Raw genomic sequence first — 72089 nt, 5'->3', positions numbered from 1 at the left:
CTACAAAAAAATTGTGGGAGATGCTTGAAAAGAAATACAAAGCAAAGGATGCTGGCCTTAAAAAATTCATTGTGGGACGTTTCCTATATTTCAAGATGGTAGACTCCAAATCTGTAGTGAGCCAAGTGCAGGAACTACAAGTATTAATGCACGAGATTCATGCGGAGGGGGTGAGTTTAAGTGAGTCATTTCAAGTTGCTGCATTGATCGAGAAACTCCCTCCTTTGTGGAAGGACTTCAAAAATTACTTGAAGCACAAGAGGAAGGAAATGAAACTCAAAGATCTGATCACAAGACTTAGGATTGAGGAAGATAGCCGTGCTACTGAGAACAAGACAAGTAAGATGGCTGCTAAAGTTAATATTGTGGAATCGAGCAACAAAGGTAGTAAGAGGAAATTTGTGAATGAACAACAACCATCGAAGTATCAAAAGAAGTTTAAAGGAAATTGTTACAACTGCGAAAAACCAAACCATATGGCAAAGGATTGTAGACGCCCAAAGAAAGGGAAGGAACAAGCAAACATGGTTCAAGAAAGGTCGGTACCTTTTAATTTTTCTGAACTTGATTTAACTGCAGTTGTATTTGAGACGAATATGGTGGACAACCCAAATAATTGGTGGGTTGATACGGGTGCTACCCGCCACATATGCTTCGATAAGGAGATGTTTTCCACATACACTCCAAGTTCTGGGGGAAAGTTGTTTATGGGAAACTCTACCACATCAGACATTGTGGGGGTTGGAAAAGTCGTCTTGAAGATGACGTCTGGAATGGAAGTGACCCTTGCTGAATTGCTACATGTTCCTGAAATAAGGAAGAATATGTTGGAGAACGGCGATCAGATCAATCAGAATTGATATCCGGTGCAGCGGAAGTTTAAAAATTTTATATGGAACGATTCCATAATGGGTATCAAAACTTTTACGATTAAATTGTGTGTGTAAAAATTAAATAACAATTATAAATTTTTACCTCCGATCTCGAATCGAGATTATGGACACCAACAGATTGCTCTGCTCTTGTTGTATATCCCTGGAACTGATGGACGAACTGTTCTTCAATCAGGTCCACGAACAGAGATTTAATCCCTCTGATAGATTGCATTAGAAAATCTATCAGAAGTTTCTACGAAGAGAATTAACGAATTTGATCCGTTAAACCAGACTGTAATTCAAAATTCACAGGCTGGATTTTTCCCGAGCAGAGGGGAGGGGGCGGCGGCCACAGTAGGAAAAATAGCTAGGGTTTTCAAAAATATTGACCTCTGTTGTGTAATTTCTGTACTGCAATAACTTATTTATAATGTGGGCTGCTAACAGCTTAGGGCCCATTAGTCATAAGTTCAAGCCTGACAAGCAAAGCCCGCATGTTCAGAAATTAATATAAAATTCATCGTGACTCAGATTGATAAACCAATTTCACCAATGTGCACAGAAACCATTTCTGCATCTTTTAAAGTCAAGATAAATTTTTCTGAATCCGAATTCAGTGATTTCCAAAAATGTCCATCCCTATGTCATTTTAGGAAATCTTACTCCTCTACTCTTAAATAAGAAGTCCCACTTCTTTGTTCATTAAATTTAACTCTTTAAATTTAACTATCTCAACGGGGATTAAAAATCCATTACTCTGTGTGACCCTCAATGGTTCAGGGATACAGCTAGCCGTGGGCTCACAACTCCTTGTGACTCGGAACAACAATTTCCGACTTGCCCATCGAATCATGGTAAGAGCGCCTAGCAACATCGCCCCATGATTCCCTAGGTATCACTGATAGTGCCTGCAAGAACCAATAGATTTTGGTTAGCGTACAGTACGGTCCCTTCATCCATATATCCCGATCGAATCAACAACCATTGGTAAATCTGTTGGAAAACGCGGCGATCAGATCAATCAGGATTGATACCCGGTGCAGCGGAAGTTTAAAAATTTTATATGGAACAATTCCATAATGGGTATCAACCTTACGATTAAATTGTGTGTGTGTAAAAATTAAATAACAATTATAAATTTTTACCTCCAATCTCGAAGCGAGATTATGGACACCAACAGATTGCTCTGCTCTTGTTGTATATCCCTGGAACTGATGGACGAACTGTTCTTCAATCAGGTCCACGAACGGATATTTGATCCCTCTGATAGATTGCACTAGAAAATCTATCAGAAGTTTCTACGAAGAGATTAACGAATTTGATCCGTTAAACCAGAATGTAAATCAAAATTCACAGACTGGATTTTCCGAGCAGAGGGGAGAAAGGGGGCGGCCACTATTGAGAGAAAAATACTAGGGTTTTCGAAAATTGTGACCTGTTGTGTGTAATTTCTGTACTGCAATAACTTATTTATAATGTAGGCCACTAACAGCTTAGGACCCATTAGTCATAAGTTCAAGCCCGACAAGCAAAGCCCGCATGTTCAGAAATTAATATAAAATTCATCGTGACTCCGATTGATAAACCGATTTCACCAATGTGCACAGAAACCATTTCTGCACCTTTTAAAGTCAAGATAAATTTTTCTGAATCCGAATTCAGTGATTTCCAAAAATGCCCATCCCTATGTCATTTTAGGAAATCTTACTCCTCTACTCATAATTAAGAAGTCCAACTTCTTTGTTCATTAAATTTAACACTTTAAATTTAACTATCTCAACGGGGATTAAAAATCCATTACTCTGTGTGACCCTCAATGGTTCAGGGATACAGCTAGCCGTGGGCTCACAACTCCTTGTGACTCGGAACAACAATTTCCGACTTGCCCATCGAATCATGGTATGAGCGCCTAGAAACATCGCCCCATGATTCCCTAGGTATCACTGATAGTGCCTGCAAGAACCAATAGATTTTGGTTAGCGTACAGTACGGTCCCTTCATCCAAATATCCCGATCGAATAACCAACCATTGGTATATCGAGAGTCGTTCGAGATTCGATAACTATGCAATACATCTTGAAGATCAAATAGTGACATCGCATGTGTTACTAAGAAACCATTTCTTAAAACACATCATGTACTCTGGCCAGAGATTCGTCACACTAATATCTCCTCAGGTCGCATAGGATATCCGCACTCGCAAGTATGTGGTGAATCCTTGACAACAAAGCATCGACTCCTATATGTGTTGTAACTGTACCCAATCCCAACACCTGATGACCCCAATAGAGTCGGTAAACAAGTCAAAGCACAGTACTAGCATATAGAGTCTCAATGATGTTTCAAGTAGTAAGGACTAATGGTGTACAACCAAAACCGCGGACTTTATCCACTCGATAAGTGATAACCACTTGGAAAGTCCGGATAGGGTAGTTCGATCATTCATCGTATGAATATCCATTTTCATGCTTCGAACATCTCTATGTTCCTTACCAATGAAACGTGGTACTCTGCATCGCAAATGCTAGTCTCAAACTCGAGCGATCCTTATCCTTATTATCGGACGGCTCAATCGACTAGGAACAGTTTAGAATATACAGTGACTATAAGATGTGTTTCATGATAGACATCTCCATGTTCTACCACATCTTACATACACTATAGTATATTCAAGGTCTTTATCAAAACAACAATAGTATATCACAATATAACAATATGAAGAAAGATAAAGTCATTGCCATTAATAAAAGTGTAAATTATATTAAACAAAAGATTGTTTATACAAAGAGTCATCAAAGCCCTTAGCCACAAGTTGGCTCACCGGGCACCCACTCTTTCAATCTCCCACTTGCCCTAAAGCCAACTAGTCATACTACGTAGACCCATTGCTTCGCGATGTTTGTCAAATAATGGTCCTGGCAAGGGCTTAGTAAGTGGATCAGCGATATTGTCTGCAGAGGCCACTCTTTCGACAGTGATGTCTCCTCTTTCCACAATCTCCCGAATGATGTGGTATTTCCTCAGTACGTGTTTGGATCTTTGATGAGACCTTGGTTCCTTTGCCTGAGCAACGGCACTCGTGTTGTCACAGTACACCGGGACTGGACCAACAACTTCAGGAATTACGCCCAACTCTTGGACGAAATTCCTCATCCAAACGGCCTCTTTAGCAGCAGCTGATGCTGCAATGTATTCTGCCTCAGTGGTGGAATCAGCTGTGGTGTCCTGCTTGGAACTTTTCCAAGAGACAGCACCGCCATTGAGCATGAACACAAATCCAGAGGTTGACTTCGAGTCATCCACGTCACTTTGGAAGCTAGAGTCGGTATAGCCTTCCAATTTTAGTTCTCTTCCTCCATATACCATGAACATATTCTTAGTCCTTCGTAAGTACTTAAGAATGTCCTTCACGGCTTTCCAATGCATTTGACCGGGATTAGCTTGATATCTGCTCGTGACACTCAGAGCAAATGCTACATCCGGTCTGGTAGATATCATCCCATACATGATACTACCTATGGCTGACGCATATGGTACATGTGTAATTTTCTCTATCTCTTCATCCGTCTTGGGACACATAGACTTGGATAGAGAAACTCCATGACACATGGGTAGATGTCCTCTCTTGGACCCATCCATTGAAAACTGTTTCAATATGGTGTCGATGTAGGTTGATTGAGTGATTCCTATCATTCTCTTAGATCTATCTCTATAGATCTGTATCCCTAGAATATAGGATGCCTCACCCAAATCCTTCATCGAGAATCTACCTGATAACCATATCTTTGTTGACTGCAACATCCCTACGTCATTCCCAATGAGTAGGATGTCATCAACATAAAGTACTAAGAATGTCACAGCATCCTTAACTACTTTCTTGTACACGCATGGTTCCTCCGGGTTCTTGATGAAACCAAAATCCTTTATTGTTTCATCAAATTTCTGGTTCCAACTTCTTGATGCTTGTTTTAGACTATAAATTGACCTCTGAAGCTTGCATACCTTATGCTCGCTTCCCATGGATGTGTAACCCTCAGGCTGCTTCATATAGATTTCTTCCTTAATGTCTCCATTAAGAAAATCAGTCTTCACATCCATTTTCCATATCTCATAGTCATACCAAGCAGCTATGGCAATAAGGATTCTTATGGACTTGAACATTGCAACTGGCGAAAAGGTTTCATCATAGTCAACTCCTTGTCTTTGAGTATAACCTTTCGCCACCAATCGCGCCTTGTAGGTCAATACCTTACCATCAGGCCCAAGCTTTCTCTTGTAGATCCATTTACACCCTATTGGAACAATTCCATCGGGAGGATCTACTAAAGACCAAACTTGGTTTGTATGCATCGAATCTATTTTCGACTGCTGTGAGACCTCGATTCTAAACCACTAATCTCGGATTAAACAACGAGTAAGCGAACAAGAATCCAAGAGTAAAACAATTCAAGGTATTTTTTTTTTTTTTTTTAAAAGGCCTGCGCCCGCGCGAGGTACCAAGCTCGCGCGCGCGCGGGCAAACGATTCAAAGGCCCAACGGAGGCCTCGCGCGCGCGCGAGGAACGCCTCGCCCGCACGCGGAAGGCCTGGGCAGAAAATGCTCAGGCTGCCGAAAAAAAAAAAAAAAGATTCCGCGCTTGGTCCGACATGCCTTCAAATACAAATGCAATAACAGGGTGTAGGGAAACATGCCATAACAAGTCATGCTTTCAGAAGGCCTAAAAACAACCAGAAGTCTAAATCGATAAAGCAACAACATACTTCGATTTCAGATTACAATCCGAATACAAACTAATTCGAATAACAAAACATATCAAGTTCGAGTTCTAACATGCTTCAATCTTAAACTAGATAAACATGCTAATTCGACTTCTAAACCGAGTCTCACTTCTACTACTTGCCCTCGAAGCTAACCATGCCTCTTCTGACTTGTTCCTGCCCCACCTGTTGCCAAGTACACATACAAAACAAAGCAACAGCCGGATAACCGGTGAGAATGATAATCCCAGTAAAAGCAACATATCAAGTAATGAATACACAACATGCTATCAAACCACATATTCAAGTCGAAGTTAATGATATGCATGTCTTTAAAACCAGGATATCGATTCTGATAAACACGGGAGTATTTCTTTGCTTTTGGGATCCCGAGGATGAGATCACGTAACGACTCACCGACTCTCCCAATCGAGGTGGTGCCACGTATCCCACTCCTCTAGACTTTGAGCAACCATAATGAGTATGCTAGCACTAGGCGAAATACTACAACCTAGGCCACTCAATCATAGTTCCCAAACGTCTAACAAAAAGGGCGGTTCTGCCCGCTGAAATCAAAGTAGGCTCAAGATGAATGCATAACAGAAACATAAACATAAGCCACATAACAAAAACTCAATCAATCAACAATTACAAGTTCCACGTGCTAGAACCAGTATCAATGCAATATGTGATTTAAAAAGGGAAACTCGAGAACCAACAGTCCCGAGTATGCTATCCCGCTACGATGACTGCTTTTACCTTTCAATGTCGTAGATCCAACTCCGGACAAGCTACAACAAAAGATTGTATCAACAACTAGACAACCTAAACAACAAACAACGGTTCAAGGAAATCTCTTTACCGTTCTTCGTCCAACTCTCGACGAACAATGCTGCTAACACAGGGCTCGACACACTCCAACGAATCTGTACGAATACAAGATTTGATCAACAATCACGATCATTCACAAGCCAAGGCTTCACTCAATACCAAAAACGATTCGAAAACCCAAAACTCAAACCGACGGCATAACGGCTATAAACTGAACAAACCGGCAACGCAGACAGCAGTTCAATACTGATAACAACTCAATTCAATGCCCAAAACAACAATAACAAAGCAAACCCATCAATCTCAAAATCCACATTTTCGAAAATGGCTTCCAAAAATCATAACAAATCCGGACGTCGCTCTAATTCAAAACCGACAGATAATAAACGATCAGAACTCTGTCTAGAACAACATACTAGAATCTAAATCGATTCTAACAACCTCCGAAAAACAAAACATATCCGATCGGAGAAATACTTACAATATAACAGAGCTCTCACTGCAGTGATCGATAATCTGCCTTCAGAATTAATTTCTAACGGACGGATCGAGCTCGGACTGGATTTTGAAAGCTCAAAAGCTCCAAGAGGCGTCTTCAATGGAGTCTAGCCGATGGAAGGGAAGGAGAGGAAGGAAAAGAGACCAAGTCAAATGAATTCTAAGTGTAGATAATATATTAAACTCCAAATTTACGTTTTAGTCCCTGAAATTCCAAAATTTGCAAAAAGGACCCTGATCAAAATCAAGTCGGCTCGTGAACTCTGCAATCTCCGATTAACTCAAATAAACTCATTTAAGATAAAAACGGGGCGTTACAATTCTCCCCCACTAAGAAGAGATTTCGTCCTCGAAATCAACGAGAACCACAACTCAATGATAGAATAAAGAATCAAAAGACAGTAAGAAGAACTCACGTCATCCGAATAGCTCTGGAAAACGCTGTCTCATGTCAGACTCTGTCTCCCAAGTCGCTTCCTCAACGCCGTGATGGCTCCACTGCACTTTCACCAATGGAATCAACTTGGTTCTGAGTTGCTTTTCTTTCCGATCAAGGATCTGAATCGGTCGCTCAAAATAGCTCAGGGTCTCGTCTAACTCGGCTTCGTCAGGCTGAAGGATATGAGAAATATCTGGTTGATACTTTCGCAGCATAGAGACGTGAAAAACGTCGTGAATACCAGATAAAGACGGAGGAAGTGCAAGTCTGTAGGCAAGATCGCCTATCTTCTCGAGAATCTCGTACGGACCGATGAATCTCGGAGATAACTTTCCTCTCTTACCGAATCTGACGGTGCCTCTGAACGGAGAAATCTTAAGGAATACACGGTCTCCCTGCTCAAAACTCAGAGGTCGACGTCTGACATTCGCATACTTCGCCTGTCTATCTTGAGCTGACTTCATTCTGGTCTGAATGATCTTAACCTGCTCTGCCATATCTCTAAGCATCTCCGGTCCCAATTCTGGTGACTCGGACAATTCATCCCAAAACAACGGAGATCGGCACTTTCTACCATACAAAGCCTCAAAAGGCGCCATACCGATACTCGCTTGGAAGCTGTTGTTGTAAGAAAACTCGACAAGAGGCAAAGAATCCTGCCAACTAGTGCCAAAGTCTAGCACTACCGCTCGCAGCATATCCTCCAACGTCTGGATAGTCCGCTCTGACTGTCCATCTGTCTGAGGATGATAAGCTGTACTCAGATGCAATCGAGTACCAAGTGCCCCCTGAAGATTGTGCCAGAAGTGAGAAGTGAATCTAGGATCTCTGTCTGAAACGATCGACTTCGGCACACCATGCAATCTCACAACATTGCTAACATATAACTCAGCCATCTGATCATGACGATACGTCATCCTGTACGGAATAAAACACGCAGACTTCGTCAATCGGTCGATCACTACCCAAATAGCATCGCATCCTCGAACGGATCGTGGTAGCTTCGTGACAAAATCCATAGAAATGTGATCCCATTTCCATTCAGGAACAGATAGGCTGTGCAAAAGACCACCTGGTCGCTTCCGCTCTGCTTTCACTTGCTGACAGTTCAAACACCGAGATACAAATCTCGCAACATCGTCCTTCATTCTCTTCCACCAGAACTGACTCTTCAGATCGTTGTACATCTTACGATCTCCAGGATGAACGCTAAACCGACTGCAATGAGCCTCTCAGAGAATACGCTGTCTCAACTCCGAAATATCAGGCACAACAATACGGTTATTCACAAACAAAACGTCATCTCTAACCTGGAATTCTGACTGATGCCCAGTTCTGACTTTCTCTACCGAAACCTGAATGCTCGGCTTAGACTTCTGTGCTTCTCTGATTGCAACAAACAACTTCGGCTCGGCTTGAATAGCAAACACTCTGATAGTCTCCCTATCTGTTTCAAACTCTAAACCAGAAGTGCAACAATCATCGACCAACTGAGAAACACCGATAGTTGAAAGAGATAGAGAACAAAGCTTTCGGCTCAAGGCATCTGCAACTGCATTCGACTTCCCTGGATAATACTTGATCTCACAGTCGAAATCCTTCAACAGATCTAACCATCTTCTCTGTATCATATTCAGCTCTGCCTGTGAAAACAAGTACTTAAGACTCTTATGATCAGAAAAGATCTCGAAAGACTCACCATAAAGATAGTGATGCCAGATCTTCAAAGCAAATACAATTGCTGCAAGTTCAAGATCATGAACAGGATAACGAGTCTCGTGCGGTTTCAGCTGCCTCGATGCATACGCTATCACATGCTTATGCTGCATAAGAACACAACCCAAACCTCGGTTAGAAGCATCACAATACACTGTGAAACCTCCAGTACCCTTCGGAATAGAAAGAATTGGAGCACTGGTCAGTCTCCTCTTCAAATCAACAAAGCTAGCCTCACAATCTGAAGTCCAGACAAAAGGCGCATTCTTCTGAGTCAGCTGGGTAATAGGCTTGGCAATAGACGAGAAACCCTCGATGAAACGACGGTAATAACCAGCTAAACCCATGAAGCTTCGGATCTCAGGTACTGATGTCGGTCTAGGCCAATTCATAACCGCTTCGATTTTGCTGGGATCGACAGAAATCCCATCTTCAGAAATAATATGACCGAGAAAGACAACTTGATCTAACCAGAATTTTCATTTCGATAGCTTGGCAAACAACTGCTTAACTCGTAAAATCTGCAAGACGATTCTCAAGTACTCTGCATGGTCAGTACGGTTCTTCGAGTAGATAATAATATCATCGATGAAGATAATGACGAACTCATCTAAATAACGCTGAAAGATACGGTTCATCAAACCCATAAAAACAGCTGGAGCGTTAGTCAAACCGAACGGCATGACTATAAACTCAAAGTGACCATACCTCATTCTGAATGCGGTCCTAGGAACATCTTCCTCTCGCACTCTCAGCTGATGGTAGCCTGACCTCAGATCAATCTTAGAGTAGACAGAAGAACCCTGCAGTTGATCGAACAAGTCATCTATTCGGGGTAAAGGATACCTGTTCTTAACTGTAGTCTGATTCAATTGACGGTAGTCGATACAGAGCCGCATAGAACCATCCTTCTTCCGAACGAATAGAACAGGAGCACCCCAAGGCGATACACTAGGTCTGATGTATCCCTTGGCAATAAAATCCTCAAGCTGCTCCTTCAACTCTCTCAATTCAACAAGTGCCATAAGATAAGGAGCTTTTGAAATAGGTTGAGTACCTGGCACTAAGTCAATGCTGAATTCAACCTCTCGAATGGGTGGCAATCCAGGAACATCTTCCGGAAACACATCAGCAAAATCTCTAACCACTGGTAAGTCAACCAAAGGTGGGCTAGATTTCAGTACATCAACCGCATAAACCAAAAATCCTTCTGCACCTCTCTGTAACAAACGAGTCATAGATAACATTGAAATCAAAGGAATTCTAGATCGAGAACCCTTACCAAAGAATTTCCACTCGTCTGCCATTTCAGGTCTGAACCTGAAAACTTTCAGAAAACAATCAACTGTTGCCCTGTACTTGGTCAAAGCATCTATACCGACAATACAATCAAAATCTGACAACCCAAGCACAATACAGTCGAATTCTAACCAATTCCCCTCGAAACAAAATTCACAGTTCCTGACTAGTCGGACAGAAACAATTCCTCCACCCAAAGGTGAAGTAACAGCTACTACTGTAGGCAACAATTCAGTTGGCAAAGCATGCAATAACACATATTTCTCAGAGATAAAGGAATGGGAAGCACCTGTATCTATCAAGACATGAGCAGAATGACCGAAAATCGAACAGTTACCTGCTATGACATCGCCAGGTGCTGCCTGAGCCTGATCCTCTGTCAATGCAAAGACTCGTGCTTGCTGTCTCGGAGGTTGATTTGCACTAGAGCTACCTCCTTGTCTGTTCTGCTGTTGCTGGGGTTGGAAAGAGTGCACTGCAGACGACTGCCTCTCCGGCTGAGCTGCAGGTCTAGACGAACTCCCACTCTGAGCTCTATCTCTATTACGTTGAGGGCACACTTTAGAGAAGTGTCCCGGTTGCTGACATGTGTTACAATTGCCGAAGACTCCCACACACTGATCCGGTGAGTGTCTTCCTCCACACTTGCTGCAGTACAAGGATGATGACCCAGAACTCGGTCCTGAACCGAATTGCTTCGAACCACTGGAACTGGACGAACTGTTCCCCTGTCTCTTGAACTGTTTACCTCTTGCCTTGTACTGGTCCTTTCTGTTTCCCCCACTGTTTCCACCTTCATACCTCTGCTGCTGGTTCTGATGTTGAGGTGGCTGATTCTGGTACTGAGATGGTTGGTTCTGATACTGCCTCTGCTGCTGAGGTGCCCCCTGATTACCTCTTTGCCTCCACAAGCCTGCTTCTGCTCCCTTTGCGTAATTCATGGCATCCGCAAAGTTGCTAGGCCTGTTGGTGTTAACCAACGTGAAGACATCGGGGTTCAACCCGTTGATGAACTGATCTGCCTTAGCTTCTTCACTCCGGCAATTAGCGGTGCAAAACGCAACAGACTATCGAACTTAGCCACGTACTCTTCAATGTTCAGATTCCCTTGTCTCAGATTTGCAAACTCTGCTCCCTTATCCTTACGATACGAGATAGGGAAAAACCGCTTATAAAATTCAGATTTAAAAAGAGTCCAAGTAACCTCTGTACCTCTACTCTCAATTGCTTTCTTTGTCATGATCCACTAGCTCTTAGCACCACCACGCAGCTGATGAATTACTAACCTGATTCGGCGGTCATCTGTGTAGTCAATGGAATCAAACAACTGATCCATATCATCCAACCAACTCTCACAGTCAACTGGACTTTCTGAACCCATCAACAATGGCGGATTGAACGACTGAAACCTCTTCAGCAAGGTTTCCATAGGAGTTGCTGAAGCATCCAACTGATCAACCTCAGTGCTAGCTTGTTCAGTCGCAGGGATAACTGGTGGTGTGTTTCTGTTTATCACTCGACGAGGACCCATCTGATAATCAAAGGTTAGCACACGAGATATCTCAATCGCTACCATCAGTGCCCTTACAACCGCTTGGAATACCGAAAACCAGTCGAGAACAGAAACAGTTATATCTCAAGTAGATCATGCTTTATTAATTTAAATCACACAACCATGTAATTCAAATAATGCTCAAACAATAAAGCATGCTCGCATGGAATTAAGTACACAATTAAATAATTCAAACACATGCGAGGAGTCATTACACACAGACTCGATCTACCCCGCTCACTCTAGTTCGACCAAGAATCTTAACGCTCTGATACCACTTAATATGAGACCTCGATTCTAAACCACTAATCTCGGATTAAACAACGAGTAAGCGAACAAGAATCCAAGAGTAAAACAATTCAAGGTTTTTTTTTTTTTTTTTTTTTAAAGGCCCGCGCCCGCGCGAGGTACCAAGCTCGCGCGCGCGCGGGCAAACGATTCAGAGGCCCAACGGAGGCCTCGCGCGCGCGCGAGGAACGCCTCACCCGCGCGCGGAAGGCCTGGGCAGAAAATGCTCAGGCTGCCGAAAAAAAAAGATTCCGCGCTTGGTCCGACATGCCTTCAAATACAAATGCAATAACAGGGTGTAGGGAAACATGCCATAACAAGTCATGCTTTCAGAAGGCCTAAAAACAACCAGAAGTCTAAATCGATAAAGCAACAACATACTTCGATTTCAGATTACAATCCGAATACAAACTAATTCGAATAACAAAACATATCAAGTTCGAGTTCTAACATGCTTCAATCTTAAACTAGATAAACATGCTAATTCGACTTCTAAACCGAGTCTCACTTCTACTACTTGCCCTCGAAGCTAACCATGCCTCTTCTGACTTGTTCCTGCCCCACCTGTTGCCAAGTACACATACAAAACAAAGCAACAGCCGGATAACCGGTGAGAATGATAATCCCAGTAAAAGCAACATATCAAGTAATGAATACACAACATGCTATCAAACCACATATTCAAGTCGAAGTTAATGATATGCATGTCTTTAAAACCAGGATATCGATTCTGATAAACACGGGAGTATTGCTCTGCTTTTGGGATCCCGAGGATGAGATCACGTAACGACTCACCGACTCTCCCAATCGAGGTGGTGCCACGTATCCCACTCCTCTAGACTTTGAGCAACCATAATGAGTATGCTAGCACTAGGCGAAATACTACAACCTAGGCCACTCAATCATAGTTCCCAAACGTCTAACAAAAAGGGCGGTTCTGCCCGCTGAAATCAAAGTAGGCTCAAGATGAATGCATAACAGAAACATAAACATAAGCCACATAACAAAAACTCAATCAATCAACAATTACAAGTTCCACGTGCTAGAACCAGTATCAATGCAATATGTGATTTAAAAAGGGAAACTCGAGAACCAACAGTCCCGAGTATGCTATCCCGCTACGATGACTGCTTTTACCTTTCAATGTCGTAGATCCAACTCCGGACAAGCTACAACAAAAGATTGTATCAACAACTAGACAACCTAAACAACAAACAACGGTTCAAGGAAATCTCTTTACCGTTCTTCGTCCAACTCTCGACGAACAATGCTGCTAACACAGGGCTCGACACACTCCAACAAATCTGTACGAATACAAGATTTGATCAACAATCACGATCATTCACAAGCCAAGGCTTCACTCAATACCAAAAACGATTCGAAAACCCAAAACTCAAACCGACGGCATAACGGCTATAAACTGAACAAACCGGCAACGCAGACAGCAGTTCAATACTGATAACAACTCAATTCAATGCCCAAAACAACAATAACAAAGCAAACCCATCAATCTCAAAATCCACATTTTCGAAAATGGCTTCCAAAAATCATAACAAATCCGGACGTCGCTCTAATTCAAAACCGACAGATAATAAACGATCAGAACTCTGTCTAGAACAACATACTAGAATCTAAATCGATTCTAACAACCTCCGAAAAACAAAACATATCCGATCGGAGAAATACTTACAATATAACAGAGCTCTCACTGCAGTGATCGATAATCTGCCTTCAGAATTAATTTCTAACGGACGGATCGAGCTCGGACTGGATTTTGAAAGCTCAAAAGCTCCAAGAGGCGTCTTCAATGGAGTCTAGCCGATGGAAGGGAAGGAGAGGAAGGAAAAGAGACCAAGTCAAATGAATTCTAAGTGTAGATAATATATTAAACTCCAAATTTACGTTTTAGTCCCTGAAATTCCAAAATTTGCAAAAAGGACCCTGATCAAAATCAAGTCGGCTCGTGAACTCTGCAATCTCCGATTAACTCAAATAAACTCATTTAAGATAAAAACGGGGCGTTACAATTCTCCCCCACTAAGAAGAGATTTCGTCCTCGAAATCAACGAGAACCACAACTCAATGATAGAATAAAGAATCAAAAGACAGTAAGAAGAACTCACGTCATCCGAATAGCTCTGGAAAACGCTGTCTCATGTCAGACTCTGTCTCCCAAGTCGCTTCCTCAACGCCGTGATGGCTCCACTGCACTTTCACCAATGGAATCAACTTGGTTCTGAGTTGCTTTTCTTTCCGATCAAGGATCTGAATCGGTCGCTCAAAATAGCTCAGGGTCTCGTCTAACTCGGCTTCGTCAGGCTGAAGGATATGAGAAATATCTGGTTGATACTTTCGCAGCATAGAGACGTGAAAAACGTCGTGAATACCAGATAAAGACGGAGGAAGTGCAAGTCTGTAGGCAAGATCGCCTATCTTCTCGAGAATCTCGTACGGACCGATGAATCTCGGAGATAACTTTCCTCTCTTACCGAATCTGACGGTGCCTCTGAACGGAGAAATCTTAAGGAATACACGGTCTCCCTGCTCAAAACTCAGAGGTCGACATCTGACATTCGCATACTTCGCCTGTCTATCTTGAGCTGACTTCATTCTGGTCTGAATGATCTTAACCTGCTCTGCCATATCTCTAAGCATCTCCGGTCCCAATTCTGGTGACTCGGACAATTCATCCCAAAACAACGGAGATCGGCACTTTCTACCATACAAAGCCTCAAAAGGCGCCATACCGATACTCGCTTGGAAGCTGTTGTTGTAAGAAAACTCGACAAGAGGCAAAGAATCCTGCCAACTAGTGCCAAAGTCTAGCACTACCGCTCGCAGCATATCCTCCAACGTCTGGATAGTCCGCTCTGACTGTCCATCTGTCTGAGGATGATAAGCTGTACTCAGATGCAATCGAGTACCAAGTGCCCCCTGAAGATTGTGCCAGAAGTGAGAAGTGAATCTAGGATCTCTGTCTGAAACGATCGACTTCGGCACACCATGCAATCTCACAACATTGCTAACATATAACTCAGCCATCTGATCATGACGATACGTCATCCTGTACGGAATAAAACACGCAGACTTCGTCAATCGGTCGATCACTACCCAAATAGCATCGCATCCTCGAACGGATCGTGGTAGCTTCGTGACAAAATCCATAGAAATGTGATCCCATTTCCATTCAGGAACAGATAGGCTGTGCAAAAGACCACCTGGTCGCTTCCGCTCTGCTTTCACTTGCTGACAGTTCAAACACCGAGATACAAATCTCGCAACATCGTCCTTCATTCTCTTCCACCAGAACTGACTCTTCAGATCGTTGTACATCTTACGACCTCCAGGATGAACGCTAAACCGACTGCAATGAGCCTCTCAGAGAATACGCTGTCTCAACTCCGAAATATCAGGCACAACAATACGGTTATTCACAAACAAAACGTCATCTCTAACCTGGAATTCTGACTGATGCCCAGTTCTGACTTTCTCTACCGAAACCTGAATGCTCGGCTTAGACTTCTGTGCTTCTCTGATTGCAACAAACAACTTCGGCTCGGCTTGAATAGCAAACACTCTGATAGTCTCCCTATCTGTTTCAAACTCTAAACCAGAAGTGCAACAATCATCGACCAACTGAGAAACACCGATAGTTGAAAGAGATAGAGAACAAAGCTTTCGGCTCAAGGCATCTGCAACTGCATTCGACTTCCCTGGATAATACTTGATCTCACAGTCGAAATCCTTCAACAGATCTAACCATCTTCTCTGTCTCATATTCAGCTCTGCCTGTGAAAACAAGTACTTAAGACTCTTATGATCAGAAAAGATCTCGAAAGACTCACCATAAAGATAGTGATGCCAGATCTTCAAAGCAAATACAATTGCTGCAAGTTCAAGATCATGAACAGGATAACGAGTCTCGTGCGGTTTCAGCTGCCTCGATGCATACGCTATCACATGCTTATGCTGCATAAGAACACAACCCAAACCTCGGTTAGAAGCATCACAATACACTGTGAAACCTCCAGTACCCTTCGGAATAGAAAGAATTGGAGCACTGGTCAGTCTCCTCTTCAGATCAACAAAGCTAGCCTCACAATCTGAAGTCCAGACAAAAGGCGCATTCTTCTGAGTCAGCTGGGTAATAGGCTTGGCAATAGACGAGAAACCCTCGATGAAACGACGGTAATAACCAGCTAAACCCATGAAGCTTCGGATCTCAGGTACTGATGTCGGTCTAGGCCAATTCATAACCGCTTCGATTTTGCTGGGATCGACAGAAATCCCATCTTCAGAAATAATATGACCGAGAAAGACAACTTGATCTAACCAGAATTTGCATTTCGATAGCTTGGCAAACAACTGCTCAACTCGTAAAATCTGCAAGACGATTCTCAAGTACTCTGCATGGTCAGTACGGTTCTTCGAGTAGATAAGAATATCATCGATGAAGATAATGACGAACTCATCTAAATAACGCTGAAAGATACGGTTCATCAAACCCATAAAAACAGCTGGAGCGTTAGTCAAACCGAACGGCATGACTATAAACTCAAAGTGACCATACCTCGTTCTGAATGCGGTCTTAGGAACATCTTCCTCTCGCACTCTCAGCTGATGGTAGCCTGACCTCAGATCAATCTTAGAGTAGACAGAAGAACCCTGCAGTTGATCGAACAAGTCATCTATTCGGGGTAAAGGATACCTGTTCTTAACTGTAGTCTCATTCAATTGACGGTAGTCGATACAGAGCCGCATAGAACCATCCTTCTTCCGAACGAATAGAACAGGACCACCCTCCTCGTCTAATCGCAAACCTGCCCCATGGAATAGGGTGTCCAGTAAAATACAGAGTACGAGACGTGAGCATAAAACGCTCTGTGCGAGAGTATGAGTATACATGCATGCAAAGTGAACTCCCTATAGACTCGAGGTCAAGGATCAGATAACAGAGACAGACCGGGCTCTGGTATGTAGCACGCTGTGCCGTCGCTTCAGGAGGTGGCTCCCATACCGAGATAACCGTGGATACGCCGGACCCAAATCGATGGAAGTCCATCCACTGACAGGATAGGGTACAACCCTACTAACAGACATCTCGAAAGAGATACAGCAAGATGCAAATGAATGCAGCATAATATCATGGCATATAAATCATGCAGTCACATAATACATGCATACTCAGTCAGGATATCTCGAACAGTACTTCCGTACCTCAAAACAGTGCAAGCTCTACCAACTCTAGGTCCACGCCTATAGTCTGCTCTACACTGCCAAATGATACTACTATCATTAAAGTGCTCTAAAAGCCTTAACTAAGCTATTGCATACTCCTAAATATTTATAGGAAGCAAAAGCTATACCTTCATCCGTCGTTAGCCCTTTGATGTCGATGCCTCCAGAACTTGGGCACAACTCCGCTACGACTACCGAACGTCTCGCCGACCTCCGGACCAAGCCTAAGAAGACTAAAACAGCTCCAAAAGTACTAGAAAGGAAAGGAGAACTCGGAATTGGTAAATGAAAGTGAAGTCTCGGCCTTCTATTTATAGACAACGATCGGAACGTCCGAATCTGCCATCGGAGCTTTCGAAGATCCTGATCTGCCACGTGTCAAAATATCACTTGTTGATTCCGGATAGGGGTGATCGGAGCTTCCGGTCCTGATCGGAGCTTCCGATCTTGCCACACGTCATGCCTGACGTAATATCGATCGGAGCTTCCGATCCTGATCGGAGCTTCCGAACTCACCTTCGGAGCTTCCGAACTCTGCCCAAGTAATTATGATTAATCCCTCAATTACTGATTTTGGTTACGGGCTACTACATTCTCCCCCACTTAAGATATTTCGTCCTCGAAATCAGATCTTAAGTACCGAATGCAAATACAGAAATCAGAAACATTCTTTATTCAAATCAAACGTTTACAGAGTTTGCAACTGAATACAAATTAAAGAATGAAATCAAAACAACTCAGGATGGTCTTTACGCATCCTGTCCTCAAGCTCCCAAGTAGCTTCCTCAGTGCCTCGGTGCTGCCACTGAACTAAAACCAAAGGAATGACTTTGTTCCGTAAAACCTTGTCTTTATAATCCAGGATACGAAGAGGTTTCTCAACATAAGTCAAATCCTTGTCTACCTGAACCTCAGACCGCTTCAGAATATGAGATTCATCCGCCACATACCGTCGCAACAGAGATACGTGGAACACGTCGTGAATACTGGATAGATGCGGTGGCAAAGCTAGTCGATAAGCCAAATCGCCAACGCTCTCCAAGATCTCAAACGGACCGATAAATCTGGGAGACAACTTGCCCTTAAGGCCAAATCTGAGAATCTTGCGGAAAGGTGACACTCTCAGAAACACTTTCTCCCCGACCTCGAACTGCAAAGGCCTACGCTTGATATTAGCATAGCTGGCCTGACGATCCTGTGCAGTCTTAATCCGTTTCTTGATTTGATCAACAATATCTATCGCCTGCTGGATAAACTCCGGTCCCTCAGCCTGTCTCTCCTCCACTTCTTCCCAGAAGAGTGGAGTACGACAACGTCGCCCATACAACGCCTCAAAAGGTGCCATCCCAATACTAGTGTGATAGCTGTTGTTGTAAGCGAACTCGATCAACGGCAAATGATCCTGCCAGGCTGAACCAAAATCCATGACGCACGCTCTAAGCATATCCTCTAACATACGGATAGTGCGCTCTGACTGACCATCAGTCTCCGTATGATAGGCTGTACTCAAACTGAGAGTAGTACCCATAGCACGCTGAACACTCCCCCAGAATCTAGAAGTAAACCTGGGGTCCCGATCGCTGACAATGCTCACAGGCACTCCATGAAGTCGGACGATCTCCTGAATGTACATCCGTGTCATGCGATCCACAGAGTACTCTCGGCTATAGGCAATGAAATGCGCTGACTTGGTGAGTCGGTCCACCACAACCCAGATAGCATCACAGTTCCTCGGGGATACCGGCAAATGGGTCACAAAGTCCATTGTGATAAACTCCCATTTCCATTCAGGAATAGGCAGACTGTGAAGCAATCCTCCAGGTCTTCGGTGCTCTGCCTTGACCTGTTGACACACCAAACATCTCGAAACAAACTGATAAACACTGCGTTTCATTCCCTTCCACCAGAAACGAGTACGTAGATCCTTGTACATCTTGTTGCTCCCAGGATGAATGCTCAACTTAGTGCGATGTGTCTGAGACAAAATCTCCTCTCGCAACTCTTCATCCTGTGGAATCACAAGCCTACCAGACAAACACAGAAAACCATCTGACTGATAATGAAATCCAGACGAGCTACCCTCGTTAGCTAGACGAGCTAAACACTGGGTCTTCGAATCAGACATCTGAGCATCTCGGATCCGCGCAAGGCTGGCTCAGATAATATCGCAAACATCTGGATACTCTGCATACCTTTCTTATGCTTGAAGGTATAACCTGAAGTACAACAGTCACTGATCGCACTAGACATCGAACAAATCTGAAGTGCATATAGTCGCACCTTGCAACTCAAAGCATCAGCGGTGAGATTAGCAGCTCCCGGATGGTACTTAATCTCGCAATCATAGTCTTTAAGCAAGTCCATCCAACGTCTCTGCCTCATGTTCAACTCCACCTGAGTGAACAAATACTTGAGACTCTTATGGTCGGTGAAGATCTCAAATTTCTCGCCATACAGATAATGACGCCAGATCTTCAAAGCGAACACAATGGCTGCCAATTCCAAATCATGGACTGGGTAGTTGTCCTCGTGAAGCTTCAGCTGTCTAGAAGCGTATGCGATCACATGCCCATTCTGAGTCAGGACACAGCCTAACCCCTGAAGAGAAGCGTCCGTGTAAACTACATACCCTCCAGATCCTGACGGTAATGCCAACACCGGCGCAGAAGTCAACCGCCGTCGAAGCTCACGAAAATTCTCCTCACACTCGGAGGACCACTCAAAATCCACACCCTTGCGGGTAAGTTGCGTCAACGGTCGAGCTAACTGAGAGAAGTTCAGAATGAAGCGACGATAATACCCTGCTAGACCCAGAAAACTACGGATCTCAGCAACTGTCGTCGAACGCGACCAATTAAGTACCGCTTCAATCTTGCTTGGATCAACAGAAATCCCCTCCCTGGATATGATATGGCCATGAAAGACCACTCTATCCATCCAGAACTCACACTTACTCAGCTTAGCGTACAACTGCTCATCTCGAAGAGTCTGCAGTACCAACCGCAAGTGAGAAACATGCTCTTCCGTATTACGTGAATACACCAAGATGTCGTCAATGAAGACCACGACAAACTTGTCCAAGTACTCCCTGAAGACACGGTTCATCAAATCCATGAATATAGCCGGCGCATTAGTCAAACCAAATGGCATTACTAGGAACTCGTAATGCCCATAGCGAGTACGGAATGCAGTCTTGGCTACGTCCTGATCACGGACTCTCAACTGATGATACCCAGATCTCAAGTCAATCTTGGAGTAAACTGACGTACCCTGCAGCTGGTCAAACAAGTCATCAATACGAGGCAACGGATACTTGTTCTTCACAGTGACTCGATTCAGCTGCCGATAGTCAATGCACAGCCGCATCGACCCATCCTTCTTCTTCACAAAGAGAACAGGAGCTCCCCAAGGAGATACACTAGGACGAATGTACCCCTTGTCCAAAAGATCCTGTAGCTGATTCTTCAACTCACGCATCTCTGACGGAGCCAGACGATACGGTGCTCTAGAAATAGGCGAAGTACCCGGCATGAACTCTATGCCAAACTCGACTTTCCTAGCAGGAGGAAAACCCGGAATCTTATCAGGAAATACATCTGGAAATTCATCCACAACAGGAATGCTCTCTATCCCAATACTCTCAGCGGACAAATCAACTGCATAGATAAGGTAGCCTTCCCCGCCAGACTCTAGAGCTCGACAGGCTCTCAAAGCTGATACCAAAGGCATCGGGGGTCGCGCTCCCTCACCATAGAAAAACCAACTCTCACTCCCCTCTGGATGAAAGCGTACTAATCTCTGATAGCAGTCCACTGAAGCTCGATAGGTAGTCAACATATCTATTCCCAGAATGCAATCAAAGTCGTCCATCGCCAGGACCATGAGATTCGCTAACAGAATGTTCCCTTCGAACTCTAAAGGGCAACCCATCACTAGACGCTTATCTAGTGCAATGCATGATAATTTATGCCTCTTAACAAAACGTGTAGAAATGAAGGAATAAGATGCACCAGTGTCAATAAGTACAAGAGCAGGTATACCATAAATCAGAAATGTACCTGCGATGACTTTCTCATTCTCCTCCACAGCCTGATCATGTCTCAGGGCAAACACCTGGCCAGAAGCTCGTGGCCTCAAATGAGAACTCCCAGCAGACTGTCCCTGCGACCTCTGCTGTACGGTGGCCTGAGAACCCGATCCTGAACCTGAACCAGAACCGCCTCCCCCAAACAGTGGACAATCCCTCCGGATATGACTAGTCTCTCCACAACGGAAACAAGCTCCAGAAGCTCTATGGCACTTGTCGGATGGATGGTTCTTCCCACAGTGATCACACTTGTCCTTCTTACCGTAATGGACAACACCTCCAGAACCAGAGGAAGAAGAAGATCCAGACTTCTTGAAAGTTTGGGCACGAGGACCCAAAGAACTAGCAGGCCTCGACTGAGGGAAAGACTTGTTCCGCCGAATGCTGTCCTCCGCCTGGTGACAACGGCTCACCAAACCCTCATAGGACATGTCGTCGCCAACCGCCACATGGTCATGGATCTCAGGGTTAAGGCCCTGAAGGAACAGATTATACTTCATATCTGAGCTATCAGCAATCTCGAGGCAATAGGATAGCAGATCGAAGAACCTCTGCTGATACTCATCGATAGACATGGCTCCCTGTCGCAGACTCAGTAGCTTGCCTGCCTTTGACTGACGGAGTGCAGGAGGAAAATACCGCTTTTGGAAAGCTGTGCGGAACTCGGCCCAGGTGGCCACTCCTCTCGCCGCAACAAAAAGGTGCAGAAGTAAACCTCCACCACCTGCGCGCATGCCCATCTAGAAGATAGCCAAGGGTCTCCACCTTCTGCTCCTCGGTGCATTGGAAAGTCTGAAAAGTCATCTCCATGCGGTCTAACCAGTTCTCCGCATCCTCCGGAGACTCACCTCCAACTAAGGGCTTAGGACCCATAGCTAAGAATCGACGCACAGTGAAACGCTCGTCGTCATGATGACGATGATGCCGTTCTTGACGAGGCTCCCGATCGGCATCTCCCCAACGCCCACCAACACTGCCATGAGAACTCCGGTCGTCATGATTTGCCATCTACAAAAATACCTCAAGATAAGACTAAATCCCAAGAATTCTTTTGCATGCTCTGATACCATAAATGTAGTGACCCTTACCCGGATCACCTACTAAACAGAACTTAGGCATGCAATTAACTTAATTAAACAGATATCAAAATAAAACTGCGGAAACCATAAACATTATACAATCCCAAGTAAAGGAATCTGTAATTTATCCAATAATATACAACCAAATCGAATAGCTGTATAAACCCAAAACAACAGTAATAAAACCTAAACGAAGCTCCAGCTGGCCAACCACTGACTAGCCCCTCCTGGATCCACCCTCCTCGTCCAATCGCAAACCTGCCCCATGGAATAGGGTGTCCAAAAAAATACAGAGTACGAGACGTGAGCATAAAATGCTCAGTGCGAGAGTATGAGTATACATGCATGCAAAGTGAACTCCCTATAGACTCGAGGTCAAGGATTAGATAACAGAGACAGACCGGGCCCTGGTATGTAGCACGTTGTGCCGTCGCTTCAGGAGGTGGCTCCCATACCGAGATAATCGTGGATACGCCGGACCCAAATCGATGGAAGTCCATCCACTGACAGGATAGGGTACAACCCTACTAACAGACATCTCGAAAGAGATACAGCAAGATGCAAATGAATGCAGCATAATATCATGACATATAAATCATGCAGTCACATAATACATGCATACTCAGTCAGGATATCTCGAACAGTACTTTCGTACCTCAAAACAGTGCAAGCTCTACCAACTCTAGGTCCACGCCTATAGTCTGCTCTACACTGCCAAATGATACTACTATCATTAAAGTGCTCTAAAAGCCTTAACTAAGCTATTGCATACTCCTAAATATTTATAGGAAGCAAAAGCTATACCTTCATCCGTCGTTAGCCCTTTGATGTCGATGCCTCCAGAACTTGGGCACAACTCCGCTACGACTACCGAACGTCTCGCTGACCTCCGAACCAAGCCTAAGAAGACTAAAACAGCTCCAAAAGGACTAGAAAGGAAAGGAGAACTCGGAATTGGCAAATGAAAGTGAAGTCTCGGCCTTCTATTTATAGACAACGATCGGAACTTCCGATCCTTGATCGGAACATCCGAACCTCGATCGGAACGTCCGATCCTGCCATCGGAGCTTTCGAAGATCCTGATCTGCCACGTGTCAAAATATCACTTGTTGATTCCGGATAGGGGTGATCGGAGCTTCCGGTCCTGATCGGAGCTTCCGATCTTGCCACACGTCATGCCTGACGTAATATCGATCGGAGCTTCCGATCCTGTTCGGAGCTTCCGATCCTGATCGGAGCTTCCGAACTCACCTTCGGAGCTTCCGAACTCTACCCAAGTAATTATGATTAATCCCTCAATTACTGATTTTGGTTACGGGCTACTACACGTATGGTTTTTTATCCACTGCTTTAGTGTGGACGTTGTTCAACAACAATACCGCCGTTTCAAGCGCATAGCCCCAAAACGAAGGTGGAAGCTCAGTGAAGCTCATCATGGATCGAACCATGTCCAACAAAGTTCGATTACGACGCTCCGATACACCATTCAGCTGAGGTGTCATAGGAGGAGTCCACTGAGAGAGAATCTCATTCTCTTTCAGATAGTCCAAAAACTCGGTACTCAAGTATTCTCCACCTCGATCCGATCGAAGTGCTTTAATACTTTTACCTAGCTTGTTTTCTACTTCAGCCTTGAATTCTTTGAACTTTTCAAATGCTTCAGACTTATATTTCATTAAATATAAATACCCATACCTTGAATAATCATCAGTAAAGGTAATGAAGTAGGTGTGGCCATATTGAGTACCAATTCTAAATGGACCACAAACATCTGTATGGATCAAATCCAATAGATTTTGACTACGCTCAGGTTTCCCCTTAAAAGGAGATTTAGTCATTTTTCCTTTCAGGCAGGACTCACAAGTAGGTAGAGAGTTAATATCAGACATATCAAACATGCCCTCTCCCACTATCTTGTTCATCCTCCTTGAGAAAATATGACCTAGCCTAGCATGCCAAAGGTTTGACGGGTTTTGACTATCGATTTTCCTTTTGTTCGTTGTTACCGGTTTATCAACATAATTTATTGGAACGTCTTTTAATTTTAAGTTATATAGATCGTTTTCAAGTTGTCCATTTCCAATCAAACATTCATTCTTGTAAATATTGCAAATCTCATTCACAAAATTGCAAGAATAACCATCTCTATCAAGCATAGAAACAGAAATAATGTTTTTAATCAAATCTGGAACAAATAAAACATCTCTCAAAAGTAACTTAAAATCGTTCTGCAAAATTAAATAAACATCTCCCACAGCTTTAGCTTCAACTCTAGAACCATTTCCGAGCCTCAGCTGGGTCTCACCCATTCTAAGCCTGCGACTTCTTGTCATCACCTGCAAATCATTGCAAATGTGAGATCCACATCCGGTATCCAATACCCAAGAAGTAGTATTAAGTGAAACATTTATTTCAATATAGAACATACCCTTCGCAGTTCGCAACTGCTCTAGATATTCCTTGCAGTTACGTTTCCAATGACCGGGCTTCTTGCAGTAATGGCAAACATCCTTGGACTTTTCCATGTTTGAAGCCTTTGTCTTGTACTTCTTCTCGGGTTCGGTTTTCTTGGGTGGGGCAGAACGTTTCTTACCCTTTGTACTTGGCCCCTTCTTAGCAGAAGAAGAGGAGCCCACCAAGAAAGCCGGTTTATCCTTCTTTAAAGTGGATTCATATGTTACAAGCATATTGACCATCTCTTCAAGGGAGGCCTCTATCTTGTTGATATTGAAATTCACCACAAATCCGTCAAACGAAGAAGGAAGAGATAGAAGTAATAAGTCCACGTCGAGTTCATGCTCCAACACCAAATCAAGCGTTACCAACTTCTGTATGAGCCAAATCACTCGTACCCCATGATCACGGACCGAAGTCCCTTCACGCATGCAACACGTCATTAGCTCTTTTACAGTAGCAAACCTTTCAGCTCTCGATTGAGCCCCAAAAAGTTCCTTGAGTTGTACGTGAATGTCAGCAGCATTCACGGTATCCTAAAATCGCCTCTGGAGTTCATCAGACATCGAGGCTTGGATATAGCATTTGGCCTTGATATCATGGTCCCACCATGTATCAAGTTTGGCCAACTCTTCCGGACTTATGTCAGCTGGTGCTTCCTTCGGAGGAGATTTTTCTAACACGTAGAGCATCTTCTCCGAAGTCAAGACAATCTTCAACTTACGGAACCATTCCGTATAGTTTGCGCCAGTCAATTTATTTTGTTCGAGGATAGAGAATAGTGGATTACGCGAATTCATCTTTATGAAATACTGAAAAGAAACAGACAATAATCAGTGATTGTTTAATTAATTTACTAAGACATAAAATAGGCAAAATTTATTTTATGAATCTCACTCCCACTATTTTAACGATTTCACTACGCTCTAGTGAAAACGGGAAACTGTTTTCCTTAGTGAGAACATGGAGTCCAATTGACAAACTATGGTCCCGAATAATATCAGTCAACCATAATTTTCAAAAGGTAGAGCCCAATTGCTTCCAAAGCAACCTCCACGTTTTTACCTCATGTCCAATAAGGGCCCAATAATATGACGCCATTTATTGTGACATGTCAAGATGACCCATCAATATTAAGTTGTGATGGACGGTCGTCATGTGGATCCCCCAATAATATGAGCCGATCCCATGGGAGTTCCACCCAACTTACAACATGTATCGATCCAATGTACAGCTTTCCGACGAACGGGCCCCCCCAATAATATGAGCCGGACCGTATCCGCGGGTAGCATCTCATACATTGATCGTTGATGGAAGGTAGGAACATTTAAACAATTTTAAATTTCCTTTATTTATCTTGATATCAATTTTAAATCATATTTAAAATGAGGGATTTTAATTTTGAAAATTTGTCTCATCATTTTAAAAATTTGTATGCTTGCCGGATTCATACAATTTTGTCTAAAACATGCATATAACTATAATATCATATATTATATAGGATGATCGATTCCATTTCTAATCGACCCGTGGTTGCCAATCACGAGTCTAAGTCCAATCCTAGGTAATATGCAGGTATGCAATGCAATCTTATTACATTGAGCTTCCAATTTACATTTCTTCAGTCTTTATTGTCTGTTGGGCCCACCTCCGTCTTCAAATCTTCATCTCCCACTAAGTCTAATGTATTTACAATAAATAACCATGACAAGTAGGGGATACATTTTAAGGGGTGGGAACGGGCCATAAACCAGGCCCACTTTTATTACATATGACAATTCATATTGGGCCATAAACCAGGCCCATTAATAAATCCAACAACAATAAAAACAAATGTAAATTCCTAACATACACCTACAAAATTGGTCATGGCAATCGATCATCCTTATCCAATAACATTTAATTCAAAATTAATTTATTGGATAACATACAATGGCAATTTAAATTAAAAGGATAAAATCATATTCCATATATAAAATCTTATTTTACATACAAAATCATATTTTATCTTTTTATCAAATAAAATCATATTTTACATATAAAATCCAGTTTTATACATAAAATCATATTTTATTCAATATTTCCATAAGATCATATCTTATCATCAATTGTACCAAAAATAATTAATTTCATAAAATCTGATTTAACGGATAAAATCTATAAATTTTACAAAAATTCAAATTTATCCAAAAATCAATTTTAAAATTTTTGGACTCGAACAATTCGATCCGATGCCTCATGGACCAATCAAAAACAATTTTCGATCGGACCAAAAATAGAATTTTAACATATTAAAATTTTAATTTAAAAATAAAAAATTAATTTTTCGCGGGCCGCCCGGGACGCTCTCGGGCTGCCCGCGCCCCAAAGGGGCTCGGGCCGGGCAGCCCGGCTGCCCCTAGGGCAGCGACCCTCGCTGCCCCACCCCCCCCCCCCCCGGGCAGCGATCCAATCGCTGCCCGGGTTTTGCCCGGAAAAAAAAAATTATTTTAAAAATTTATTTTGTTTCAAAAACCGAGGCTTAAAAAAATTTTTGTACAATCGATTAATTTAATCGCTTGATCTGAGCAACCTGGCTCTGATACCACTGTTGGAGAACGGCGATCAGATCAATCAGAATTGATACCCGGTGCAGCGGAAGTTTAAAAATTTTATATGGAACGATTCCATAATGGGTATCAAAACTTTTACGATTAAATTGTGTGTGTAAAAATTAAATAACAATTATAAATTTTTACCTCCAATCTCGAATCGAGATTATGGACACCAACAGATTGCTCTGCTCTTGTTGTATATCCCTGGAACTGATGGACGAACTGTTCTTCAATCAGGTCCACGAACAGAAATTTAATCCCTCTGATAGATTGCACTAGAAAATCTATCAGAAGTTTCTACGAAGAGAATTAACGAATTTGATCCGTTAAACCAGACTGTAATTCAAAATTCACAGGCTGGATTTTTCCCGAGCAGAGGGGAGGGGGCGGCGGCCACAGTAGGAAAAACAGCTAGGGTTTTCAAAAATATTGACCTCTGTTGTGTAATTTTTGTACTGCAATAACTTATTTATAATGTGGGCTGCTAACAGCTTAGGGCCCATTAGTCATAAGTTCAAGCCTGACAAGCAAAGCCCGCATGTTCAGAAATTAATATAAAATTCATCGTGACTCAGATTGATAAACCAATTTCACCAATGTGCACAGAAACCATTTCTGCATCTTTTAAAGTCAAGATAAATTTTTCTGAATCCGAATTCAGTGATTTCCAAAAATGTCCATCCCTATGTCATTTTAGGAAATCTTACTCCTCTACTCTTAAATAAGAAGTCCCACTTCTTTGTTCATTAAATTTAACTCTTTAAATTTAACTATCTCAACGGGGATTAAAAATACATTACTCTGTGTGACCCTCAATGGTTCAGGGATACAGCTAGCCGTGGGCTCACAACTCCTTGTGACTCGGAACAACAATTTCCGACTTGCCCATCGAATCATGGTAAGAGCGCCTAGCAACATCGCCCCATGATTCCCTAGGTATCACTGATAGTGCCTACAAGAACCAATAGATTTTGGTTAGCGTACAGTACGGTCCCTTCATCCATATATCCCGATCGAATCAACAACCATTGGTAAATCGAGAGTCGTTCGAGATTCGATAACTATGCAATACATCTTGAAGATCAAATAGTGACATCGCATGTGCTACTAAGAAACCATTTCTTAAAACACATCATGTACTCTGGCCAGAGATTCATCACACTAATATCTCCTCAGATCGCATAGGATATCCACACTCGCAAGTATGTGGTGAATCCTTGACAACAAAGCATCGACTCCTATATGTGTTGTAACTGTACCCAATTCCGACACCTGATGACCCCAATAGAGTCGGTAAACGAGTCAAAGCACAGTACTAGCATATAGAGTCTCAATGATGTTTCAAGTAGTAAGGACTAATGGTGTACAACCAAAACCGCGGACTTTATCCACTCGATAAGTGATAACCACTTGGAAAGTCCGGATAGGGTAGTTCGATCATTCATCGTATGAATATCCATTTGCATGCTTCGAACATCTCTATGTTCCTTACCAATGAAACGTGGTAATCTGCATCGCAAATGCTAGTCTCAAACTCGAGCGATCCTTATCCTTATTAACGGACGGCTCAATCGACTAGGAACCATTTAGAATATACAGTGACTATAAGATGTGTTTCATGATAGACATCCCCATGTACTACCACATCTTACATACACTATAGTATATTCAAGGTCTTTATCAAAACAACAATATTATATCACAATATAACAATATGTAGAAAGATAAATTCATTGCCATTAATAAAAGTGTAAATTATATTAAACAAAAGATTGTTTATACAAAGAGTCATCAAAGCCCTTAGCCACAAGTTGGCTCACTGGGCACCCACTCTTTCAGAATATGGTGTCGGGGTCATCACTAGTGAAACATAGATTTAGGCTGGTTTTTTAATCGAATAAGTTTGTACTGATCAAGAATGATCATTTTGTTGGAAAGGGGTATCTCGATGAGAGCCTCTTCAAGTTAAATGTAATCGCGGTTCACCGCAAGATTGATGGCAATAAAGTTGGTAATTCTATTTACTTGGTTGAGTGTTCTGATTTATGGCATGTTCGTTTAGGACACGTAAATTTTAATACTCTGCGACGTTTAATGAATTTGAAATTATTGCCAAAGTACAAAATTGATCCAACACATAAATGCGAAATATGTGTTGAAGCAAAACTGACCAAAGCGCCTTTCCATTCTATTCAAAGATTTATGACTCCTCTTGAATTGATTCACTTCGACATTGGGGATTTAAAGTTTGTGCAAACAAGAGGAGGAAAGAAATACTACATAATGTTCATCGACGATTGCACAAGGTACTGTTATGTATATCTTTTGAGAGGTAAAGATGAAGCACTTGATGCGTTCAAAACTTACAGAACCGAAGTTGAAAATCAACTTGGTAAGCAAATAAAAAGTATTCGCAGCGATAGAGAAGGAGAATATAGAGCTCCATTTGATGAGTTTTGCTCATCCTTGGGTATTATACATCAAACTACTGCTCCATATTTGCCTCAATCTAATGGGATTGCCGAATGAAAAAATTGAACTCTAAAAGAAATGATGAACGCGATGTTGATAAGTTCAGGCTTACCTCAAAACTTGTGGGGGGAAGCAATATTGTCGGCCAATCACATACTAAACAAGATTTCCCACAAGAAAAATGATAAATCACCATATGAATTGTCGAAAAGCCACAAACCTTCCTAAAAATACATCAAAGTGTGGGGGTGCTTGGCAAAGGTTGAAATAACAAAGCCAAAGCAAGTGAGAATAGGACCAAAGACGGTCGACTGCATATTCATTGGATATGCACTTAATAGTAGTGTTTATAGATTTATAGTGCACAAATCTGAAATTTCTGGAATGACCAATGGGATGACTATTGAGTCCAGAAATGCAGTATTATTTGAAAGCGTATTTCCCTGCAAAAAGAGAGAATATGACACAAATAGTCAAAAAACAAAAAAAATGTCAAATGAAGGTTATTCTCAAGGAGATGAACCGAATACTAATAAATGTCTAATTGATTTGGCAAGTAAAAACATTACTCAAGAAGAATTGCCTAGTCAACAGACAGACAATTCTGAAAATAATGATCCTAGTTTTAGTAAAAGAGCTAGAACCGTGAAGTCTTTTGGACTAGATTTTCTTACTTACATTCTGGAAAATGAACCAAAAACTTTACAAGATGCGTTGTCTAGCCCTGAGGCTCCATATTGGAAATAAGCCATCAATACGGAAATGCAGTCCATTTTGCATAATCACACTTGGGATTGGTGGATCTTCCATCAGGAACCAAGACGTTGGGATGTAAATGGGTCCTAAAAAGATAGTACAAAGTCGATGGAACAGTCGAAAAATACAAGGCTAGATTGGTGGCTAAAGGATATAGACAAAAATAAGGTCTTGATTTTTTCGATACCTATTCACCAGTAGGGGTGGGTCGGTACGATATACCGTACCGAAAATCGGATACCGTATACCGTACCGAAAAAATCGGTATGGAATTTTTCCATATCGATACCGTACCGTATACCGAATTTTTGGTATACCGAACTTTCGGTATGACTAAAATCTATACCGTGTACCGATACCGAATTAAAAAAAAATTCGGTATACCGAAAAATTGTCGGTATACCGAAAAAAATTCGGTATACCGGCAAAAAAATCGGTATATCGAAAATTTTCATATATATATTTTTAAAAAAAATTATTTTTTGGTATTTCGGTATAAACCGGTATTGTGAGGCCCCTGTCCCACATGGGAAAAATGAAAGGTTTAAAATAGATTTAAAATGAGCTACAATGAACTTCTATAGCAAATTGGGTTAATCATTTTCGTAAAGCGAGAACGAATACGAAGTTGTTGCTATAGGCACCCATTGTGTGTAGTTGCGCAGGCGCGGGCCTAGGCCCGGGGCGTGACATAATTGTATCAGAGACGGTCACCAGCCGGCAGACCCCGGGAAATAAGTGTTATACGGGACAAAGTGCTACGTGCGTGGGAGCCACCTCTTGAACCTGCGGGGCAAAGTGCTACATGACGGGAGCCACCTCTTGAACCCGTAGGAGCCACCTGTAGATTCCCGGTGCTGGTGGATCGAGAGGTCAGGTCGCGATGAGGACATCGCGTTCTGAAGGAGGGGTGATTGTGAGGCCCCTGTCCCACATGGGAAAAATGAAAGGTTTAAAATAGATTTAAAATGGGCTACAATGGACTTCTATAGCAACTTGAGTTAATCATTTTCGTAAAGCGAGGACGAATACGAAGTAGTTGCTATAGGCGCCCATTGTGTGCAGTCGCGCAGGTGCAGGCCTGGGCCCGGGGCGTGACAGGTATCCCGAAACAAAAATTTATCATACCAATACCGATACCAAAAATTTCGGTATATCACCGTACCGAAATTTTTGGTATATCGATTTTTTCGGTAATTTCGATAATTTTTTCGGTACGATTTTCCGGTATTTTGGTATTTTTCCCCACCCCTATTCACAAGTCTCAAGAATAACCTCCATTCGTGTACTCATTGCAATCGCGTCATTGCATAACCTTGAGATACATCAGATGGATATCAAGACATCATTCTTGAATTGTGAGTTGGAAGAAGAGATCTATATAGATCAACCCAAAGGATTTGTTGTTCGAGGTCAAGAAAAGAAAGTGTGTCGACTGGTTAAATCCTTATATGGGCTGAAGCAATCTCCTAAACAATGACATCACAAATTTGATACTACAATGTTGTCAAATGGATTTAAAATAAACGAGTGTGACAAGTGTGTCTACATAAAAGGCACAAGAGACTCTTATGTCATAGTATGTCTTTATGTTGATGACATGCTTATAATGGGAAGTAATCATGACGTGATAAAAACAACAAATAAATTTTAACGAAACATTTTGATATGAAGGATTTGGGCATTGCCAATGTAATACTAGGGATTAAAATCTCTAGGACTTCTGAGGCGATAGTCATGTCTCAATCTCATTATGTTGAGACCGTCTTGAAAAAATTTAATGCTTATGATTGTTCCCCTGTAAAGACGCCTCTTGATATGAGCGTTCACTTGAATAAGAATCATGGAGAACCGATTTCTCAATTGGAATACTCTAGAATTATTGGAAGCCTCATGTATATCACGAATTGTACTCGACCTGATATTGTTTGTGCAGTAAACAAGTTGAGTCGATTCACAAGTAATCCAAATGAGGTTCATTGGATAGCTTTGACAAGGGTGCTTAGATATTTAAGACACAATCTGGAGTATGGATTGCATTACACAAGATATCCTGCGGTGCTTGAAGGATACAGCGATTCAAATTGGATTTCTGACACCAAAGACTCTAAATCCACAAGTGGCTATGTTTTTAGTATTGGTGGTGGCGCAGTCTCTTGGAGGTCTTCCAAACAAACTTGCGATCGCTAGATCAACAATGGAATCTGAATTCATAGCACTTGATAAAGCCGCAGAAGAAGCAGAATGGCTTAGGAATTTTCTGGAGGATATTCCTTGTTGGTCAAAGCCAGTGCCTGCAATTATGATACATTGTGACAGTCAATCGGCAATTGCAAGGGCACATAATGCTATGTATAATGGTAAGTCTCGACATATTCGTCGAAGACACAATACCGTACGACAATTGATCTCAAATAGAGTTATCACAATTGATTACGTCAAATCAAAAGATAATTTAGTGGACCCGCTTACAAAAGCATTGAATAGAGATCAAATGTACATCTTGTCAAGAGAAATGGGCTTAAAGTCTACAACATAAAGCTCTCATAGTGGTAACCCAACCTTGTTGATTGGAGATGCCAAAATCTTGGTTCAATGGGACAACTAAATTATGAGAACTTGAGTAAACACTCTGGAATTTTTTTATTTTTTTTTCAACTCATTCCTAGGACTAAGAGTGTTGTAGCCTACACGTGTAGTGAAGTTAAGTTTGAACTTTTAATGGTTCCTTGCCTGAAAAAAGCGAAGTACTGTAGGATACTCTTCATAGGAGACCACCTATGTAAGTGTGAGGACGGGCAGCCTCAATGAAACACTTATGAAGGCAAGATGTGTTCCATGGCCAAAACGGACACAACCAAAAAACGAATAGAAATGAAGAAAAGTCATTGTGTAGGTACTATTGTCTGGGTTTACACAAACCGCCAAGAAGTTCAAGACATCATGTTCACTTCGTGGCCTAGTAAATCCGATAGTATTCTATTACGGAAGGTTCAAAACCACAAGTTACCTCTCTTGATGCACTGAATTTTCGTGTGAACTCTCTTTGACATCATGTGCATTCATGCATTAATTTCATTCATGTGGGGGATTGTTGGAAATCTTGATTGTGCTTAATGAATTAAAATTAAACAATGAAAAGTTCGGAAAAGAAAAAAAGATTGAGAAGCTCGAAAAAAAAAATTATTGAAGTGCAGGTGCGCTGAGGCGCTGAAAATAGCGCCCCTGCACTAGTCATGCTGCCTGGGCAAGCAAGGGTGGCGCAAGGGCACAATATATTGCATCCCTGCACCGGTGCTTCTGTCCACACGAAAATTTGCGCATCATTTTTTCGAATTTTTTGATATTTTTGACTTTTTTTGGTGACTTTAGTCAGTTATTTTTACCAAAAGGCATACCACATGAGTGAAAAGTTTTGTCTTTACATATAAACAATATAAATATGAGAATCAAACATCATTTTGATATATATAATCAGATTCTCAGATTTTCAAATGCATTCTTCACATATTTTGTTTCTTCTTCTTTTTACAAAAGAGAGTTCATATCATTTCTGGTTGTAAGAACTTATGATATATAGTGCTATATTCACAAGTAGAAGTTGTTGTATCTTGGGAGAAGATTGCCAAACACCGTAAGCACCAAGAGCGGGGCAAAATCTTCTTAAGGAAATCGTATTCAACACGAGCCTCAACTGTTGAATTTTTTTCCTGTTTTCTTCTGTCATATTCAAGTTTTTTCCAACAAATATACCAACAAGGTTTTATCATCACATATTACACATCCTTATCTATCATTTTTTTAATCATTTATTTACTAATCATTCAATAATCTCATCGTTCGAACCAAACGTAGCCTTAAAAGTATACCATTAAAACTAGCCAGACTTCACTTGTGTCTTCCCTTTGACAACAGCAGCTAAATGCTCATATGCAGAAACATGGCTCTTCCCAAAGAAACATTTGAGGAAAGTTGTGATCATGATGACAGACTTTCTCGTTTTAGTTGTCTGTAATATGATTGCTACACTGGGAGTTTTACTTCCCATGTAGTTTTATATAAGACGAATCCCTTCTAATATAAGAGGGGATAGAGATCAAATCCAACTTCCAGCCTTTTGTTTTCTAGCACGCCATTTTTGCATGATCTTCTCCAGGGAAATAACACCACCACAAATCCCATTTTCATGACGTATCTTGGACAGCATTGAATACACAGCAGGATGATCTTGTTCCAGCTCAAAAATTCTGTCTGCTGCAGTCTCACCTAGCTCCGCACAGGAATGTAGGCCACAGGCCCCAAGCAACGCGCCCCAAACTACCACATCGGGCTCAAAGGGCATCCCTTTTATCAACTTCTCAGCCTTTTCTAACTCACCTGCCCTACCAAACAAGTCCACCATGCATGCATAATGTTCCATCTCTGCTTCCATACCATACTCTGCTCCCATGGAGTAGAAAAGTTCTTCACCTTCTTTAACCAGCCCTCCATGAACACATGCTGACAGGACATTGACAAATGAAATTTCATCAGGCATCACTCCACTCTTCAACATCCCCTCAAACTCCACCAGCGCCATCTCTGCTAGCCCATGCCTAGCACACCCACCAATGATTGAATTCCACGACACCAAATTTTTTATGGACATTGACCGGAATACACAGAATGCTGCATGGATATCCCCACATTTCCCGTACATGTCGACAAGGGATGTAGACAAAACCACATCAAGAGGAATACCAAACTTCAAGATACATGCATGAACTTGATTGCCCAAAACAAGAGAAGAACAGCCAGCACAAGCATCAAGCGTACTTGAAAACGTAAAATGATTGGGACGAACACCTGATTTCATCATCAAATAGAACAGATCCAGAGCGTCTGAAAACTTATTGGACTGGACACACCCCCTCACCATTGTAGTCCATGAGACCACATCCTTCTCTCTTTGGCTCTCAAACATTGCCTTCGCTTCATCAATTTGTTTATTCTTCATATAACCATTAATCAAAATACTCCAAGAATAAGCATTTTTAGAGGGCATCGAGTCAAAAGCGCAACGAGCAGCATTTGTCATTCCAAATTCCATATAACCCAAAATTAGTACGTTCCATGGTGCCACATCTTTCAGCAAGATCTCATCAAACACTCTAGCGAAACCGTCAAGGTCTCGTAAACCAATATATCCCCTCATTAAGGCAGACCCAAGGTAAATATTAAGATCAAGTCCGAAACAGATTGCAAGACAATGTAACTGAGGGATTAGAATGTCAAATTCAGTTCCCAAGAATGCGCTGAAAAGTACCGCGAGAGTGAGCTCATTTGGGGTATTGCGATGTCTGATCATCTGGAGAAAATAATGATACGCATTTAATGGATTTCTTGAATCACGAAATCCAGAAAGCATGATGTTCCATGAGACAACATCTCTTTGGGGCATTTCATCGAACAAGTAAGCTGCTTCCTTAAGTCGATGGGCTTTGACATAGCCATTGATTAATGAGTTCCATGAGACGGTGGTTGTCCAGTGAGAGTACTGGTCAAACAACATACGCGCATCATTTACATTTCTGTTGCGCACTTGGTCTTTGATCTTATGGTTAATGATATAAGTTGCCGGGTAAATTGCAGGCCGAGTGCGCATGGGGTTTTAAAATTTAAGTTACAATATAATACTCTCTCCGTCTCATATATAATGTCTTCTTTGAATTTTCACACAGATTAAAAAAAATATATTGGGAAATAAAATTTTATATAAATTTCCTATTTTATCCCTATTTAATGTATTAAAAAATGATTGCACAATTTTCAAAGTGTAGTTAATAGGGGTATATTAATAAAAAAATGTAAAAAAAAATTATTAAATATGGTATATAACTATATATTTGGGACAAATAAAAAAAAAACATGAACAATATAATTGAGACGAAGGAAGTAGCTAATTTATATCAATAAACGCTAGAGGAGTACACACATAGAAGTCACCGCATACTCACTACTACATGGGCAAGCACAAAAACATCGTCCGCCCAAAATTTCAGTTTCCAACTTACAAAACAAAAGACAACATCAAAAGCTTCCATGAATTCACAAAATGACTGTTACATAGCAGCAGCCAAATTTTGAAACTCGAGTTCTATCATCTTTATGTCCTCTTCAACTTTTTGCAGCTTAGAATGCAAAGGCGCAATTTTGCTTTCCTCTTTTTCTTGGGCAGCTGCAGCCACGGAAATCTTTTCTTGCAGCATTAAAATCTGCCTCCTCATCTCACCCATCTCTTCATTGATCTTTTGTTTTTCAAGATTGTGATGGCTAATTTGGGAGTCAATTCCCTTTGCTTCTTCTCTAAGTTCTTCTTGCTTGTGTTTCACCTCGAGCATTTGACCTACACACTGTTCTACAACCTTAACATCAAACCCATACTTTTCTAAGTCTTCTAGTATTTCCAAAATTTCATCTGCAATGCTTTTGGGATCATTAATTTGCAACTTGGAAGCTTTTTCCACGACCGTGGAAAAGGTTACCATACAGCCAATAGCCAATCCTTCTCGTGAACTCTCTTTCAAGTGTATCAAAGGGCGGAAATGTGGCCTCTGTGGTATTCGTTGCAAGACGTCCATGGAATCGATTGTTTTCCAAAGAACAACATTTTTTGCAAAAGGCAAGTCTTCCTGCTCACTTGGCACTGTTGCACATGTATCATCAAATCCACAAGGTTGGACACCACTTCTCTTTTGCTTCTCACTGCCATCTACAAACACCGAATTATCATTTTTTTCCACACATTTCTCCACAGGGCTTCCAGGTAACACTCCTGAATAGAACTAAACATCATCAGCCAAACAATAAGCCGGGTAGAGAGGGGAGGAGGGGCAGCAGAACATCCATTAGCTTACCCGAGTCCTTCATAGTTGCTGGAGTCTGCATCGCTTCAATCCACTTTGAAAGTGGCTCGTCTAACTCATCAAAAGGTGCTTCGAGTCCTTCCGTCAAACAGTTCAATTCTATTGTTTTCCCTAGGGATTGATCAATTGAATCTGCTAATGAATGCATTGCACTGGTGAAAAGAAGACACTATCGACTGATAGCAAATACGGTTCTTTGTGAACAGGCAAACCTGAGTCCTTGATGGTTGGAGTCCGCATCCCTTCAATCCACTTTGAAAGCGGCTCATTTAACTCATTGCAAGGTACTTCATCAATGGTCTTCTCGAGTGTTTCTATCAGAGAGTTCGATTCTATTATTTTTCCTACAGATTAACCAAGTGAATTACAGATTAGTCAATTGAATCTGCTAAGGAATGCCACATAAAACTCAGAAAATTAATTGCATGGGTGGGTTGGAAAACAGAAAGCTTCGACTGGCAGCAAACTTGGTCCTGTGTGAACAGGCATACCCGAGTCATTGCGGGTTGGAGTCTGCATCCCTTCAATCCACTTTGAATGTTGTTCATCTGAAACATTGCAATGTATTTCATCGACGATTTTCTCAAGTGCTCCTGTCAAATAGTTTGATTCTGTTGTTTTCCCTACTAATCAATTGAATCTACTATGAACATCACATAAAACTCTCAGAAAATCAATTGCTTGGGTTAAAAACAGAAACTATCGACTGGCAGCAAATTAAATTCTTTGTGAACAGGCAAGCGAAGAGATGGTAAAGCAACTAAGAACCACAAATAAATTACTTGCCTTCAGTTCTATGTCTACCACCTCTTTTTGAAGGACTTTTTGGCAGCCTCGTTGATTCTTTCATAGCTTGTTCATTATGCACTTCGGCCAAAGTTCTCTTGCTGTTTTTTATACTATTTTTGGGGTCAAACCCATCAGTCAGATCATAATTAGGCTCATTGAATTCCAAGTAATTATCAGTCATCACAACTTCATTATCACCATGTGAATCACCATCTTTTCTGCCAATGTAACTTGAAGCAACACTTCCATTTTTAGCAATTCCTAGAAAAAGATCAATTCAATTATAAGAGAAAAGAAATCTGCAATATTTTTCTAGATGGGAAGAAGAAAAGAACAAGTGAAGCATGCAATACCAGTCACAAGAACCTGAGGACTGCTGATCAGCACCTTGCGTGGCCTTCCCCTCTTTCTTTTCTGGCTGAGATCTCCAGTTTCTGTTCGGTTACTATTCTACATACAGCATAGCAACATTAATTGGCACAATAATTCTTACGAAAGATCAGTAGAGGACTGTTAAAAAATGTCCCAGTTTTTGTCTCAGATTCGTTTCTCTTTTTTTTTCTTAGTGATTCAATCCCGGTAATGCTGAAGGGGAAAAAGAGTAAAGGATGGGAAGCTCATATGCATAAGAGAGACAAATAAGAATGCCCTCACACATGATACCCATTAAAATTTTTCTCATTGAAATCAGTAACATGCTTTGATATGCCATTAAGTGAGTGCGTTACAAAGGTACTAGTGACAAATGCACACGCTCTGCGTGTGTAAAAGAGAAGTTTTTTTTAAACGTTTTTTTTAAAAGCAAATCATGGAGTTAGTGGAGTTTTTAGTGGAATAGTGGATAGGAAAAAGTAATTAGGAAGGAAAAGGGTAAAACGGGAAGAAAGACGATGTACTCATATAGTTAATTTTTATAAGCCTCTCAAGTATTATAAAATAGTAAAGATAAATTACTACAAAACCAGAAGACCCAGCTTATTAGAATGAAAAACCATACATTTAAATGCAATTCTAGTCATTAAATCACCTTCGTGTCTTCTATTGCTGAAACATTTGAATGCAGAATCTGGTCGCTCCTAGGTCTCAAAATCTTCTTGCTGCTGGAACCATAACCACCTCTCTTGCCTCTTGATGTTCCTAATCCAGAGCTGTTAATTTCTGCACATGGCAGACCTATGATGATAGGCAATTCAGTTTCTTTTTCTGCATGTTCGTTTAGGGCATCTTCTGCAGCATCTTGCTCAATTCCAGCAGAATTAATTCCCAGACTTCTAACTGGGAGAAATTATAAAGATGAATGCATAAAACAACAATACAGTTATTGACCAAACACCACATACGGCATACCTCCACAATCCGGTTCTGAACTGTCAAACTGTAATGTTGGTGTTCTGCTCTTCTCCAAAATTCTGGAAATGGAATAATCATTTCCACAAAGATTTTGGGGCTTTCTCAGCTGCATGCAACAGTTATCAACATCAACCCTTGCAATTATCAAACTAAAAGAAACTAAAACAGACTTAAAGCATAAACTAGCTGTTTCACATACCATTTCTTACTTGAGGCTTCTATTGCCAAAAGTTTATGGCTGATCAAATGAGATTCTAGTACTCCAGCCGTTTAAATTATTTAGGCTTCCTTTCTTTTATCAGTTATCCCAGTTGTATAGTCCAGGTTCAACATTTAATAGCATTTTTTCCTTTTTCCTTTTTTTACTAATATACCTCTCTTAACTAAATCTTGGCAAACATGAAACCATTGTTTGAATGAATTAAATAAGGGTAAAATAAGAAGTTTGTAAACTTTTGTTTTCCAATCATTTCTTAATCTGTGGGGAAAAAACAAACCAACCTAAATATTTGGGACAGAGGGAGTATCACTTTTGAAATTGATGTCTAACTACATGTTTGATAAAAGCATAAATGGTCTGATTAATCGCAAATGCTTGTGAGTACGCAATGCAAAATCTTTTTACTTCAATTTCACAGCCAATTTACAGGTAAAGAGAACAATATCTTCAACAAAACTATCATGCTAATTGGTAAATGGTTGGGAATCAGCAATCGCGCGCAAGTTGTTAAGAATGTCATCTTAATGGGTGGAACAAAATTTCTTGATTGCTATCTAAGTCAAATTCCATCAATGTGTTGATGGAACTACACCACAAACTAGAAGCAGTCAATATGCGCATACTGCATACTCATACATACCTCCTCAAAACTTAACCCAGAACCTAGTCTTTAAACTTTGACTAGTGTGACAACTTTAAAGTTAGAGCAAACTTCATTTGCCTCAATTTGTAGCTTGTCAAAGAGAATGCATAACTTCGTTTACATGGTACCAGAGCCCAATGACTCGTCGTCAAACATCAAAATGTCAGCCATATCCTCCAATTGCTCCTTGAATTAGTGAACGATGTGCACTGATTATAGTGTCAAGCGTCGGTGCGATGTTAAAAAGGAGAGAGAGTTTGGTTTTTTGGCAAGCCTTAATCACAATCTGGATAAGGTATGCAGATGTGTTTTTGCGCAAGATAAATTCCCTCCCCTGGGAAAGCCTTTGCGGAAGCACGATGAGAACTAGTTTCTCACAATATCACACTTACCGATTTGATAATTGCACCACAACCACCTACACCAGAAATGTCCTCTAATAATTAACAAGTGTCCTTGATGTGAACATTGCAATCGACCAGGCCACGTCAAGGACTATGTTGGTAAATTCAGGGGAAACAGGCGAATAAGATTTAAGGGCACGGTTATCATGCTCGATCCAGTCAAGAAAGAACCAGTGCTTCTGGTATTTCCGATCCTTTCATAAAGGAGCAGTTAAACAAATTGAACAATACTGCAGACTCACCAACCAATCATCTCTCAATGCTCCATGCAGCTCTAATGTTGGGTCCTGCTCCATGACACAATCTGGTAAATTGAATCATCTCATTTTAATCATTTAACAGGCCCTTGGATCATTGATTACGGGGCCTCGAATCATATGACAGGGTCAAGGTGACCCAAGGCTTTTTTTATTATCTCTATTCCCGTCACAGCATTGCTAAAACGTTGATGGTTCATTGAGTTTAATTCCCGCCCAAGTCTTTTTTTATTATCTCTATTCCCGTCACAGCATTGCTAAAAAGTTTACGGTTCATTGAGTTTAGTTGCTAGAATTGGTCATGTTAAATCATCTCAGCACATTATTTTGAAACAATTTCCAATGTACTTGCTCTAAAATGCTGCCCGATTTCTATAAGAAACCTCACATTGAACAATCAACTTTTTTGCTAAATTGTTGCCTCTATCTTGTAAATTTCAGGACCTACAATTGGCGAAGGATGACTGACAACACTGATTCACAAAGGTGTTCATTACTTTGAGGAAGATCAGCTAAAAAGAATCGGCCATCTTTGGTGCCTCTTGTCGTTTTTACTTATGTTTCTAGTGATAGGGAAATAAAGTCATGGCACTATTATCTTGGCCATCCTAGTTTTTCATTTTAGGATGCTTCTCTATCCTTGATGATGAATCCTTTGTCCTTTCATAGTTGAGTTTTTCAGCTAGCTAAACATATGCGCATCTCTTTTTCTCCAAATCAATATAAACCAACCACCCCATTCTCCTTAATTCATAATGATATCTAATTCTAGGGGCCCTCACCAATTAACACCTCCCATGGAAAAAGATGGTTTCTTAAGTTCATTGATGATCATACACAGGTTACATAGGCTTATCTATGACAAATCTGAAACCAACAAAATATTCAACGCCTTCCATAAAATGATTCAAACTCAATTTCACGCCAATATCCAAATTCTTTGAACCAATAATGGTAGAGAATATTTTAACATCATTTTAGACACAATTTCTTGGACAATGGGATTCTCCACCAAAGCTCACGAGTCATGTGTCCAACACTCCACAACAAAATTGTGTATCCAAAATTTTAAAAAAAAATGCTGTATCCATCATTTGTTGAAAAGCCCGTGCTGCTCTTAGGTTTACAATGATTGTTCCAAAAAAGATGAAGCTTGTTGCTCTTAGAATACTCTTCCTTTACACGGTGTTGGTTTGGACACGAGTGTTTCTATGTCTAATCCTAGTCAAGTCAACCCTCAAATAGATGGAACTAATGATCCAGATCAAGCACAAGTGTTGGAAGCAAGGGGATATGCAAGAAGAAAGAATTCTCAAGTAGATAACAAAGTTGCGAAGTCGTGAACCACATAATTATTTAAGGTGAAGTTTGAAGGTAAGAACTCCATAATATTTAAGTCGCACAGGTGTCATGGGGGCTAAGGTGCAAGGCAAGGCATGCGCCTTCTCCAAGAAAGGCCCAGTAGACATAAATTTTTAGAATTCACATATTTAGATTGAATTTTACTAAAATATAACATAACAAAAATATAGTTTCACGAGATACTAAATAACAAATACAAATTTATGGAAAAAACTTTAACTATCTAAATCATCAAATCCCCTTGAGGAAAAATACACTAGATGAAGAGTTGGAGTGGTCTTGGTATACTAGACAAGTAAAAGTTGAAGTCTTCATTTCATTAAAGAAAAGGTGGATGAAGGCAGTATCACTATGAAATATGTTCCCACATCTCACCAACTTGTTGATCTCCTTACAAAAGGACAAGCTGAACAAGCTCACAAGTTTCTTGTTGGCAAGCTCAAAATCTATGACCATGCTTGAAGGGAGTGTACAAAATATTCGAATTTTTTGTATTTCTTGTACAAATTACAATATATTATAGAATGAATCATGGATACTTGATAGAATAAAATCGATTAGAATGATTTGATAGAATAGTTTATTATGGTAGGATGGTTTTTTCCCTTTATTTGTTGTTTACTGGAAAATTGTGTCCTAGTTCATCAATAAAATATATCGAAATCGTTTCTCCTCTCTTTTGTTTATAATCAGCCACAACATAAGTCATAAAAAAATCTGCAGAGAGGTTTGGAATACAATTACCTCGGTCGGTGAAAGATTTTCGGAGGACTGATCTATTGTACTCAGTTGTGTCGTAAAGATGGTAATATCATTCCCAGAACTGCATAAAAATTCTTCAGCAGATCTATCAGATGCAACCTGTTCACACACTTCGGGTATATTTCCTTCCTTGAGCTTCTTTATAGGCCGTGAGAGCGCTCTATGTGCCTCAGACAAATGCCATCTTCGTTTTGAACGTAATTTAGCAGGATGTGAAGATTTTTTGTAGGTAGAAACTAATGGCTCTATCTGATTCTCACTAAAGTCCAATAAACAGGGAGTTTTCTGAACAGAGTCATCTTTATCTCGTGGATTGCTCGCTGCAACTGCCAATATGTTTCCACTAGCACTTTGACAAGATTGGTGTGGAAGCTTTTCATGTGAATATTTCTCATTACCAACAATTAATGGCTCTATCTGATTCTCGCCCAAGTTCAATGAACAGAGTGTTCTCTTATCACAATCGTTATTCCCCAAACTGCTCACCAGAACTGCCACTGTGTTGCCACCAGTATTTTCAGATGCATGGGGTGAAAGTTTTTCATCTTCTGAAGATCGGAGTGGAAGATCCTCGTGTAACTGCCAAAAATCAAACTTCTTACAATCATCAGCTGCGTAGTGCATGATAAGTCTCCAGGTAGAAAAACTAAAATTGGAACTAAAATAAAAGTAGAACATGGATCCTGGAAACAGAACAATTTGAAAACCAGAAAAAATAAAAACAGCTCAATATCAGACCAAGAGACGTAAAAATACATATTTTGGAGAGATCGTGAATCGTGATGCACAATAATTGTACCAAGACGCTACTAGTCTACTACACACAAAAACACATACAAGTAATGTCTACTTCTCCAGTAACCTAAATGGTATATATTGTCATATCATAAGAAATGTGACTAGAACATTATATACACTGGGGTGATAACTAGCATAAAAGAGCAATTCATCTAATTAAACTAACAGCTAATCTGTTTGTTTGATGTTTCTCCATTGTTAACACGATGATACCAATTACATAACAAACATGCCTCACAATTCACCAATCTCTTGGAGGAAACAAAAATATAACTGAATCAACCAGTTACCCATTCAGGTTCTTCTTTAACAAAGTAAAACTTGCCTTGTGCCACATGCACATCAGACCTACCAACGAAAAAAATCAGTTTCCAGATAAATTAGACTTTGAAGATTATAAAATATTAGGGAATAAGTATATCCATAATTTTATATAAAAAAACATCACTTTAAAAAGATTAAGGATTGATATAGTGAAAAGACTAAGACAAACCTGGGAAGAAGTGAACCATTTGCTATCTTTCCAATCCATATGAGGTCTTAATTCTGACTGATGGAATTCCTTTTCTTTGTTTTGTTGCTTGAAAAAGATAACATATCTACAATCCTCAAGCACTTTCGTGATCACGCCATTCCACCAGCCAAAGTTAAAGAAGCAATCAACTTTTTCCAACAAAACATAATTTTTATCCTTGAGGAAAGGAGGGCAAGGTCTGACATGGAGAGAGTCAACCGTTGCTTTAAGAAACTGATCTTCATTGCTACTATTTGAACTATGGTACTCAACTAAATAAGTTCCATTTGTCAAGACTTTATGTATGGCGGCGGGAAACCATGCGCCCAGAAAATCTTCCACTTCAAAGGACACTTCTACCTTCCTCCCAACTTCAAACATCAAACTTGTTATACCCTTCCAAGAATTCACGAGAATCATGGAAAGAAAAATAAGAGATGACATCACAGAGAGATAAGCTTCTACAAATTATCGTGTTAATGGGGCTTCTGTCAAAATTAAAACACTCCAAGCATAAAGCTCAATTTGCTTTTACAATATGATCGTCACAGATGTCGTCAAGATGGAGCACATAGAATCACTAGATGAGGCACATCAAATATATAGTAAGGACTTAAAACAAGTCTTGAGCTTAGACACTTTGTGAGACATAAGATACTGCCCACAGCTTAAGAAGGCAAAGCTCAAGGTTGCATGACATGACATAAATCCAGCCTAATAAAGTGAACACGGATAATTATCCAGACTGTTGTCTGATGACTCTCAGCTTATGTCACCTCTTTGGCTGCTCTGGCAATCAACAATTGCAGGACTTTTGATTCGGAAGAAGAGTCCAACTCAAAATAACTAGTCTAATGATATGCAAGTATGAAGATCTCTCAGGCTCAGGTTTCCCATTACAATTGCATGTGGGGCCAACATGGAAGACGTAACATAAAGCTAAATAGAAGCAAGTGCAAACGAAGTACCATGACTTATAGAACTGAACACCGAACATAGACCAATCGGACGAGCACCAATGAAATTTTCCAGCGAAAAGATGCGCTCATGGTAGAAGAAATTTGAAAAATCAAATATTCAGAAATAGAAACGTATGTATTCGCAATGCATGCCAATCTCGAAGCAAGCGGATAATCTAACACATTATAACAATGTAAAGGCAGGGACGTAAAATTAACAGAAAAGAAGGAAACGCCGCAGAAAGACAACACTTTGCATGGCTCTGTAAGGACAAATACCTGCTTTTCGGGTCTGAACCAACTTCCGTTACACCAATCCCAGTGAACCCTAAGTTCAGAGAGCCCAAACTCGAGCACGTCCGGCGGGCTTTGAAAAGTCACGATGAACCTTCCTCCTTGGAGAACTTGCGAGATGATACCTATCCACCAACCATCTTTATAGAACGCATCGACGGAGTCATTTAGCCCAAAACCCTCGAAATCCTCCTGTGGTGGCGGAGCGGGTCTGACGAACGTAACATCAACGCTTTCTCTCAAACGCTTGGATCCATCTTCACTGGCCACGAGATTGTGGTATTCCACCAGGAGTTTCTTGAAACTCTTTCTGCCTTTCTTTCTCGGAGAGGAAATCACAGTGGCTACAAAAAAGACCCCCTTGAAACCGTCTTCGTCGGTCTTCACCTCAACCAAGGAGCCCTCTGGGAAGAGCTGCTGCTGGAGTTGCTCTACTGCACCACCGCCCATTTTTTTTTTTGAATTGATGAATTTTTACCTTGGAGGGCTTAATCGTCCACAACGAGTGTGCCTTTCCTTTCTTTTTAGGGTTTCTGGAAATTTCCAATTCCATTTGCTTTTTATTTTTATTTTTATTTTTATTATTGTTTGTTCATTTATTGTTATTACCAGCGACAACACACACAATGTGCGTGCAATGTAATTAAAAAATTATTATATTTTTGCTAAAGTGAGTCCGTAGTTTTAGTGTTTGATTTTGAGTGCAAAGATGGATATCTCTACTACTTTATTAAAGTTGATGTATGTATAGTAATCGTTTCTTTTCATTTAATGTGGGGACACCAAGTTTTTTGCTCATTTTACCATTTATTTACTCTTTTCGTGAAAAAAAACTGTGTTCATTTTGAAAAGCATCTCGCTTGAAAATACATCAATCTCTACACCTCACCTTCCCAAAAAATGGAATTCAGGTACTGAACTATGAACTATGATAGTGTAGTGCATTTTTGTCTAAGCGAAATAACCTTGGGCGAAAGGAGTTTAAAGAAAAGAAACGTGAGATTTTGAAAATCGTTTTGACGCACCATTGAAACTACTATGATTTCTTTGCTATAAAATTAAGATTTTTTTGAGCTGAAATTCATTTTGATGATTGATTTTGTTTTTATCTTTTCCAGTTGAGTTATTATTTGAGTTTTTAATTTGTATGAAAGTGTTTATGTTTGAGCTTCATATCTCGTGTATTGTACAGATTGGATGCACAATATTTTAGTTTTGCGTAGGTAAGTTGTATGTGTTTCATATATTCTAATTGTGGAATCATTATCTAAAACGCCCTACCGTCATCGGCCGTCTGATCGCCGCCATTGCCGTCGATTGACAATGCCATCTTGAAGCTCTCGTCGAGGCGGTCACAATCGTACCAAGAATTGTGAGTTTTGGTGTCCGATTTGGCGAGCACGAAGTAGAGAAAGAGCATCCACTATTCATCGTCTTCCTCGCTCGAAATGGATGAATTTGAGGTCGATTCTTGTTGTTTTTGAGTTGCTAAGAAGTTCTAGGATGTGTGTAGATCATTTCACGAGCTCTATTTTTCGCTGATTTCGGCCGCCTCGGTGGTCTGTTCCAGTCGTGTCATAGTGCATTGGAATTGTCTCGTCGAGCTCTACAACCTTGCCAAATTTCATGAATTTTGGAGCATTTTTTAACATCGTCGCCGGACGTCGCCGTCTTATCCGACGAGTCACCGGCCGCCGTCGTGTTAACCATTTTTGACCGGTTCGATATTATAGATCCAAATATCCAAGTTTTGAGTCGAGATTCAAAATCGTGAATCGGTGAGAACGCAATAAAGTTTGCGATTTATCGGTCAAAGTTTGACCAAAGTTGACCAAGTTGAATTTTGACCACTGTGTGATTGTTCGCAGATCGGAAGCTAGTTGAGGATATTTAGAGGCAGAAATCAGCAGTTTAGGGATTTGAGCTTCTAGATTGGAAAGTTATGAGATTCCCGAGTCTCGATATACGCAACCGCAACCGTATAAGTTTTTCGTGCAGTTTAAATGCAAAGACATGTTATACTCTTTCTTGCTCACCCATTTAGATCAATAAATTTACTGTTGTGATGATTAAATCGTGTTGTTGCATTTGTATGTGGATATGGTAGCTCAAGCTTTAAGCTTCATGCATCATTCACGTTTTTATGCATTGTGGCTTGGTTTTGGGTGATTTTTAATTCTAAATTCATGTTTATGATCTTTTAAGGTGCTTTAAGTATTTTTAAGATGTCCTATGCAGATAGTTTCAAATTTTGATGTCAAGAACGTAAGGAACGAATCATGTGGATCGATTAAGTTATGTAATGTTTCTTTATGTAATTTTTCTTCCTAAAAGCTTTTTTATTATAATAGGCATGAAATGTTATTAATTATATTATACATAATTGATATTATATCAGTTTTAACATGTATGATGTTTATCACGAAAGTTCACGAGCATGCGACGACGAAGTTATGATGTATTGATGCATAAAAATAGTTTGATGTGTATGTGATTTTGTGGTGGCATTACGAGATAGAAATCACGAGAATGAGTGGAATTGGCTCCCTGGGATGAGCTCCGGGGATGACCGTTCCAAATATTTGCTCAAGAGAATGTGGGATGACCTTTTCAAAATATGTGCTCATAACGATGGTTGCCACAAATATATGTATCTCATCACCCTTTAATGACATTTTTACGATATGTTCATGTTATGCCATTAATTTTTAAGTTTCAAGCTTAAACACTTTTTATATGCATATTTTTTTGTTGAGTCTTTGAACTCACTATACTTGAATGGTGCAGGTAATGATGCTATGATGATTTTATTGATGATTAAGGAGTTGAACCTGAAGAGGAGCAGGCGGTTGGGCCGACGGGCGATGCATGAGTGCGGTGTTTAGAGAGATATTTTTAATTGTGCATGTTTTATGTTAATTGGAGAAAACAAGTTCCACTTATTTTAATGTTGCTTTTGGATTGCACGAATGTTGAGGTTTCTTTTTTTAAAAAAATGTTGTCACACAGTTAATTATTTGAAATAAAGAGTTGCAATTTTGCAAAATTTTTCCAAACTTTTAACAATGTATGTTTAGTAACGTCTTCGAGTTTCGGGAAGTTACAAACTCTTTACATAAAATTCATTTTTTAAACATTTAAACACATAATTTTCATAATAAATAAAAAACATCTCGTAAGTAGATTCGGAATTTCGACGATTACAATTATACTCTTTTTGATAATTTTGACAATGAAAATATTTTATAATACCAAACATATTAACATCTTTATTTAAAATAAGTTTATACAAATACTTTAACAACATATTTTTAAAATAAGTCTCTACAACTTATAAGATACTAAGGTAGTATTTGTGAGAGCTTTTAGAATGCACTTCTCGATTTTTTCTTCACAAAATTCCATAAAATTTCAAATTTTGGTGGAAAAACAACTTAATAATCTTATTAGATGTTCATAATAAGTTTAGCCAAACATCCTCTTATAATTAAATTTCATAACAAATTTGATTTATACCAATGTGATGTTTAATCAAACGTTCATATGGATGGAGGACATAATTTGTTTGCAAACAGAAGGAGAAGTGATAGATAGTAGAGCCAGTGTTTGGTACAAGAGATTAGGTAGGTTTGTGTGTGAGTTTTGGTGTGTGACCGCTTAATTTGGTATCAACTAGCAAGTATACTAGGTCAAGTTATAGTAAGTGAACAATGAGTCCAAGTATCGATCCCACAGATACTGTAGTCAATTCTCAAAATTAAATTATTTAGTTTAATCTATACAGAATAATAAAAAAAGATGCGATAAATTAAATAAAAAATTAATTACTAAAAAATAAAAATTAAAATAGCTGAAAGATAAATTTAATTAAATGAGAAAACCAAGAAACACGTAGGTACCACACAAATTATGCAAACAAGTGGCAAATCTAGGATCCAGATTTAATCTTAATCACGGCAAATTCTCATAATTTATTTAACAGTCTATTTCTAAAACAGTTAAACATATTCAAATATTGACGGATTAATTTTCATAATTCTAATCAAATTCAAATGCATTGGAAATTATGAAAATTCAGTTTTCACATAAAAATCGTATACTGAAACCGAATACTATTTCTAGTCAGTTTAACCATATGTCAATTATTGGAGCGATCGAAATCAATTCCTAATCTGTCGACTCAGAATCAATTAACAACCAAGTAAATAATTGATCAGATTATTCACAAGAACAAAACATAAATCCAACAATCAATAATCTTAATAAAAATCTAAGAATCCCAAATCAAAATCCACATGTTCGACATAAAATTGTTCGGCCCAATCTCGCGGTCTTGGTTGAAAAAATACTAATAAATAATTGAAAATAATATTCAAACAGAAGTTTTAATCAACAAAAATTGAGAAATAAAAGATAAGAGAAAAAAAAATCTCCAAGCCTCTCACCTCCTAGCCGCCTCACATCTCGTTCCTGCGTGAATCTCCCTTTAATCTGCTCTCTAATCTTTTATTTATATGGCTTTGACAGCTCATAAAATAAAGCCCGCAAAATAAGAGTTTTAAATTTCGAAGATTCTATTTTCTGATCTGCGCGAAATCTCGCTCAAGCGCATAATGTTCCGCTCGAGCGACAATTTTCTGCCAAATTATATTTTTTTTCACGCTTCTCAGGTCTCGCTCGAGCGGCAACAAGTTTTGGCTCGAGCGAGCTCACTTTTTTCCAGTTTAAAAAATTCATATCTGGAGTTCTAGCCGTCGGATCGAGTCGCAATTTGAACGGTGAAGATCGGATTTGGATCTCTCTAGCATTAAAAATAGATTTTTGACCATTGCTGCTTTGTAATTCATTATTGCGGCTTTTCTCTTGCTTCAAATGATTGATTTCATCAATATTTCCTTCAAATAAAATCCGAAGAGTGAAATACACATGCATGAAATAAATTAGAAATAAAACATGTAAAAATACACATGAAACCATATGAATGCTTGCCTAATAAACCTAAAAATAATACAAAATAATGCACATAAAATGCACTTATCAACTCCCACATACTTAAACCTTGCTCGCCCTCGAGCAAGACATATAAAAACAATCATGCAAACACAAACATAAGTAAGGACGAGTCATGGAAATTACAGCCTCAGATAAGTTCTATTGTCAACTAAAAAAACACGAATTCTCTCAACCTTTCATAATACACCTTCGATTTAGCGCGAACATGTGTGTGTGTGTGATGTTATTCTAGTAATATGAAACTTAGACAGAATCCGTTTCAAGACTGATAAGTGACCTATGACATATTAGTACAAGTTTCACCCTCAAGTGTCCATTTCTTCCAACGATTTCTTAACAAAACACACCCCCTTTAGATAATTAATTACACACCTCCGTATTTTACACCCGATTTTGTTTTAGCCCAAATAATTACCCGCAAACTTAGCTACAACTGTGATAGGATTATAATTTCAATCCCCTCGTCTATATCCCGGATGGAGCATCAACCCCACTGAATCTGCAGACTTAGTCTTGGACGTGGTAATTATGATTTCAATTCCTCGTCCATGACCCAGATGGAGTTGAATTTGTCAAAACAAAAAAATTTTATCAATTTTTTCAAAAAATTTGGTGCGCCCAATATCATAAGTGCAAAGTTAGAGACTCATCAAAATTCACATTACATAGTTAAGCTCCACAAGACACCTATTGTCTTGCAATGGTCAAACTGACAAAAACTTCATCAAATCTTTCGCTACAATTCACTGGTCTAACATGAGTACTTAAAAATATTTACAGTTCAACCTACAATTCTCATGTCAAGTCAAGAGCAAAAATTTTCACAAAATTCATAACATCATATCATCAACAACTCTCATTCATCATCCTACTCAACACACATGCAGACAATTACTAAAACAAAATATATGCAAAAAAATTAAAACAATACGAATGCTACACAAACATGACAAATAATAAAATAAAATAGTCTACCCTCTCATACTTATCCAAATCATTGCCCTCAATGCTTTAAAAACAATGAACAGAATGCAAAAACGAACAAACAAATGCAAGACGAACAAAAACACAATGAAAACAAAAATAACACTCGCTTGGTTTAAGCGTCTGCGTATTCCTCCGGCTGTAGAACTCCAAAGCAACTTCACTTATCAAAGCAACCTATTGAGCATGGAAAGCGACGGGTAAGACGTTGGATAAGCAAAAGATAATAAAAATAAAAATAAAAAAATAAAAATAAATTTAAAAATAAAGGAAATAAAAAACTGGGTAGTCTTTCAGTCAGCGCTAATTTTATAGTCTATTGCCCGACTTTCCAGTAGCAGCCATCAAAGAGCGGCTGCCGCCCATAGTAGGAATCATACGACTCTACGTATGAGTCTTGATTTCCTACGCCCTCAAGCTTGGCGTGATATTGATATGAGAATACTGTCGGTCCAGCAATACTCGGCATGAACTGATTATTTTGGAATGAGACTCCGAATCTAGACTGAAGCTCATGAAGGATGTAATATTGTAGAGTTAGCGTCAATGGCAAGAACGGATCTTCTAATGGTGTACATGTCAAAACCACTAACGAGGTCAAATCATTCGCCTTGTATATTTCTTCCTCCTCCACTATCACTTTTTGCTCCTCTTCACATGAAAATTCCTCCAAAAATATTTTCTCATGATCTGGCTCAATTACTCCATTCTCTTGACATATCTCAAAAAATAAAACGCCCAATCTGCTCATCCGACAAGACGGGTCTTTTCAGCGTGCTTATGTCCTCACTCACACGCACCCTGAGAAACTTCCCAGGGGGGTCACCCATCCTATAATTGCCCCAAGTCAAGCACGCTTAACTTTGGAGTTCTTATGTGATGAGCTTCCGAAAAGAAGATGCACCTTCTTGATATGAGCAGTACATATGAAATCTTTTAAGCCCACCTCAACTATGTAGTCCCATACCTACACAGTCTCAGAATCCCCTCTCATTCCGGCACGGGATCGGTTCATTCATGTCTCCCTCCACCTAGAAGCCTACCAGGAGCCGCTCATTGTCCGTGCAACCTCTTGGCACCGGCGATCACTCCCTGCCTCCTCAGCCCCGGGCGTCACATGCCCGGAAATTTGCTACGTAAATCCGCATGCATAACTAGGAGATTTAATAATTTTAAAATAATGTGAAAATGTGTTAAATTAATTTTATATGTTATTATGTGAATTATATGATTTATTGGCATGTTTTAAATATTGTTTCGGCATTTAAATCGGTATGGTGTTATTTATGAATTTATTTGAGAAAGTTTATTTTATGATCGCGTAGGCGGGATCGTGGACGGACGAGATGTTTGTTTTCACTCAAAATATTTTATGATATTTTTAGGAGCCTTAAAATATTATTTTAAGGTATAATTGGAAGAAAATTATGGTATTTATATATATGTATATTTATATGTCCGTTTTTACCCAAAATAAGTCATTTTAATGACTTTTATTAAGCTTTAAAAATCTCATTAATAATAATTTCGGGATTTACTTAGTTTTATCAAATTAGAATGTATTTTAAATTTTAAAATTAGAGTATTTAATTATCCTAATTATCTATTAATTATTTAACCTAGATTATCCTAAATATTATACCCTAAATCCCTCCCAAACCCACGCCTCACCTCTTAGCCGCCTCCATCACCCTCTTCTCCACCATTTTCACGTTCCATCAGAGTTTTCCCAGCCTCATAGCCGATCTTTGAAGGTTTTTGGATTATTTAGAAGATCCGTTCGTCCCAGCGAGGCCGATACGCGTCGTTTACGTCGTTTCGTCTAAATAATTATCAAGGCACGTCTCGAATCCATTCTTGGCCACCATTTAAATCATATTACAAAGATTTTATGCTTACAAAATCTGATATTGCATGTGTTATGATCTAGAAAAGAAAACATTAAAGTTCATGCATGTTCCTCATGTTTTTGCACTTCATGGCTCGGTTTTGCACTATTTCTGGACATGGCTTGGTTCGAACTGCTGGATGATCGTTCATGGGTCTAGGTGGGTTCATAGGGGTTGGTTTAGGAAAGGTGGTTCACGGCTAGAAGGGCTGGAACCAAGGGAAAAGGGGCTGGGACAGCAGCTAGGCGGGCAGAGGGAGCTGTCTGGTTTATGGGCCTTGGCCGAGCCATGCAAGGCTTGGCTCGGGCCAGGCCTGGTCCGAGGGATGCACTTGTACCCTGGGGTGGTCCAGGTGCTGGAGCTCTGGCCTTTGGTGGCTGGAGCTGGTCGGAACATGCAAAGTATCATGGGCTGTCCAGAAAAGGGGCCTGCGCAGCTTGCATGGGGTTTAGGGGCCTTGGCCGAGCCATGCAAGGCTTGGCTCAAGCCAGGCCTAGTCCAAGGGTTGCACCTAGACCCTGGGGTGGTCCAGGTGTTGGAGCTCCGGCCATGGGTGGCCGGAGCTGGTCAGAAAGTTAAGGGGAGTAAGGGCTGCTCCATGGGAGAGGCTGCGTGGGGTTTCTTGGGATTTAGGGGCTGTGGCTGAGCCAAGCAGGGATTGGCTCGAGCCAGGCCCCAGGCTGGGGTTTCACCTGGACCCTGGGGTGGTCCAGGTGCCGGAGCTCCGGCCGGTGGTGGCCGGAGCAAGGTGTTTAAGGGGCTAAGGCGGCAGCTACCGCAAGGGGGTTTGAGAATAGGTTAGGGTCGGGTTCGATGGTTTCAAGTGAGCCGGGCTCGGGTCTTTGGGTCCGAGTCCGGGTTGGGTCAAGTCTTGATGGGTCAAAATATTTTTAATCCGGGTCTAGATTTTATTATTTGGGCTTAAGTCTCTTATTTTAATTAATTAAGAGTTCAAGTTAATAAATTATGGGTTGGGCTTGATTAATTAATTGGACTAAATTAATGGGCTTTAATAATTATTCACGCCCACTAATTTATCATGGGCCATGTGATCCATGAGAATTATTGGGTCAAGTTGAGTCGGGTTAATAATTTTATCGGTTTAATTTATAGTAATGGTTAGTTAATAATTTTATTAATTTAACTTTAAATTAATAAGTTGATGGGCCTAAATTATGTTTTAAGTGAGCCCGTTAGTTTCTCATGGGCCTGGGGGCCCATGAAGCTAATTGGGCCAGGTCAGATTGGGCTTTTGGGTTTTTGGGCCAGTCTATGAATTTTTGAGTTTAAGTCTAGTGGTCAGCAGCTTGAACAAGTCCTTGGAAAAATAAATGTCCGTAAATATATATTTAATTCATGCATGCATTTTTATTAGATATATAAGTATGATTTTTAAGAAAATAAATTAAATATATATTTACGGACAAATTTTCATGAAATAAAGAAATAAATGAGATTTTTTTAAGTTCATGCATCATGTAAGAATTTTTATGATAAGTTTAAATGTATGTTAAGAAAAATATATTTTTTTTATGGAAGTTGAAGTGAAGGTGGAAAGTGATGTGGTTGGAGGCCGGGATACCTGGGCCCGGTGACCTTCCTAATGATGTATAAGTATGATGAGCTTATGAATCCAGCTGAGAGGGCTGGTGAAGTGGCAGCACAGAGGTGGAAACCCCACCACCGTGTACGTTGGTTTATAGATTGATCAATCGCTCAGTATGATGCCACCGACATGGATACGACCTGTTGAGAACTAAGAAATCATGATATTTTATTTTTACGAAAATTATAAAGTATGATGAATTATGTTATAGCATGATGATTTAGAAGTATGATTATTTATTTATGTTTATATGCATATAATTTTAAGATCATGCACGTATAATTATTATTCACGTATTTTATATGATGTGTGCTTGTGTGTGGTTTCATTTTGTTATGTAAGGATAGAACGTGCTGAGCCTCTAAGCTCACTAGATTTAAATGGTGCAGATGAGCAAAATGTCAATAAGGATAATGTGTTCCCGACTGGCGGCGAGGGCGTATGAGTATCCAGGCAGCTAGAACCCGTGACCATTGCTCTAAGATGAATTTTATGTTGAGACTAGAACGTTTATTTCCGCATATGTTTTATTATTATAGATTTTTAGTATATGCATGGATTTTACGTTTAAGTATTTATTTTTTAAGTTTTTATGAATTTTTGTGAAATTTTAAATTAAGTAAAGTTATTTTTAAGTATGATATATATATGTATGGGCATATATATATTTATATTCATTATTTGTAACGCCCCACTGTATCAAGACGGGTCTTTTCAGCGTGCTTATGTCCTCACTCATACGCACCCTGAGAAACTTCCCATGAGGGTCACCCATACTATAATTGCCCCAAGTCAAGCACGCTTAACTTTGGAGTTCTTATGTGATGAGCTTCCGAAAAGAAGATGCACCTTCTTGATATGAGCAGTACATATGAAATCTTTTAAGCTATCATCAACTATGTAGTCCCATACCTACACAGTCTCAGAATCCCCTTTTATTCCGGCACGGGATCGGTTCATTCATGTCTTCCTCCGCTTAGAAGCCTACCAGGAGCCGCTCATTGTCCGTGCAACCTCTTGGCACCGGCGATCACTCCCTGCCTCCTCAGCCCCGGGCGTCACACAAAGAGTTGATGCGGCTTTCTAAGAACTTATTTATCTCAGCCTGCTTTCTCACAATGTTCTCCAACTGAGCCACATGATCCTCAAAACGCCCTATACACTCTTCTTGATGCTCAAATGGTTGGTTCGCAAAATTTTTGGACTTAAATTCTGGAGGATATTGGTGACTCTAACCCTGCAGTGAAGGATCAAAATGTCAATGGTAGTCGAAATCTTTCATTCATTTAACAAGTGCATCGCACTATCGTAATCTCTGTGAAAAAAGTGACTTCCAGTTACCAAAGCTCCATAATCAACTCAACTTCTTGTTGTCGCATCCAAATCACCATAAAGAATCTGAACTAGAGTGTAGTTTGACAAGTCATGGTATCTAAATTTGTCTGTCAAATCATAGAATCTCCTCTAAGCAGCAAAAAATGGTTCTGAGTATTGTTGGTCAAACATTGTGAACACCTGTCGATGATCCATATCCAAGCACCTCACAAGTAAAAAGAATTAAAATTAAAATAAAGAATTAAACAAATGCAAAAAAAATGTCTAGTCTCAAGAAAATAATCTATCCTAATATTAACTAAACAGTCACCGGCTATGGCACCAAAAACTTGACCTCTTAATTCGATATCAACTAGCAAGTATACTAGGTCAAGTTATAGTAAGTGGACAATGAGTCAAAGTATCGATTCCACAGATATTGTAGTCAATTCTCAAGATTAAATTATTTAGTTTAATCTAGACAGGATAATAAAAAAAGATGCGATGAATTAAATAAAAAATTAATTACTAAAAAATAAAAATTAAAATAGCTGAAAGATAAATTTAATTAAATAAGAAAACCAAGAAACACGTAGGTACCACACAAATTATGCAAACAAGTGACAAATCTAGGATCCAGATTTAATCTTAATCACGGCAAATTCTCCTAATTTATTTAACAGTCTATTTCTAAAACAGTTAAACCTATTCAAATATTGACGGATTAATTTTCATAATTCTAATCAAATTCAAATGCATTGGAAATTATGAAAATTCAGTTTTCACATAAAAACCGCATACTGAAACCGAATACTATTTCTAGTCGGTTTAACAATATGTCAATTATTGGAGCGATCGAAATCAATTCATAATCTGTCGACTAAGAATCAATTAACAACCAAGTAAATAATTGATCAGATTATTCACAAGAACAAAACATAAATCCAACAATCAATAATCTTAATAAAAATCTAAGAATCCCAAATCAAAATCCACATGTTCTACATAAAAGTGTTCGGCCCAATCTCGCGGTCTCGGTTGAAGAAATACTAATCAATAATTGAAAACAATATTCAAACAGAAGTTTTAATCAACAAAAATTGAGAAATAAAAGACGAGAGAAAAAAAAATCTCCAAGCCTCTCTCCTCCTAGCCGCCTCACGTCTCGTTCCTGCGTTAATCTCACTTTAATCTGCTCTCTAATCTTCTATTTATATGGCTTTGACAGCTCATAAAATAAACCCGCAAAATAAGAGTTTTAAATTCCGAAGATTCTATTTTCTGATCTGCGCGATATAAAGTTGCGCTCGATCGAGCAACTTTCTGCCAAATTATATTTTTTCACGCTTCTCAGGTCTCGCTCGAGCGGCAACAAGTTGCGGCTCGAGCGAGTTCACCTTTTTCCAACGCGCAACATTTTAAAAAAATTCATTTTTGGAGTTATAGCCGTCGGATCAAGCCAAAATTTGGACAGCAGCTTCAAAACATCTTGAACTTCAATTTGAATGATGGAGATCAAATTTGGTTCTCTCTAGAATTAAAAATAGATATTTGACCATTGCTGTAATGCCGGGAAATTTGCTACGTAAACTCGCATGCATAACTAGGGGGATTTAATGAATTTTAAAAAATTAAGAATAAGGGATTAAATGATTTTTATGTGCTATTATGTGTATTATGTGATTTATTTGTATGTTTTAAATTTAGTATAACATTTAACCCGTTATTATGAGATTTACGATTTGAGATAAGAATATTTTGCGATCGCGTAGACGGGACCGTGAACAAACGAGATAAAAGTTTTCATCAAAAAAATTTATGACTGGAATTTTTAATAGTTATAAATTAGTATTTTAAGATTTTATTTTAGAAAATAAGATTTTTAATATATATACATATGTAGAAAAGTCCAATTTTCACCAAAATAGCTCGTTTTAAGAGCTTTTATTAGCCTTTCAAAAATCCACAATAGTTTATTTCAAAAATTACATAAAATGCATCAGATTTTAGTGGGTTTTAATTGGGTTTAAATGTTTTAATTAATTAGCAAAAACCCAACCCATTAACCCACAAACAAATAATTAAGTTTGGCCCTCATTCTTGTTCTCCATCCTCACGTTTTCATCCCTAGCCGCCATCTGCAGACTCCTTCACGTTCCCTCATCACCGAACACACATCTCACACGATTTTTCTGAATATTTAAGCAAGGTTTCAAAGGTCGTTCGTCCCGGAGATCCTCCTACTCATCGGCATCGTGTTTTTGGATTTAAAACTTCACAAGGCACGTTTGAATCTTTTCTTGAACACCATTTAAGTAATATTATTCTGATTTTAGCATGAAAATTATGATCTTGCATGATGTATGTGGTTTTAATGAAGAACATACATGAAAATGCCTAGAACCTACGTTTTTAAGGCTTATGAATCAATTTTCTCACGTTTTTTTGTCATGGATTGTTCTAGATTGCTGACAAATGGGTTGAGGGTTGCTATAGGGTCCCTAGGGTTGTGGTTGGATGATGTTTCAGTGGCTTTAGTCGTTGATTTGGGCTAGATTCATGCTGGACGCGGGTTTAGACGCAAATTGAGCGGTTTGCGTGCGAGGACTTGTTCTTGGTCCAGAGGACGATTTTAAGGCTGATTCTAGTTGGGTTAGAACCCCAAAACCTTGGGGAAGGTCCTCACAGTGGTTCTCCGGCCGGTGGTGGCCGGAGTTTGGAGGACGAACGACCTGAAATCAGCAGTCGAGTCCTGCGTGCTTAGCAGCAGAGGGGCTCTGTTGTTTTGGTTCGTTCTCCTTCTACAGGTCTTGGTTTAAGGTCAAATTTGTTGGGTTAGAACCTCTAGATGTTGGCTAAGTATGGGCGGTGGTTTCACGGCAAAAGGCAGCCGGAGCAGGTGGCACGAACTGATTTTCTGCAGCTGCTCAGGGCTGCGGCGAGTTGGGCTTAGGGAGAGGAAGGCTATGATTGTGTCATGAGTTTAAGCAAGGCGGGCTCGGGTTTTTGGGTCCGGGTCGGGTCTAAAATATAATGGGTCAAATTATTTTGGTTTGGGTCCGGATTATATTATTTGGGCTCGGTTATTTTTATTTTTAATTAATTAAGAGTTTAAGTTGTTAATTAATGGGCTTGGGCTTGGTTAATTAATTAATTGGACTAGTTTAATGGGCTTAAATAATTAATGAAGTGAGCCCAATAGTTTGTCATGGCCCGTGTGATCCATGAGAATTATTGGGCCAAGTTATGTCGGGTTTAGTAATTTAATGATCTAATTTTTATGTTAATGGTCTAGTTAATAATTACTAGATTAATTTTGAGTTAATTAAGTATATGGACTTAAATAATGTTTTTAGTGAGCTCATTAGTTTTCCATGGGTCTGGGGGTCCATGAGAGTTAATGGGTCAAGTTATGTTGGGCTAAATGCTTATTGGGTCAGTCTAAGAATTTTTGGGTTTAAGTTAAGTGATCAGCAGCTTGAACAAGTACTTGGAAAAATAAAAGGTCCGTAAATATATATTTAATTCATGCATGTATATTTTTATTATATATATAAGTATGATTTTTAAGAAAATAAATTAAATATATATTTACGGGCGAATTTTCATGAAATAAAGAAATGGTGATAATTTTTAAGTTCATGCATCATGTAAGAATTTTTATGTTAAGTATAAAGGCATGTTAAGAAAAATAAATTTTTATGGAAGTTGAAGTGAAGGTGGAAAGTGATGTGGTTGGAGGCCGGTATACTTGGGCCCGGTGACCTTTCTGTTAATGTTTATGCTATGATGAGCTTATAGATCCAACATTGAGTGTTGACAATGTTTTAAAAAGCGCTAGGCGGTAGGTGATCGACTACCCATAGCCTAGCACCTAGGCGCCTAGGCGGCAGCCTAGGCGACTCCTATGCGTTTTTTTATAGCCTAAACTGTAAATTTTTCTTGGAATATTCGTAAGTTTTACTATAAAAATATAATTTTTATGTTTTCTTATTAGGTTTTTTATATAAAATATATATACTTGTAAAGTTGTAATAATAAATTAATAATAATATACGAATATTATCATATTAATAGTTTTTTAATATCAATAAACTACCAACATATATATGTTTACTACAAGTCTACAGCCTTCACAATAATATATATATATATATATATATAGATAATTAAATATAAAGCCTAAACATCTAATTCTTCTTGTTCATCTTCATATTTTTCCAACACTTCATATGTGTCGGATTCAAACTCAAAATCCATTGCATCCCCCTCCTCTTCATCCGATACAAATTCTTCTTCGTTAAGTTCTCTTACATCTTCAACATTTGTCTCAACATCTTCGTCTTCACCATCAACTATCCATCCTTGTGTCATATTTGCTTCACTAGAAAGTAGCACATCAACTCCTTTTTCTTCTTGTCTTACTCTTATCTTCTTTTTGATTATCTTGGCGTTGAATTGAACATAGACTAAATTGTTTAACCTTCCGGTATCTAGTCTATTTCTTTTCTTTGTATGGATCTACATTAAAGAAAACTATTAATATTGAATAATGAATATATACATATTATATAATGTTTAGAAATTTAATAATAATAATTAGTACACAATAAGTAAACTAAGTACTTACCCCCTCAAAAGTGCTCCAATTTCTCTCACAACCGGAAGAACTCGTAGTTAAAGAAAGGATTCTTTTAGCCATCTTTTGCAACTTAGGTACACCATTTTCATAAAGATTCCACCATCCAAATAAATAAAAAAAATCATACAAAAGCTATTACTAAAAAAAAAGTAATAAAATTTACAAAAAAAAAATGAGCAACTATTAATTATTACTTAAAAGGTAATAATTAGTTTAGTTCTTACCCGGATCATATTTCTCATCATTTTTGTGCATCCCGCCATAGCCAATGCTCTTCCAAATCCTCCCTCTTTGTTGATATACTTCAACAACTCCACATTTACTATATTACTTTGAATTTCAACATCATCGAAAAATAATGCTTCAACACAAGTGAAAAATCCATTTGTGACCACTTCATCACTTCCAATGCTCCGGTCATTGAAGAAGTAATAAGGGTTCAAGAGGTAGGCCGCCAAATGTAGTGGACTATCAAGTCAATCGCAACTTTTCCCATCAACAATATCAATAATCGGACGATAGTGAAGCTCATGATATTTGAATGCTGCTTTAATCTCATCTCTCGCTCTAAGTAATTCACCATACACAAAACCCATAGATGGATTTTTATCCCCATCAACAAGACGAAGAACCTTAACTAAAGGGGTAAACACCTTCAAACAAAAACTTACCCCATTCCAAAAAGAGGCACTCAAAGCGATATTATATGTCATCTTTCCCTTTTCACTCTTTGAATGTTTGCATAAATTCCATTCTTCACTAGCAATCATAGCCCTTAATTCACTTTTCTTCTCCATCAAGCTTTGCAAAGTTAGAAAAACGGTTGCAAATCTTGTTACTCCCGGCCTCACTGTCTCTTTTTTTAGTAAACTTCCTCATCATTTCTAATGTTTTGTGATGTGCATAAATAAATATGGTGAAGCTCTTCGCCTACTCGATCACCCCTTTGAACTTTGGTTGGTTCCCAATTCCTTGAAGCATAAGATTCACGGTGTAAGTTGCACATGAAGTACAAAATATATGTGGTCTCTTCACTTTCAACAAGTCTTTCACGGCCATATTATTTGAAGCATTGTCTGTCACCACTTGAACTACATTTTGTGACCCAACTTCTTCAATACACTTGTCCACATATTCAAAGATATAAGTTCCGGTGTGAGATTCATCTGATGCTTCCTTAGAAGAAAGAAAAGTTGTGCCTTCCTTACAGTTGACACACAAATTCATGATACTTCATCTTTTCCGGTCAGTCCAAGCATCAGTCAAAATTGAACAACCATTCAAAGTCCATTCTTCTTCTTGCTTCTTTAATAGACTTTTTGTTCTCTCTACTTCTTCCTTCAATAAGGGCTCCCTTAATAGATATTGAGAAGGAGGACAATAACCGGGACCAAATTGTCCAACCGCCTTCATAAGCCTCTTGAAGCTATCATTGTCAATGGCATGAAAAGGAATACCTGACTCATACACCCATCGAGCTACATATTGATGCACACTATGTGTTCTTTGCTTCCAAAGTGCATCAATGAAATTTTGTTGTTGCTTCGTCTTCTTACTTCCAGTTAATGTAGAATCGGGATCAATGACAAAAGCAAATTGATCCATAGGGCCAAGAGTATGCGGGTTTTTTCTTGTCCCAAGACTCCCACAGACTTCGTCATATTCTTCAAGAACAACATCTTTTCTCACCTCCTCTTCATTCATATTCTTTTGTTTCTTTTTGTTTCTTGCTTCATCAATGGCATTTTTAAACTTCATTTTATCCTCATCCGAAGATTTCTTACACGGGGCAGCTTTTCCCTTGATATTTTCAATGTGTTGTTTGATCCGATAAATTCCACCGCTAAAACATTTTCCACACAACTTACATTTCAGCTTGTCCAAATTTGTAAGATCCACCAACTCCGCAAATTCCCAACCAATATCATTCGAATTACGCTTCAAAGGGTTGTCAGTCTCAGCCTCAGGCATTGAATCAGATGCTTCAGAAGAAAGAATACCCGTCATTTTCCTAACACAAATGACAAATATGAAATTCAAGTTCAACTATTCAAAGTTCAAACATAACAAATTTAGCCCACACAAATCTGAGCTTTAAAAACTATTATAATATCATAGTGTTAATTGAAAAATGAAACTTGTATAAAAAAAATTTAATTACGGTGCAAACTATAAATATCAATAAACTTTTATATGCATTTACATAGAACACATTTAAGGCTAATTTTATATAGATAAATTGGTATTAACTATTAAACCATAAAAACATCCATGAGAGTCAATTTTCTAGAGATAAATTATCAATAAATTTTGATTTGTGAGTCTTTGACAAAAAACACATTCAATAATCAATACTCAACAGACTTTTCATTTTTCAATCAACCAAACAATCCATAGGGCTAGGCTTTTAATTCGAGCTAAAAAATCCATATAAGATTATCAAATACAACTCTCTTTATTAATAAATTATTGAGGGTAATCACCCCAACCACACGTATCCAAATTCCAAAGTTGCAATATCAAAGAAGATTAAAAATTTAAAATATAATAAATCATTACAGCATGGAGGAAAGCATATAATTTAACAAATACAAAAATAGAAAACAAGGTGAAACGATAATAACAGGTGAAAATAATAACAATACTTGAAGTATTTAGGTAGTGACCCTGCATTGAATCACCTACTAACTGACAACTATTAGCATACATTAAACTTAATACAACAAAATGCTTAACAGAGTAAAACGTGCGGAAACACAATCCATAATTTACATATCAGCTTAGTAAAACAAGTCCAGATTTAATACTATAGTGATACAACCATATTGAAAAGCTTAAAAGTAAACATTATACAGCTATATCGAATCATGCTGTATAAATAACTTCTCAAGGCTCTTGCTCCCTAGTCCTGCCTCGAACTACCAGCTCCATCCATTCTGCGACCTGCCCCGTGGAATAGGGTGTCCAAGATAACAACTAGGACGTAAGCGCTAACACTCAGTACATAAACAAGAGTAAACATATATATATATATGATGCATGCAACATGATGACTAGTAAAAGGTCATCTGAAAAGTCATGCTCAGTACCGGCGCCACATGAGTGTTGCCACCGCACGAATCAACCTCAGGGTGCAACCACACTCGTCTAGTACACCATAGTAGTCACACATACATGTCCCCGCCATCTTGGTACTCTCAGTGACAGACTATCGAGTATAAAGCTGAGCGGCTCTATAATCAGGTATAACAAGGTATAGGCTCAACGTGTATGTGCACATGATATATGAATATAAAAAGCGGTAAAACATACATCATGCCACATAATAATGCCAAATAAATGCAACATATATACATGTATACTCGCTGACAATCTCAGTCAATGTGTACGTATCTCTAGGCTAGTTCGAGTTTAATAGGATCTTAGGTTCCAAGCCTTCGTTCGTAGTAAGCCCTTTGGAGTCGCTAGTCCCGGATGACTATAACCACACCTTGGTTATTCCAGAAATTCTATTATAACCGATAGGGCCCTCAAGTGTATATCTCACACTATATAGCTGAAGAAGAAAACTCGAAATTTGATATGAAAATCTGAATCAGAAATCCTCTATTTATAGGCAAATTCTCGGAACCGAACATTGCATCCGCTCCCGGTTCGTTGCGTCCGTTCCGTGCATGTTTGACATTTTTCAAGACTCGTAGCTTAGTCATCAAGCCACCTCATGTCTGGCTGTCTCTAAGGAATCGTTGCGTACATTCTCAGAACGTTGCGTCCGTTTGGGAATGTTGCGTCCATTCTTCATCGGAAGCTCCGTTCGCTAAAACACCTTTAATTTTTGATTAATCGTGTAATTACTTAACTTGAGATGTGGGTTACTACATTCTCCCCACCTTCAGATATTTCATCCGCGAAATAAAATCTAAAGCATTAATCATAATGAAACATCAAACTTATGTTTTATTACAATAACAGTAATTACATCTTTACATGGTAATCAAAAGTACAAAGCTAACAACTCAGGATATTTCGCTCGCATACGGCTCTCGGTTTTCCAAGTTGCTTCTTCAATGCCTCGGCGCTGCCACTGTACCATCACAAGTGGTATAGTCTTATTCCGAAGAACTTTCTCCTTCCTGTCTAGGATACAGAGTGGTCGTTCGACATACGACAGATCTGATTCTAGCTGAATATCAGTAGGCTGGATAATATGAGATTCATCAGCTATGTACTGTCGAAGTAACGACACATGAAAAACATCATGTATACTGGAAAGATATGGCGGTAACGCCAAATAATAAGCAACATCTCCAATCTTCTCCAGTATCTGGAAAAGCCCAATATAACGAGGTGATAACTTGCCTTTCAATACAAACCTCATCACCTTTCTGAAAGGTGATACTCGCAAGAACATATATTCACCAGGCTCGAACTGAAGTGGCATGCGGTGAATATTAGCATAACTGGCTTGCCGATCTTGAGCAGTTTTGATCCTCAGCTTGATCAAATCTACCTTGTCTACAATCTGCTGCACCAACTCAGGATCCTCGACTTGTCGTTCTCTTATCTCATCCCAAAATAACGGAGTACGACATCGTATACCATACAATGCCTCGAAAGGTGCCATATCAATACTACGATGATAACTGTTATTGTAGGCAAATTCGATCAAAGGTAACTGATCCTGCCAAGACAAACCAAAATCCATGACAGAAGATCATAACATATGCTCCAACGTACGAATCGTCCGTTCCGACTGCCCGTCAGTATCCGGATGATATGCAGTACTTAAACTCAGAGTGGTACCCAATGCCTGTTGAAAACTACCCCATAAACGTAAGGTAAATCACGGGTTTCTATCACTGACTATGCTCACTGGAATCCCATGCAATCGCACTATCTCCTGGATGTATAAGCGTATCATGCAATCATAAAAATACTCCCGGTTGTAAGGAATAAAGTGTGCTGATTTCTTCAAACGGTCAACAAAGACCCAGATAGCATCACACTGACGTGAAGTCATAGGCAAGTGGGTGACAAAATCCATAGTCACGTGCTCCCACTTCTATTCGGGAATCTCAAGATTCTGCATTAATCCACCTGGTCGTCGGTGTTCAGCCTTGACCTGTTGACAAACCAAACATTGAGAAACAAATTGATATACACTTTGTTTCAGCCCCTTCCACCAAAATCTAGTTCAAAAGTCCTTATACATTTTCATGCTTCCAGGATGAACTGACAATCGACTCCTGTGAGCTTGAGAAATAATATCATTCCTGAGCTCCGCAACATCAGGTACAACCACTCGATTCGATAAGCACAATAAACCATCTGACTGATAATGGAATCCAGATGTATTAACTCCATTGGCTAGATGTGCCAAATGTTGAGTCTTAAAATCAGATATCTAAGCTTCTCTGATTCGAGAGTACAAAGTTGGCTCAGATAAAATAGTATACAACCGAATCACATTTCTTCCTTTCTTATGCTTGAGCGTAAAACTCAGTGAACATCATTCCTGAATCATATGAGATAAATCACTAGTCTGAAGTGCAGAAAGTTTCACCTGTCGACTCAAGGCATCAGCAGTAAGATTAGCAAAACCTGGATGATACTTGATCTCGTAGTCATAATCTTTCTGTAAGTCCATCCAGCGTCTCTGTCGCATATTCAACTCCGCTTGAGTGAATAAATACTTCAAACTATTGTGATCCGTGAATATCTCAAATTTCTCGCCATAAAGATAATGCCTCCAGATATTGAGTGCAAATACAATGGTGGCTAACTCGAGATCATGCACTGGATAATTATTCTCATGTGTCTTCAACTGTTGAGAAGCATAGACAATAACATGTCCATGCTGTGTCAGAACACACCCTAGCCCCTTACCAAAGGCATCAGTATAGACAACATAACCTCCTCACCCAGAAGGTAGAGCTAGCACAGGTGCAATAGTAAGATGTCTACACAGCTCATTAAATGACTCCTCACAATTCGAGGACCATATGAAGGCAACATCTTTCCGTGTAAGCTGAGTCAAAGGCCTGACCAACTGTGCAAAATTCTCGATGAACTGACGGTAATAACCAGTTAGACCCAAGAAACTTCGAATCTCAACAACTGTCGTCGGACGAGACCAGTTCAGAATGGCCTCTATCTTACTTGGATCAACAGATATTCCTTCACTTGAAATCACATGACCGAGAAACACTACCCGATCAAGCCAAAATTCGCACTTGCTCAATTTCTCATATAGCTGCTTATCTCGTAACGTCTGCATGACAATCCTCAGATGTTGTACATGCTCATCCCTGTCATGAGAATAGACAAAAATATCATCAATGAAGACGATGACGAATCTATTTAGATATTCTCGAAATACTTGATTCATCAGATTTATAAAGACTGCCGATGCATTCATCAAATCGAATGGCATCACCAGAAATTCATAATGCCCGTATCTGATCCTAAAAGAAGTTGTAGAAATATTTGAGTCTCGTGCCCGCATCTGGTGGTATCCAGACCTCAGATCTATCTTGGAGTAGACAGAAGTACCCTGTAATTGATCGAATAGATCATCAATTCGGGGCAAAGGATACTTATTCTTGATGGTGACATGGTTCAGCTATCTGTAGTCAATACATAATCGCATCGATCCATCCTTCTTCTTGACGAACAAAACAGGTGCTCCCCACGGAGAAACACTCGGACAAATATATCCCTCGTCAAGCAGATCCTGCAACTGCTGTTTCAATTCCCTAATCTCTGACGGTGTCACACGATAAAGTGCTCGGGATATAGGCGTTGTTCTTGGTACTAGATCAATACCAAATTCAACCTCTCGAACCGGAGAAAAACCATGAATCTCATCAGGGAATACATCAGGAAACTCGCTGACAACCGGTAACTGATCAATACCTAGACTACTCGTGGACATATAAACTGCATAAATGAGGTAGCCCTTCCCACCTGACTCTAAGACATGACATGCCTTCAGAGCCGATACAAGTGGCATCGGAGGTCGCGCACCCTCACCATAAAAGTACCAGCTCTCACCCTCATCCGGATGAAACTGTACCAGACGCTGATAGCAATCCACAGTAGCGTGATACTGTAAGGCCCGAGATTATTTAATTTTAATCCGAAAATATTTAATTTGAGAGTTTTTGGAGTTTAGATTTAAATTCTAATATTCTTAAATTATTTAGGATTGAAATTGAATTAAAAAGAAGTTCCAAGGGCCAATTTGCAAATAGTGAAGAAATGAGGGGACAAAGTGCAATTTTAACATTTTGAGTAGGAAACTTGGCTTGACATAGAGATAAACGTGTATATTCATGTTTTACATCAGATTACTCAGCCCAAAATCGAGAACATCATCTTCTACCTTGGAATTTTGTCTTCCAAGTTAAATATTTCAAGATCCGTGCATCCGAATTAAATTCCGGGCATAGTTCCGTGATCCTTGAAAGACAAGCTTCGATTTGGTGTAAGTATCTTTATGATCCAGCATATTTCGAAATTGAGATGATACAGAACTCAGAATTTGATGTTAGATATGTGTTCTTGAGTTTCTATGTGTTGTATTATCGCAATCGGGTCGAAGAACAGATGTCGTTTGGAATTGATATTATTTTTCCAGCTAATATTCAAACCTAACCATGTCTGAGTTTCTAGTTTTGATGATATATTGCTGATATGAGATGCTTGTGAGTTAGATTTGATTGATAGATTTGTTAGATTTCAGTTTTGGTTACCGATTCCGTACCGTTACGCCGTCGATTTGAAAAATGATCAAGTTTGAGTCTAGATTGTTTGAGCTGAGTATTATGTGAGTTTTTTCTGATGTTCTTAGACATGTTTGATGTATTTTCAGATTGAAAACAGGGGACTTCAAGTTAAGAATCACGACTTCGAAACCGATCGACAGAAGAACAAGGTTTGTGACTTGTTAGCCTTGAAGATTGAGAAGAGTATGAGCAGATATTGATTATGTTCTTTTTGTGCAGCTAGATCAGATTTGAAGAGATTTGAAACCAAGTTTTAAAGGTATAAGACAACCTTAGAACAAGGGCTTTGTACATTCAAGAGGTTTTTCTTGAATGCCCTTCCAAAACCACATACTATGTGCTTATATATCTTGTATTTGCACATTTACTTGCTTGTTTGACTTAGCTTGTTATTAGTTGGCTTTTATTCTTATGCTTCTAGATTTTGATGCATTCATTTTGAGCCAACAACCCTTTGAGATTTGAAATGGCAGATTCGCCAAAAGAATATGGACGTTTGGATATATATAAAGGAACCTAGGAGATAGATCAATTCCTAGTGTTAGAAACTTGATATAGTATGCCAAAGTCCGGGAAAAGAGCTCAACGCCACCCCGAAAGGGAGAGTAGGTGGGAGATTTGTTGTGTTCTTCTTCCCCGGGATCCCAAGAACCGATATAAAACTTGATAGCAGATTTTAAAATCATGCATTGCAATAGATTGGTTTAATGCTTGTTGAGATGTGTATATGAGTATTTATTTAAACTATATGATATGCATGATATAGTTGTTTTATACTGGGATTCAATTCTCACCGGAGATATCCGGCTATTTCTATGTTTGTATGTGTGCATGGGAATAGATGGGGCGATCACAGGACAAAGAAGGTTGTAAGCAGAAAGAGGTGGAGTTAGATGTGGTGAACTCGGGTTTATGCAGTAGAGATGATGTCAACCTTTGTATCTAGATCTTGTTTATGTTTTGTTATAAACACTTACTCATAAAGACTTGTATGTTTGGCAAGAATAAGAACAATGTAAGATCTTGTGGGTTGTATATCAAGTTCTATGTTTTGTTGTTTGGTTCACTCATAGTTATGCATGTTTTTGCTTAGATTTTGAAGCATGTATCATGTTTGAAAAGTTAGATGTTGTTTGAGATTCAAAACAGGGGCAAAGGAACCATTTTTTAGCTCTTTGGAAGCCAAATCAGAGGGTCAGGCGCGCCCGCCCAGCCTAGAGGCGCGACCGCGCCTAACCAAGGCACTTTGGGTGCCTTGGCCCAAGCCTTAGGCGCGCCCGTGCGTCAAGGTTTTCTAAAAAAAAAAAAAAAATTTGTTGATCTTTTGCGACGTGTTTTTATGTCGCCAAATGTAGGGTTTTGCTTCGCTAAATGTCCTGTAGTATTTATTTTATTTTTAAGCAGATTAATATTCTGATTGAATAATTTTTTGTTATTAATCGCCCTTTAAGATGAGATTAGCACCCGAGGTCCCCACAACAGGTGGTATCAGAGCCAGGTTCTGGACTGATTAGAGATAAGCGAGCGGGGTAGATCGAGTCCTCTTGATTAATTGATTTTGATAGCATGATTTAATGTTTTAGATTGAATTGATCACATGATTATGTGTATTGATTTTATAAGCATGATTTATTGCTTTATCAAGTATGTATTATTTGAGAATGAATTAGAACCGGTTTTGGATCAAAAATTGATCTCTAGAGAAGGCATGAAAATGTTAATCAGAGGGGGACTGAAACAGAATGGGTGAGTCTGATATATTGATACTTTTGTGTGCTAATCCTTTTGAATATCAGATATGCCTCCTCGTCAAGCGCCGGTTACTAGACAGACATTGGCCGTTCCTCCGCCAAAACAGGCAGATGTGCCACAGGCCGCAGAAGCTCCTAGACCAGAACAGGGCAGTACATCCAATGACCCAATGGATGTTACAGCAACACCTATGGAGACTTTACTGAAAAGGTTTCAATCCTTCAAGCCGCCTACTTTAAAAGGAACTGAGAACTTAGTTGAATGTGAAGGCAGGTTAGAGGATATGAAAATGTTGTTTGATTCCCTAGATTATGCAGATGACAGAAGAGTCAGACTGATTGGGCACCAACTACACGAGGTTGCCAAGAGTTGGTGGATAACAACCAAGAGAGCTCTTGAAAATCGAGGTACACCTATCACTTGGAAAGTATTTACAAAAGAATTTTATCAATGTTTCTTTCCAGTGTCGTACAGAAAGGACAAGGGTACAGAGTTTGCAAATCTAAAACAGGGGAATCTGAATATAGAAGAGTATGTTGCCAAGTTCTCTACATTGCTAAAGTTTGCTCCACATGTAGCTGGAAGTGAAGAGGCCAAAGCTGATCAGTTCATCAATGGACTGAATCCAGATGTCTTTACCCTAGTGAACTCAGGGAGGCCGAATAACTTTGCTGATGCACTTGATAGAGCAAAGGGAGCGGAGGATGGTTTGATTAAATAGAGAGGAGCATCGTTTGTTGCACAGTATCAACGACAACCACAACCCCCAGTTTAGTTTCAACAATCATCTCCAAGATTTGAGGGAGGTAGCAACAGTGGTGGTAAGAAAGATTATCTGAAAGCAAAAGGAAAGCAGTTTAAGAAGTCAGGCAGTGGTTCATCCAGCTCTAGTGGGCCAAGATAGAGCAG

At 39.6% G+C, this 72089-nt stretch overlaps 2 protein-coding genes and 1 pseudogene across 7 annotated transcripts; all 3 read right to left on the bottom strand.

Annotated features, from left to right (window-relative positions):
- Positions 1 to 34710: 34710 nt before the first annotated feature.
- Positions 34711 to 36577, bottom strand: LOC140876487 (pentatricopeptide repeat-containing protein At2g13600-like). Its single transcript, XM_073280469.1, has one exon. The coding sequence runs from the start codon at positions 36485 to 36487 to the stop codon at positions 35033 to 35035; it is 1455 nt and encodes a 484-aa protein (XP_073136570.1). The 5' UTR covers positions 36488 to 36577; the 3' UTR covers positions 34711 to 35032.
- Positions 36578 to 36876: 299 nt separating this feature from the next.
- On the bottom strand, positions 36877 to 46770 carry LOC140876486 (uncharacterized). 6 transcript variants are annotated; one of them, XM_073280465.1, is made up of 11 exons: positions 46179 to 46770; positions 44920 to 45336; positions 43611 to 44207; positions 39978 to 40086; positions 39658 to 39905; positions 38984 to 39080; positions 38628 to 38891; positions 38333 to 38467; positions 38054 to 38185; positions 37833 to 37973; positions 36877 to 37747 (listed from the first exon to the last, which is right to left on the bottom strand). In XM_073280465.1, the coding sequence occupies exons 1-11, from the start codon at positions 46641 to 46643 to the stop codon at positions 37038 to 37040; spliced, it is 3315 nt and encodes a 1104-aa protein (XP_073136566.1). In that variant the 5' UTR covers positions 46644 to 46770; the 3' UTR covers positions 36877 to 37037. The 6 variants fall into 6 exon arrangements, with proteins under 6 accessions (XP_073136566.1, XP_073136567.1, XP_073136564.1 ...); XM_073280466.1 differs by having other exon boundaries at positions 36877 to 37750; positions 37833 to 37952; positions 46179 to 46769; XM_073280463.1 differs by having other exon boundaries at positions 36877 to 37750; positions 46179 to 46768.
- A 14411-nt stretch (positions 46771 to 61181) lies between these two features.
- LOC140874228 (uncharacterized) lies at positions 61182 to 63648 on the bottom strand (annotated as a pseudogene).
- Positions 63649 to 72089: the final 8441 nt, after the last annotated feature.

Source organism: Henckelia pumila, chromosome 1 (genome assembly GCF_033568475.1).
Source record: "Henckelia pumila isolate YLH828 chromosome 1, ASM3356847v2, whole genome shotgun sequence".
In the NCBI taxonomy this organism is placed as follows: domain Eukaryota; kingdom Viridiplantae; phylum Streptophyta; class Magnoliopsida; order Lamiales; family Gesneriaceae; genus Henckelia; species Henckelia pumila.
This window is presented reverse-complemented; position numbering and strand designations above follow the sequence as displayed.

Bases quoted from the DNA above. Each gene is read 5' to 3' on its own strand.
- LOC140876487 (XM_073280469.1), bottom strand. From the start codon at position 36,487: ATGTTGTTTGACCAGTACTCTCACTGGACAACCACCGTCTCATGGAAC.
- LOC140876486 (XM_073280463.1), bottom strand. From the start codon at position 46,643: ATGGGCGGTGGTGCAGTAGAGCAACTCCAGCAGCAGCTCTTCCCAGAG. The intron at 38,186-38,332 runs GTATGCCTGTTC...GTTAATCTGTAG, and splicing joins TCCAACCCGCAATGACTCGG to GAAAAATAATAGAATCGAAC. The intron at 37,751-37,832 runs GTAAGCTAATGG...AGTTCTATTCAG, and splicing joins AGCAACTATGAAGGACTCGG to GAGTGTTACCTGGAAGCCCT.